Here is a 60948-nt window from a genome sequence, read left to right on the forward strand (position 1 = left end):
TGTAAAAATAATGATTATCTTATCTTAAATTGAAATCAATGTCAATTATGATTCCTTAAAAGTTGCAATTTGGCAAGAATAGTAAGTTTTGTAAATATAGATACATATATTCAATAGAACAATCTAAAGAGTTTTGAAACAACTAACCAGTAACAACTCTTAAAAATATTCTATTTTTAAATTTATTTTAAAAATAGAATATTTTTACTCTTGAAATTCCATTGAATCAATGAAATTCATTTGTTTATATAAACTTTTATATAGCCATTTAAAAAAATGGCTTTTTGTTGTTATTTTTAATGAAGTATTTGGAATAAATTATTGTTTATAAAGGTTGTTTTTTGTTTGACTTATAAAAAAGAAATGTGAATATTTTCCTGTAAATAATTTTATAATATAAAATAACCCTATTTTTAATAGGTTTTGTTAAATATAATATCACAAATGACCTATATTTTATTTTCAGACCATACTGGCGATGTTATTATGGCAATACAGATGCTATCATCTATGTGGTTGATTCAGCAGATAGAGACAGAATAGGAATATCCAAAGATGAGCTCGTTCATATGTTACGGGTATGACATGTAATTTATTAAATATAAAAAAAATGAGGGCATGAATTGTTTTAAAATTCTTTGTAACATTTATTTATCAATAAAGTTGCGTGAGGAAACCTGGTCTTATAATTTCAAATTATAAGATTGAAATTGCCAACCCATCTTGAGCAAGCATGGTGATTCATGCTCTAACCTTCTCTATGTGAGAAGAGGCCTTGGCTTAGCAGTGGGCTTCGATAGGCTGATGATGATGATGATGATGACTGTTTTAACTTTCTCATTGACACATCAAACCTTGAGAAAGAATTAAAATGAATACAAAGAATATGAGCAGTTCTCACTTTTATTACTACTGTAATTAATTATCACAATTTAGAAGAGATGAGATCTGTTTCAAGTGATGTATATATGTTTATATTTTCAGGAAGAGGAGTTAGCTAATGCAATCCTCGTGGTTCTAGCCAACAAGCAAGATATGGCGGGATGTCTGACTGTGGCGGAGGTACATCAGGCACTCGGGTTAGATGCACTCCGAGACAGAACTTTTCAGATATTTAAGACCAGTGCAGTGAGAGGTGAAGGTCTCGACCAAGCTATGGATTGGCTGTCTAATGCATTGCAGGCTAGGAAATAATAGTATAGGTTAGTTTTAATATACAGTGAAATTTTGTTATTTTATTTGATTTCTCATCACATTGTTGCTTATGAAAGTTGACATTAAGTATTAAATGAGGGACAGCTCTTGTTAAGTGGTTCTAAGTAATAATTTAAGTTTAAAATTACATTTGCTAATTATGGATATTTCATTTTCAGAACTGCTGTATACAAAAATAAAATTATATCAATAACCGTTTGTCAGAAGATAGTGTAGAAGGCTCTGGCTGGACCTAAGTTATTTACTCTCCATATGTCTGCATTATATAATATGTAAATGTGATTCCCGTTTTGAGTATGAATTGTGATATGATTGTGTCGCTGTTTTAGAATAAAATAATTTTAATGGACAGCCTTTCATTTTATATAATTAATACTCGAACGGGATGTAAAATTAATTTAGCTTTCTTACAAGGGATAAAGTTTTCAAAATAAACCACAGTTATGTATAGTCTCTATCATTGACCATTTTTTTTGTTTGCATTCATACTAATAATTCAATTATAAAATAGTAATAAGCTAAATTTTTTTTTAAATATCATTTAATGCCTAATTATTATTATATATCAATTTTATGTGATTTTCGTTATAGCTCTAAACACTAGCTAGCTACAGATCCATTTCTAATAAAAAAATTAAAAACATCTTAAGACAGAAATACATTGTTCTGTATTTTTATATTGTGTCTTAATAATTACTAGTTTATAGTACAATTGTATGAGAAATATTTTGAAAATGCATGTCGCGTCATAGAGCGGTTTGTAGGCATGGTGTTGATTCAATCTAATATGTCAAAACGGTTATAGAACGCATCATAAAACGTCAGGCAAGTGTATTTCTGCTTTTATACGGCTTAATATTTAGACCAATAGGAATGCATTCAGATTTCAAACTAATTTGTTTCCTATTGGTCGATATGCACATATACTGTCAAGTAACGTAATGAATTGTTATGCTGTTTGAGATGACATCGGCTTTATAAAAAAATAAACAAACAGCGTTGCAAGCGAGTGTGTATGTACCTATAAATAATTTATGATTATATTTAATGTGGAAATATTAATATATTTTGTATCTGACAATCATCAGGCTATCGGTTATTTAGGTTTGGAGAAAATAAAGTGAAAGAGTTGTTCTAAATCCAGTAAGACATCAGTTTTGTTTCTTGTTTCGTCCTTTACATACAAATATATTACGTCGAATAAAAGTAATTATCGGAAACCTTACTTTATGATGATTTTAAAATATTTTTCAGGGTACTTTTATCAAAAGTTCTAGTTCATTGTACAACACAACGGCTTACCGGTTGAAAATAAAGTTGACGCAAATTAATAATTAATTTGATATTATAGACAGGTAGTAATATTCTTAAAAGTCCATAATAGTAGTAAAATATCTTTGGTATGATTAAGTTGTATAGAGTTTGATTGCATTTGTAGAATATACACACTTAAGAACCCATAGGTAGTTCACATTAAAGTAAACAAGTTATTACACGTGATTCCGATGCTAATACCTAATGGACCAGTTTAATAACAAGCGGGCAGTTTATTTGCGGGACAGTATAGAATGTAAGATATGAACTTGTTTGTCAGTATCGGAAGATATTGTAGCTTTTTTATGGTGATTGAAAGGAAACCCAGTTCCTATCCTTTGGACTTTGGTGTGCTCATGAGGAAGAAGGAAGTTTATGGGTTCGTCCGTGTGCGAGGAAGGTCTGCAACAAAATGATGGAGGTGTGTGTTCGTCAGATCGTAAACAGTGGATGCAGGAATTAAATCGTGCAATTCCTGTTCCGACAAAATCTCTCCAAAGTGTATCGTATAGAAACCGATAGGCTGGCTACCTTTTGCCTGTGCTGAAGGCTCACTTTATATTGATTTTAACCAAATTGTGGTTGCAAATAAGTCTTGCAATTCTATCCACGGGACTCCGTGATAGACTTTAGACTTAAAGCAGTGAGATGATATTTGGCAGTGCCTTCCCACATGCGACAGTGGTATTCCACACACGACCTGTGTGTAGATAAAGTTGAACGTTCCTGAAATACAGTAATTACATGGTCCAGCGGCACAATACTTAAACGTTTATTATTTTGTCATTTGAATATAATTTCATAATGTTCAAACGATAACATTGTCACAGGAACATTAAAATCGCAAATGGTTTTTTATTAGGTATTTGTTTGTAGTGAAAAAGCCAGCATTTGATCTTGACGATATCATAAACCGCTCTCTCGTACCTCTCACTCAGAAAAATTATTATGTACACTCAGCAAACTTAGCTTTCCATAAAAATAATTACTATTTAAACATTACATATTGTTTTATAATTAATATGTTGTTATTGGACAGCATTTTTTTCTTTTTTTTATACAGATGCCTCGAATCTTTCGAGTATGGAAAAGCAAGAATTGTTTTACATATAATATTAGAAAGAATAGTCGGCTTCATTCTGACACATTCCATCAAAATAAGCTGAACATCCTTTTTATTCTACATTCTATGCCAGCCTTTCGCTGGCGCTGCAGGCCAAAAGGGATGTCGCAAGAAGGCCAAAGGACGCACAAAAGCAAAACGCGACTCAACCTTTCAAAGAGCTCATTGGAACTGTTTCAACGAGATCCTGATTTTGTTTTGCCTCGATTCGTAACAATAAATAAAACATAGCTTCATCATTATGATCCAAAAACGAATCAGCAATCAATGTCGTGGTAAAGACCATCATCTCCCACATCATGGAAATTCAAGACTCAACCATCTGCCGTCAAAATCAGGGGCTCAATCTTTTGGGACAGCAAGGGGTTGATAATGATTGAATACCTTAAACATGGAGCAGTTATTACAGGCAATGTCTAAACGGAACAAATAAAAAATTACGTAACGAAATACTTGAAAGTCTCAAAAAAAGTTTTCTTCTATCAAGACAACGCGCCGACACACACTGCAGTTGCCATGGCAGCAATCCGAGATGCTAGCTTTGGGATCATCGATCACCATCCTTATTCACCGGACTTAGCCTATCGTGATTTCTATCTAGTTCCGTTGTTGAAAGAACACTTGAGAGGCACAAAATTTTAAGATGAAGATTATTTAAAAAGGGAATTTTGGCTCTAGAAAAAAGATTTGCTAAATGTACTGACCTAAGAGAGATTACGTCGAAAAATAAAATATTATTAAATACATTCATTTTCTACATCTAAGCTAATCTCATTATTTTTTAAACGCCCCTCGTATAGTAGATAAAGTCATATACACTTTGTATTTGTATACACTGTATAGTCTTGTATCGCACTCTTTTCGATCCTGATCGTTGATTGAACTACTTCTTCCAAATGTCATGACATTTTTTCTTACCAATATATAATATATCAGATTCAAATGTTGAACAAACAAATAATCTTCTCAGAGCAAGCTTTGTAATATTTTCTGATAAACAAAAAGCAGTTGTTTTTCATGACGACAATTTCTTCCAGACAATCGGTGCTTAAAAAAAAATGATTGCTTTTATGGTAAGAATATTATATATAATAATATTTACACTAGGTTTTTTAAAGATATTTTAATAAAAACCCAATTAAGATTACATATCATTAATGTGGCAGTTAACACAACTGCTTTATAGATTTTTTTGTCATTAATCAGTTTTAGCGGCCTGGGAAATTACACATTAACAATATATTTATATTAATAAAAGACATGAAAATACAGTACGGACGTGAAACAAACGTATGTCTTGAGTTTTTGTCCAAAATGATTTTGTGATCCAACTTAAGTGAGCCATATAAAACCCTTTCATAAATTATGAGATGTATAATGGAAAAAAAACATGTCTTTGTGGGAGCGAGATAGTAGTGTAGAGTTCCGTCTAGAATGCTCGAGATTCGTTCGCATTTTGGTTTGGCCATAGGAATAACACCGCGACAACTGCCCCGCATAATGAGAGGGAGAACATAAACTATGTAAAAACGTTATTGCTGCTGCGTGTTTAGTCATGTCGGACACGCCTTTAGCGTACTCACAAGTCACAAGATACAAAACTCTTAATACACAGAAGAATCTTTTCTATCAGATGTTGATGTAAAAAATAATATTTGAAGAAAAAAGGTAGGTATTAGAAATGTTAGCTGAGCGGACTGTAAAAAAGCAATATATACTCTTGTGGTAGGAACCACAACATGTTCGTAATGAAAAGTAGATCACTATATGATTATACATGTTAAACAATATGTACCTAATCCGAAATTAATTGGGGTGAAAAAAAAACTAGCAAATAGCACCTATCTACTACAATACCGTTAAGACTTTACTGATATTTATATCTATTAATACAAAATATTTACTTAAATTTATTTGAAATAAAAACAGTTTTGCTCCTAAAGTCTATCTTTTCTATTTTTTATTAATAATTGGTATGCATTTGAATCTTTTTCAATTTTAATTAAACTAAGATTTTTCCGGAATAAAAGGTCAATTATCTCACATGTTATTTTAATAATAACTATGATATCTATTTAGAGTTAAGGTTGGGTTCGCTTAATTTTTGATTACGAAATCTTGAAATATTTCTGTAATCAATGACGCTTCTATTTTGGCTCTACGAAGGCAATTAATTTGTGTCAGTACATTTCGACACATAAAATAGTACTTTATAAGGCTCGTTTACCGCTTGGTGTGTCGTAAATAATAATATTATATAGGCAGAGAAGACAATTATTATACAATCTTGAATAAACGCCTTATTTTTATTTATATTTATCTGCAGAAAACGGAGCATTAAAACTTTTTTTGGACAGATTTTCTTCATATATGTCCTTGCTGAATTATCTTTCCTAGCTTTGGAGAAAATATCTATAATTAACGAAAGCATTCAGTTTATTAGTTTTCGTTAGCGTAAACAAAATTATATCAAGCCTTACTAATCAAACTGACTAACATGTTACGGTAAGTATATGATTTGTTAACACAAATAATTTTGTAATTTAACAATGTTTCGCTGTCGTTTTTATTCACTAGTAAGTGGCAATACACTTAGCAGGCACCTACTGTCACTTGAAGTTTAAACAGCTTCGGTATTTTATTTGTAAAGTTCTTTATTATTCATACATTTGCGCTTCCAACGTCGAGATTCGAGGTGCTAATATAGAAAATAAATAAGAGGGGTATTAACCAAAAGCATTAAGAAAGTTTCACATATTTGTTATCTATGTGGTTTATAACGAAATTTTAGTTGAATAACTGTGTTTACATAATCAAAGTAATATTTACGTTACGTGACAAATTAGTAATCTTTATTTATGTAGTGCCTAATAGACTTGAAATTAAATCAAAATACTTAGATTTTATGTGTACTTAACGGATGTGCAGCCAAAAGCTTTAAAATTGTATATGGATTAATTCCTTAATGATTTCAAAATGCATACATATATCAACTTTAATTTATATGAGGCAACTGATTCCCATCTTTATTATAATAAAAGTGCTATTTAAATTGACTGAATATTTCAAGTAAATTGATTTTCTTTTATATTTAACACTTTATATTATCTGCAAACGAACAATAAAAGGCTTCTTCTACTGAACCACTATTACATTTTATTGTAATTGCATCAATCTTTTCACTATGCCTAGATTTGTTATTGTAAATGAAACATGATTTATGTACAGATTTCAAGCTATAATTCATTTGTATCTGTCAATAAGAATTCAAAAGCAAGATAACAGCGGAAATAAATCATAGTCGGATATTTAAAATATTAGAAGTATAACTGTTTTATAAATTTTATTCAAACTTAAATGAGAGGAAAATATATTTGCATCATTCACTGGTAACGGCTGTGGACGGATGCAAATAAAAGTTGGAATACATTCAGGTAGCGCACGTTCTCATCACGCAATTGACGTTGGCTCTTAGAAGGCCGTAAATCTTATCCTAAAATGAATATATATACATATATGAAGATGTGTACTCGCTAACGGACCTAATGATGTTTTACTATTCTCAGTCAAAATTTACTATTTAGGTATATCAGCTTAAACATTTTTTATAGTACGAAGTAGAGAAAGTAGGTTTCTAGAACAATTTTTTTTTTATCAATGTCTATGGGTACTAATACAAATTTAATTAGTATTTTTTTAGAAATCCATTGCAATGAGCGTCATAATTGTTTTGTTATGTAATCACATCTATCTGTGAAAGTTGTGAACACTTAAAAACCAACATTCGTATTATCCATAAAATTAACGATGCAATGTATGAATACTTCTCTATCTCTTGTTGGCATTCGGACTATTCCGCCGACTGATCAAATTATATATTTTTGCACCGTCACTATTAATAAGTGATAATCAGATTAATGGCGAAAACCTGTTCGTAGTTAGGTACCTACGTGCCAATAAAAAGATTTGCAATTGGATATGGTACGCGTGAAATCATTTACATATTGTTATTATTTTCGCCTAAGTACTTTTCAATTTAAAACAACTTCTGTATTGCCATAATATTACGACATCTTTTATTTAGATGGTAGTGGAATTTTGATATGATCTAAGATCTGCATTGTATTTGTATTTTTAATCAATAATAAAGGTGAAATTAGATTTAAAATTATGTTGATTTTATGACTGTATACACTAAATAATACCACGTGTACTAATGTTCACATTTTACGAAATTGGGTAAATATTATTGTTGTAGTTCGCTGATGATTGCGAGGCCCGGTAGCTCAGGTGCATTCCTCGTTAACATCACAACGAAAATGTACCTTACTACTCGCTTATATGGTTCACAACCTACCATGTTTGGGCAAGTATGTTAAGAACCCTGAATGTTCGCCGCGCAGGGGTACTGAAGTTTGGAAATGATTTCAAAATGCCGTATCCATATATGAAATTGAACTTTGTAAGCCATTTGTAGGGTTGATTTTCGGGTGTTGGATGTCAAGTTTGGGGGCGGCGTGCGGGCGAGGGGAAGCACATGCGGTCCGACTGGTTGCGAGCGACGACCGGAGGCTGCGCGCGCGCTGCCACTCGTACAATCACACACTTAATACTATAAAAAAACACGTGGTCATTATTACAATATTAATTAAAGTTTAGCGGTTACGACTATATGGTTTGTTATGAATGTCATTTGCACAATTCATTTCAATAAAACATTAATTTATGTAATTATTTAAAACATTAACAGTGAATGGATTAAATCATAAGTCTCCTTAGTATTATTCTCAAATACAAAAATTTAAAAAAATTTATGTGTAACAACTGCAGTCATTAACTTAGTAGTATTCAGTCGTCATAAAGCTTTAAGGGTTTTAGTTTGTGCGCGATAGTACAGGGCCTGACACAAGTTTAGTAAAGAATTTATAGGAGAGTCCGGCGCAGGCGCGGGCAGTGCTGCGAGCGCGGCGGAAGCGGGTCCCCGTACGTGCGGAAAGTAAAAGTTTAAGTGCAGTGTTTGTGATTATCTCTGGAATGGATGGCTAGGTAATGCTATGACATATAATTTGGAACTTATTCTATAACGCGTCTGTTATGACGGAAGCGCCGTGTCAGTGCTTGTCCAGAATGTATATGGTTTTATTTTGTAGTTTTAAATAATTTTGGTCGTTACGATTGACACATTATTGTTTTTTAGTCTTTCGGTGTATACGTATTGGTTTTTAGATTTCGGATTTAGAGGTTGGAAACAGAATATAAACTCATTTAACAGATTATATAATACGTTTAACTTAAAATGCATATGAATATTTTCGCAGCTCGTGCCATCAAATGATATTGAAAGCGCGGCAAACGATGGTAACCTCAGACCAACATATGACTTATGACATATAAATTTTAAGTTCAAACATTTAATAAGTTTTTTGTCCTACTCAACTAACATCTAGAGGCCAAAAGTTCACACTGCTTATGAGATTCCATCTATTAAATATTCATACTAACTTGACAGAATATTTTTAGGCTAAATATAATTTAATCAATTTTGGTAGAATGTTTTTTATAATGAGCTTATCAGTCGCTATAATTAAATAAACAAATTCTGAAAGATTTTATTGATGTGTGTTCTTAATATTACAAGAAAAAAAAATCAATCACGTATTTTTTAGTTGCCTAGATAATTAAAATACTATTTCTGACCGCTTTCGATAAATCACTTGTTCTCTTAATTACTTACGCAATAATTGCCGGAATGGAGAGCAAATAGATAGGTATAAACTCTCTATAAAGGCCTTGCAGTAACAAAATACAACTGTTCATGATTTAACAGTTCCAAGGAAATCCATAAAGGCGATTGCTTAAGACAATCACGATGAAATAATAAAATAAATTTCTAAATAAATTTAATGAAATTATTAGATATTATTTCCCTATAAAATTTACACGTACCTCATCAAAATTACCCATTGACTTACATCATTTAACATAGGTATAGTTAAAAAAATTTTATATTGCTTACAGAAATAACAACAAGATAAACGTTGTACCAAAACTTGAGTTTATTTCTGCCTTGTCTTAAAACGTCTTATTGTTCTCTGATGTATTGTGTTATGGTGAATCGAGAAATTAATGTTATTTGTCCCATTAAACCGCATTCCCAGTGTGTGATTCATTTTAATGATGAACAGTCCAAGCTATTCATAATACTGGTTAGTGAGCTGACTTTGAAACAACTCTGATTTATAATTAATTATCTAAAATATCTCGATAATCATGGAAATCATTATCAGTGATTCGATCTCGGGCGTTATTTGAAATTCTAAAATTATTCTAAAATTATTTCAGTTTAAAAAACTTTACTCGATTAAGTTCTTTGATATATTCAATAAAAGAAGCGAAATAACAACGAATAATAACTCTAATCAATAATAATTTTAGTTAAAAAAACTTTACTGTACTAAGTTCTTTGATATACCATATTTTTTCTTTGAAATAAAATTCATATCAATATGAGAATCATTGTGATGTACGTTATTAAAACTATTTGTAAAAAACAAACAAACATTATGTGTAATTAATAAAGAAAATAAATTACATTTATTTCGAACAAGATGTAAGTTATTTTAGGAATAACAAAAAAGGTCTAGAACAAAAAATAATTTATTTTTATATAAAATCTTACAGTAGTCAATAACGTTATAACAAACCAGAAAAAAGTTTTATACATATATATATATAAATTATAAATCAATGATATATTTAATCTAACAAAACTATAATTTATTTAATTCATTTAAACAAAACAGAAATTTACTCAAAACAATTCAAGTGGGAAATAAATGTAACCTAATATCGTAGGTTATCCCGGGTTATGGTGTTCCCGCTTCAACATATACGCTGTATCTGTCGCCTGGCGATATATTGACTTGTCTCCTTTGAAATAAATGCTTGCCAGAGACAGTTGTGAATGAAGATTTATTAGAATTCATAATATCAAATAATAGCAAATAGTCCGACGATTACCATAATGAAATTCTATGAGTTAATGCTATAGTATATAAATTTATTATACATTGTAACTGTTATATTGAATTAGTAAGTGCTTATAACATTATAAATTATTTTTTTTATTTTATTGAGTACATATTGACATTGGTTTTTTCGCTTGTTATCTCTTATTACCAACAAGTAATCATTAACAACTTAGATGTAATTGAACTCCTATTACGTAACTGGATTTTTAATGATAACTTCCGGATAACTGCTAACTGATAACGGGTTGAGTTCAACATACAACCAATCTAGTTAGCGAACCCATTAATTGGTGCATGAGTAATGATTTGATGGCATTCCAGCAAAGCAAATATAACTCTTGAAAAGTCAGCCTTAAGCATTTCTACACCTTTTATGTTATTTATAATAACATAAATTATTCGAGGGAAATTAGGAATTTTTTCTGTAATATATTTTTGCGGAACAAACTTTGTTCCTGGAATAAGTTATTTTAAACATATTTTATAACATTATGTATTTGTTAATGAGTAGAAATGAGTAATTCGGACCATAGAATTTATATTATGACACAATGCATAATACTAATTAAAGTTATTCTGCTCAATAAATAAAACACTGGCAGAAATTACCGACTATAAAAAAAAAAAAACTGAAATGTCAAGCTGAACACAGGATAATAAAATAATTTAAAATGATAATAACATTAAAACAGACCGCACTTAATAATGAACATAAAGATTCACTTAGGCATTCCGTGCGACCTATGCTGTAAAATTAGAGTTAAGGCTTTCAATGACAACATTAAATTATGTTATACAATTCCAGTCTGTTTTCTTCGTGAAGTACGGTTAAGTACAATCGGAGATTGCTTAATTCAAAAAGTTTAATTTCTCATCTGTAAACTATGGGAAATGTTTTAAAACTCGCGTAATACTATATCAATGTCCGTTAATTAATGTTTGGGAGTCGTTTATACTTCCCAAAATTAAATAATATAAAGCAAAATCAAGCTCGGAATTTCTATGATTTGTATAGAATTTATTTTTTTGCACGTGCAATATTATTATAACTGGGCTAACCTATAAAAACAATAAACTATTCCAATTTTTTTATACATTTATAAATTTTTATACATTGAATTAAAAAAAAATCTATTTGTTAGACACAAGCCGACGAAATACATTAATTATTTTTTCTATACATTCTGTTGAAGCTGTTTCAAATATTTGACATTATCAAGAAGTTTGATTAAATCGTTCAAGTAACATTTCGTTCTTATTTAATAATTCTGTTAAATATTCTACGATAATGATGAAATTAAATGAAATACACAGAAAACATAAGAGGTATGTAATTAGAATGTAACTTAGTCTAAATAATTATTAGGGCGCAAGTTTTAAATTTAGAATGTAGAAAAAGTAATCTAAACTCTTTGTCTATTTAAATTTATAAATATGTGTTTATCTCCAAGTTTATTTAATATCGCCTTCGAAATACAAAGAGTGCGAAGCCGTGGGCAGATCTAGTAAATATAAATTATAGGTCTTAATGCATGATGTCTTCGTAATATCTCTTCTGATTCGTGTTCAACCCGGTGGCAGAGGGGCGAATGCATCTGGAATTCGTCACGATGCTTGAGCACGCGCCTGTTTTCATCACGGAAGTTTTATTACATGCATCATATCATATCTCTTTTAAAGGTGAAGAGCATCGTCCTAAATTACACGACTTGCGCCTTCTGTAAATGTATTAGCTTTTAGTATGCATTTTAAACATCCGATAATACATGTAAATTTTACTTATGAGCTTTTCTCATTCATTACGTTGATGGTATAATATTGGTAAGATAATACATGTAAATTTTAGTTATGAGCTTTTCTCATTCATTATGTTGATGGTATAATATTGGTAAGGAAGTATTAAGTGAATTTAATTGCATAAAAGTATAAACTTTACAAGTTTTTATAATGCAAATTACTTCCGAATTCCTAGATGTCATCTCATTATTGTATTTAGAATTCTCTACTTGTCATTTGTACATAAAGTTACTTTATCGCTTTCTGTAGTATTTATATTATATTATCAACAATTTATTTCCTATGAAAACAGTTAATTTCAGTGCGAACAAGACTCGTCTGACAGCTCGTTATTGTTTTTGGTTTTATGTAAAGATGTCGCCAAGACTACATTAATGTATGGACATGGGAATTGTAAATCACACAGGAAATTATTTTACAGCAAATAACTACTTTGAATAGCGTAACATTGAAATAATACCAAATATGAGAATGCATAGTAATTTCAAAATGATTTAGGATACACGAGTTACTAATATGACGTAAAAATGTTTTAAGTTACGTTTGAATACGTCTATGTAAAAATTTATTACGATTGACGTACTATACAATCTAACAAGGGGTGAAGAATGACTGAGAAACCTAGGATAGCATCATATGTTTTAATGATGACGAAAATATCATTTCTGAATAGATGAAGATTAAGTTACAAAACACGGAACCGAGAACATGCAAATAGCAAGCTAAATGCAATGAATCGTTACGTTATAGTCGTTATAACATGCTTTATAGTCTCGCTGTTTCTAGATAAGATGATGTGTTGAAAAACCGATACAATAGTGAAAGTGAACGCCCTGTGAAATAAACGCATGTTCTTACTATCGTTAAGATAAAATTAATATTATTTCTGTTATTCTAATATTTGTGCAAGCCTTATTAGCCATACTTTTACATTAGATTTGCAAATTAATTTTGTATTCAGAATCTACCTACATTGGCTGAACGATTTATTTTAGTGGTGACATTCTATCTTAAATTGATTGCGGTTTGAAATGAGCTCCTTCCTGGCCTGTGGTTTTCCAAATATATACTGAAGATAATAATAGTAAGTGTATATTTTAATTATACTGCAAAATAATGTAATTAACAATCAACAGAGCAATCTGAATGAAAGAATTATAAGTGATCAAAAGAAAAATACTTGAATTTTTATTTATTATTTTGCAGGCTGATTTATTTAATTAATACATGTTAAGTATGTCTTTCTGCACTCCATAACACAAACTCGAGGAATGCCTGGCACGTGAAAGAAGAGCCATAAATCGTCGATCGATGTATTTTTTTAATCGTTTTCGGATACCATTGTGTCAGGTAGAGCGGGGTGGGCAAGTGATACGAGCTTTGGCGTTCTTTTTGTATGGAAACACCTGCTCTTGTGACTTTAGTTCGACATTGCTTTTCGACTTCGATAAAAACTAGTAGCTTCCTCCTGACTGGTTTAATAGCTTCGAATGTAGTGATTAATGGAAGCCCGTTTATTGTTTATGGTTATGATGTTTGTGTTATAGATTTTGGACTTTTACAACAGTTTTAATGTGTTCCATTTTTGTCGGTAGAACTATAATATAGATCGGTATTTCCTCCTATATATTTGTAACAGTATCTCTGTGTTATAAAGTATTATTAATCAAAACACATGTTACTGGAATGTCATTATTTATAATGTTCCTAAATTAGAGGTACTTCAATTATAGTGTTCATACGAATGCGAGGGCCGGGTCCGTTCAAAAATTAGACACACCCAAATTAGTGCATCAACCTTTGTAAAAACATGGAGCGGGTTGTTTTAAACCCGTTTCGTTATAGTTATAGGCAGCGCATTGTGAACAGGGCATGGGGCAAGAGAAAAGTCGTTCGGATGTGAGGCCTCAGGCCGAAAAAGGTATATAAGTAGAAAGTTGAGCCTTCAGAAGTCATGGCCTTAGGGCTAACGGGTGCACCGCTTGTATATTTATTGGAAAAGAAAGAAGTGCAGAGAATTAGCGTTCAATAAAAGTAAAGTAAATAATTATAAAAAGCAAAGATTAGCGTTTTTTATCATATAATGGACAGACAATTCATTCACATAATAGAAAATGTGATTGATTTTTTTTTCAATCACGTATATAATTTTCACTAACTAGATACATATATCTAAATGTACCTTACATTTAAATTAATTTTGCTGCTGTTAAAACTCGAGATTTGTTCTTTTAAAATGATAATATTTTAAAGTATTTTTAACATGATATTTAGAGAAGAATTGCAAATTTCGGTTTGCATTAAAACATACTTTTTTATAAATATATATTTAAATCAATAATTTAGATGGACTACGTCTATTTATAGAAAGCAGCACTGTTCGCGAAATCCTAACTATTCTTCATGACAAAAACTTCCTGTTACGAGAAAGGAATCTTCATTCGAATGTCCTTAAATACTATGAGATATAGTTGAGAGACGCTAAATACATGAAAAATATGAGCTGGATTTCAATGCAACCATAAAATGAATAGTTGAATATACCTTCACGTACCACTTATTGCAAAATCTACGGAAAATCCGATAAATTTGATTCTACTGTTGCGGTACAACGCCATGATATGAATAATTTCATCAAGTTACAAAAAATATTCCAACATTTCCGAGACAATAAATTGTTTTGAGAATTGTACAAGATTTTTGAGAAGATTAAAAAGGGACTTCAACAATATTGCGCGTATAAAAAGTTCGGTTGAGACAAATTATCCCGGTAATAACAGGGTGCGCGACCAGCACCGAATAATCTTTGTTTTGTTCCCGTGATTAATGACCGGCTACCGGTACCACGCTTCGACATTACAATACTGTTTGTGCTTTGTTTAAAGTTAGTAGTTATCTTTACCGTTTTGTTTATAATCAATTCACTTACATCTAAATACGTATTATAATTTGTATCTCAAGACCGAATCTTTTTCATATCATTATTAGCAATGGCATAAAACTTAAGAGAAGTGTGGTGAACTAATCATTAGACCCCATTTTTAATGCAGTTCGAGTTTACAAAATGCGACGTTAGTCACGTAAATACCTTGTTTAAAGGAGTTACATGTCAGAACCTAGTTTGTAACTCTTTATACAACCTACCACTTGGCTATTTTCATTCGGAACAATTTACTACTATTATTGTAATCAGTGTAATAACCCTGTATGCGTGTTGTAAGGAATAATTTAAAGAAATAAAAAAAAAATAGAGAGATTGTTATTTCTTATCAGTGTTTTTCTCGTATGCAATATCCTCTTTTTATTCAACACCATCATTATGAAAACTAATCACGTTTTTGTTATAAAAACTTTTTGCTAATTAAGAATCCAATTAAGGTTATATGAGGTAATAACTGTTTAACGTAAAAATACTCCTCAGCTGTCTATTAAGATCTAATGAAAAAGCAAGAGACATTTAAAAAGGAAAAGTGTTATTTTTTGCTAGTCTTGTAGTCTCGGGCGCGGAATGCTGTTACTGACGACCTATTACGAGGTGTCATCAAATAGCGACATGTTGTAATTTAATTCAAGGATGCCGAGCACCTATCACTATTAACCCTTGACCTAAAAACTATACAAAATGTTCAGGTCTATTGTGGACATGCCTTGCTAAGAAGCTGTTATTGAAATATGTAAAAAATAAACAAAAATAAACATAAGTTAAATGTAATAAATGATTCCTTAAGATTTTCTTAAGTAATTCTATGTATGGTTTTAAATATACATATGTATTTATTTTGGTTTCTTTATAACAATATGTCAAAGAATTTATTTTTATGCATATTTATGTGTCTACATTAAGATATCCTAAATAGTTGAATATGCATTTTTGTGTAAGCGATAAGCTGGGTGTGTGAGGAAGCCAAGCCCAGTGTAATGTACCGTATGAACGATTTCTTCTTAATAATAAAACCAAAATGAAAAAGCGTAGGCTTAGCCATTCTCGGTGGTTAAGTGTAAGTAATGACACAGTAAGTACAATAAAATACGGATGCATATAAAGCAGATAAAGCTATTAAGACTTGTGAGATTCTCAGACATTTATTTCACAGAATAACTGTCTATTATAATTAATATAAAGAACACTAAAATGATATTAATATTAGGTGTATATGTAAAATACTTAATTATTTGAAATAGCTTCTAGATTTTGTATTAATTCATACTGGTTTATAGACAGACCTACTAAATTGTACATGTACATAAAAGGCATAGTATGTCTAATGTGTCTTACTTTTGTTGCAGCGGAAGTTGTTTAATTTTACAAGTAGGGTACGCTGTCGTGCGCGTTCTTGTCGTATATTTATGTACTTTTCATTAAATTAATATATTTTATTAGTATAGGATTTATAAATCTAAATGAATATTATACTCACTCGGTTAATTTATAAATAAATCACACATAATTCATTTATAGCTAGGCATCAATAAATTATTTTCATGTTGTAGTAAACTGCATGGTAATGTGTTTTAATAGCATCTCTTTTGATCATAATTTTAGAATAAAAAAAATACAATTTCGTACAATCTTATTTAAAACAAATATAGAATGCAAAACAATAGTATTGTATCCTTTTAAATACTGTTTATTGTCTCATTTAAACTATCTATTTATTTTCGAAATTGTCATTATTTAAGATAATTGTTGCACACGTTATTTGCTTTATTTACAAGCATAAGTTTACCTAATGTATTTGTTGTGTTTAGATGAGGTCAATAATTTATCTAAATTTTTATATTTATTTATTTTTTTCTTCTATTTCTTAAATTACAAAATTTTAGAAACCGTTTCTATGATAAGTTTATTTACAAAAACAAAACTTCTGTTATAAAAATAAATAAAACCCAAACTCTGAAAGTTATACCTTTTCTCGATCGATTTTCCTCAAATAACTCGAAGCTATAAATTGGATTAATAGTGTCATAAACGTCTTAAATAAACTGTTAACAACAAAAAAATCTCTATGGTCAATAATGTCATGGAGTATGGTGATAATAAATAAATCGTATCGATTCTTCAATTACAAAGCAAAAACTAGATATAAAAATTCCTCTACCATCTTGGCAGTTCTAAGTGTGATCCACTTAAAGCATCCCATTCACTAGCAACGATTCTAACAGGAATGTATACATTGATTCTTGTCGAGAGCGCAAGCAATTTGATAGTAATGCCGCTCCACGGGTTCCGTCCAGTCTTACCGTATTTGTACCGATTAGGTTATCGAGTGCTCGACGACAAACGGTTTGTAAATTGTGAGGTATAATATATTACCCATTTTAATGGTGGCTCGTGTTTAATGTTTATATAGAGGTAGATTGCTTTAATGTAACTACTAATTAAATAGGTTAGCTCGATTCAACAAGATATTGGTTTAGTATTAGATTTTGACGCTTTTAAATTTTAGAAGTTTATTTTTGATATTTTGATTTACATGTCTATTATGAAAAATTTATTTTTATTTGGTGACAGACCTGAGTTTTTTAGGTCATAGAATACTATAAACCGCAGGTCATTTTTCGGTTGTTTGGACAAAATATGCTGTTAGTCCAACGACTTCTAACTGTATGAAGTGGGTGAATACGAAGACACGCAAGTAAAAATACCTCCTTGAAGGGCTCAACGCTTGTCTGTTTGTGTTAGTTTTGCCAGGGTTGTAACGCCACCTTATGTCATAACTCAAGATTTTTTTTTACCAACAGATTCATTCTATGTTAAAGTAAGTTTTATTAGACTTTTCTATTTCTATTAATATAATATAAATGAAATTCTATTACGATTTCATCATTTTCAACTTCATCATGATCACAGTAGCTAAAGATTAATCGGAACGTCAGTATATTCTTGTCCTTTATATACCCTCAGATATTTTGTGGCTATGTAACTAAAAGTGGATGTTCAATATTTATTAACTACTTTTTCAAACATTGTAGTAGTAGATTTTTACAGTCTACATTTTTATAATATAGCATTAATTTGTCGATTGTTTTCGACTTCTCAGTGTTTAGTTTTACCATTGTTCATTAATAATGAATGAATATATATTGTGTGTTTCTAGTGAGGATGCACGCAGGCTCAGTGAGGCGGCGCCGGCGGTAGCGGTGGCGGTGAGCGCGGGGTCGGGGGCGGGGGCCGAGCGCGCCTGCGCCTGCGCCGCTTGGCCTCCGCGCAGGCAGCCCGCGCCGCATGAAATACTGAGACCTAAACCACGCAGGTAATGCCTCTATTATTTTGACTATTACATTAGAATAACTGCTGACACTTATTGCACTTTGAATGTTATGTTGGGCATCACACTAACACAACATAAGGTTTTTTAGTCGAAGCAAGAAAAGTGTTTGGGGAGTACTATACAAAAGCGTGACACTTAAGTAGTAATAATAAAAATAAAGTAACTTTGTTTAAACTATTAATTGTTTGGACAACAAACTACGATAACATGCTTAGAGCAATACCAAAAACTTAAAATTTTTGGTTACGTACACACACACACACACACACACACATATATATAATTTCTTAGCATACTCTCTTAAACACTAGGAATAAGGTATTTAATCATTTTTTCTATCTCTATCTACCTAAAATATAACGCATTCTTTTAAAATTATTATCTATATATATGTATATTGGATTTATACGAAAGACTGCAGTTTAGTCACCAATGGGTTAACTAGTTTATATAAAAAGGCTGGCTATATGGGTCAGTTGGAAGGAATCCGTTCCGTTAGACTGTCAGGACATTTATCACACCGCGACCCGGCGCATGCTACTGACGAACTCGTGACTCTGGAGAAGGGAACGGGAAAGTGGGTTATATATATTATAATATAATTAATTACACATTATTTAATGCGACAGCCAAACATCGCATATAAATTACTTCTCTTGTACCAAGTCTTTAATATGAGGATTTATGGTTGTACAAAAGTGTGTTATGATTTTACGGAAAAACAATGCGTGTGAAACTGTTTATCGAAGCGTAGTATTTAATAATTTTCACTTACATTAATTTTGTAATTTAAAAATAAGGATGATATTAAAAATCGAACATATAAATTTCAATTTATATCTGTATATTAGGATACGGAGTATTAAAAACAAAAATCAAGATCACATTTGCTGGTTAATACCGCAAAATAATATGAATTAAATTAATTAAACCTAACAGATGAAGTATTTGCTTTGATATGACAGTTAAATAGTCTTGTCATAAATTGTTAAAAGAAAAACATTTTTTTGTTGTTGTATCGTATCATTATTATAATATATTAAGCTATAGTGGGTTATACCATGATATAAACCTTTAAAAATATTTCTTGAAGTAGTCTACACTGACAGTAATAGTTGAAACGTTCAGGCCACTTAACAAGAACAGCACGCAATATTTCTAAGGTTTTAGGGACGTTTATCATGGCGCTTAGAGCAAGCGTAACTCTCTAAAACTAACTATAAATTATAATCTAGGGGATAAAATTCCGGACTAGATGACGGTCAGACTTCGGCTCCGATGAATTCCTTAAACTTATTATGTCACAAAATAGAGGTTTCGTTGTACCTATCAGTATCCTAACATTTGATTTACGGAGGATTTTGATTCTCTTCAGGTTTTAGATTTCCACTCAGTTTTAATGTCGAAAAAATGTTTTACAATATATTGGTTAAAATAAGAAAAGGTGATGAACACATGAAAAGTCAGAGTCAAAATGAAAAAAATAATATTTTGTTTATTTTTAAATGTTACTGTATCTAACTCTGATAGGGTCAACAAATATTCAAGCGAGTCATTGGCTTATTAGTGTCGGCTGCTCTACCGATCTCTTTGCTTTTCACCCCTTCTCCTAGGCCAGATATAAAGCTACATGCTATGCATGGATGAAAGTATTAGACGTGATAAAATAATAAGTACTCAAGTAAAATAAATTTGTTTGTGAGTAATGTTAAGCTCATAAACCTCATACAAAATATTAAATAATACTCAAAACTTAAATCTCATTATTTTATTTATCTTTTATTTCAACTAACTTAATTGTCGGCCGAGCTGATTAATTCTCTTGCGAAATATTTTCTTTAATTGACATGTTTAAAACCCCATCACTGTCGAAATAAAAATAAAGTGCAAACGATGAAAATTGAGCCACTGAGAATAACCGGGTAGCGGCCCGTCTGACTCGCCAATTAGTGGACATTTGTCTCTCCGACACGATAACATTGAGATACATTCCCGTGGGCTATTAGGAGATTAACAGCTTTGCATGATGTTTCTCCAATTTCGGAGGCATTTTGACGGCGGTATAAAAATACGACGAATTGAATCAACTGTAATTAAATTTTATTCGTCTAATACTCGTTTTCTAAGAAAGTTGAAAACAATAATTCGTTTAATAGAATATTATGTTAAGACAGTTTTCTGGTCATAATCAAATAAAACTGTTATTAAAGATCTCATAAGGGATATTCATATACATATGAAATATTAAAAAAAAAATTTCAGGCAAAATAAATTTAAATTTAGAAATTCAAAACAGATGCCAGAATCAAGTGTTGCTAAAGTAAAAATAAAAGCTCGGAGAAAAAAAAATCTTTATGTAGCTCAAATAATAAAATATGCATTAAACTTCATAATTATTTAAATATTAAGCAGGTAAATTAAACTAATATATTTTCGGATATACTACGCGGATTTTATTATTTTGAAACTACATAACCCGACGTAAATGAATAATACTCGCGAAATTCTTAGATCTTATTATTTAGCAGGTAAATTGAGTATCCATAACTTTCTTAATGTACAAATTTTCCAACATTTTTTGCATTCCCCTAAATCTGTTCAAGAATTTATTTGCATTATATACGTTAACTGGAACCGGACGCTTCTGAAATTCTTTGGAACCGATAAATCCTGTTTGAAGACGGTTTTTTGGAGTCATCCGGCAGTCAAGATCACAAATGACTATATAATGTGTTTGGGACCCGTTCCGAATTTTATGTCCCATTTATAGAAGTTGAGTTAACTTTTGCAATAAAGTTTTTATGAACTTTAAAGGTAATGATAAGTACAAATTAAACTTGATAATGTGAGCCTACAGAATGTTATTGTAAGGAGAACAAATATTTGAAGCTAGAATCCAGCAGTAAGCTGATGACGGGGAAATTTAAAAATAAGATAATTGAAATTTTTAAGAAAATACAATAAAAATAAATATTTGAAAAGTTAAATGTTATTCACAGATTGAGAAAATTGTATTTTATCCAAGTATTTAAAATTACACTATCAAAGTCCTGATGAAAAAATTATATAATAAATTTTTTTCGTCATCAATAAATAATGGTTTAGAAAAGATCGATATGATTGGAGCTCTCTGGTTTACTCTCTATAAAGGTTGTAGAATTTAAATCTAGTGACAAACAAACAGTTTCATATAATTAAAGATAAGTGGGAAAATTAACTTTCTCTGTTCATCGTTGGGATGGGAATTAATTGTAATAATCGCGAACAATACTGGGAGTTGGTGTTTTATGCAACGAAAGTAAGTGTTACTTAAGACAAATAACTTTAAGAAAGTAACAGTTTCAGCTCTTTTTAATTACAGCATTATTTATTAACCTCCTTTGAAATTCTTGAATTACTTATTTGGGACCTTACGAAGCCTTGTTATGGAAGATTTTTTTTTATCTTTCATTATAAAATTAAGAGCTTTGGTATAATTCAATTATCTCCAGTATCAGAGAAATGATGTTAAAAATAAGGAAATTTAAACAGGCATACAAATATATACATAAATATGAGATAAAGTTAGACAGAACTGTTTTTTTATACAGATCTATTTGAGACCTTATCAACGATTTGTTTCTTCTCAAAATATTTTTTTTTTATCTTCAAGGATTCCTTGACAAAACTTTTTCTTGAAATAGACAGAGATATGTTACTTATCAAATATTGATACCAAAGACTTTTCTTTAAATAAATACGTTTTGCAAGTACATTATATACTTGGCCATTAAAACTAAACTGCGTTCAGATGTTTGTGTATAAAGAGAGTACAGTTATTTGTTTTTCAAAGCTCTAAAACTGTTTCATTAGACGCTTTAATATCGATTAAAGCGAGTTGAAATTATTTACAAATACTAATACTTACTCTTGCAGACGGGATTAGTAAAAAGAAATCTAAAATAATAATAGAAGAGGATAGAAATAAATTGAAAGAGATATTTCATACATATAATATAATCATAAAATCTTTACGCTTTGACAAAAACAATCCAGTAAAGCTTCTTCTAATATGCAAGTAACACTTGAATTTGCTGTAAAGAGGCTTCGATAGTTTTTGTTTGGTATTTTAATAGATTAATAAACTTTTTAATTACACATTTATGCTAATTAACTCTATGATCAATGTTATAATTATTAATTCATAATAATAAGTTTGAAGTACTGACCAAAAAAATTTAACTAAATTGTCAATTAATTCAAATTCTACTAACTTTAACGTATATATCGTTATTAGTACAATAGTTGTTAGTAACAAAATGTAATACGTATATATTTTTGTGAATTGGCTCAACCTCTACTTATATATCTTTCAAAATGAGTTAGCATGATCTTAAAATATTTAAAGCACGTAAGTTTTTACTCAGTATTACCTGAATTTATTGGCATGAGATCAAAAGACATATATTTTTCGAGATTAAATCTCACTTATAAAAGATACCGACAAGCTTCATAAAGTAATCGAAACATCGGATGCAGTACTTTTGCGGCAGAGTTAAAGTGATCTCTATATTTAGCAAAGTACTTGCACACTATGGTTTCATTCAACCCGTTGATGATCCCACGTGTAATGAATTACACATTAATGGATACATTACCCCGTATCTGATAATATGCAGACCCGCTTCAGAAGCTTATAAAATTACACTATCATTAATGATACTAATGTACTAATATTCGTCTGAATATTATATAAAGCTTATGCCTAAATTTAATAGAATTCAGGAGAAAGCGATACAATAATACAAATTTTAGATGAAAAGCTTTTCTCAACTTTTATTAATTGAAAATTACAAGGGTTAACATTATGCCAAACATTTCCGTAACAATATGATTAAACACAAATGGTTCAAGTTTGAACGGTATCTATCGGCTTATCCGTAAGTCATGTGTTGGTAGGTAAGAGGCGTTAGTAGCGGGGCGTTGACAATGGTTGTTGGTGAATCGGTTTACGGCAGTGCGGCCGGTGCGCTCGCGCAGTCATGCTGTGCTCTGCGCGTTGTTCTTGCTTTCTTTGCCGTGAATTACAATCGTGTCAAGCCGCAGACGGTCGGAAACCACCCGCGAAACACAACATGTGTGACAATTTTATACTTAAAAAAGCTGAAGCCTGGGAGCCTATGAAATTCATTCGTGGAGCTGCTAGATTTTCTGTGAGACATTGGCAGAACCGGGAACCGATCGCAGCTCCGAAAACTCGTGTTTCACCCCACAAGTCGACAAGCTGTGAACAGTTATATCTCAAACCATCTGAGGATTCTGGTCCTTACGTATTGCGAAAAGCTCCAAGTTCAGATCGTGTTAAACAAATGGAGCGCAAACCAGTCTTTAAGCTTCTGGGCAATTCTCGTTCAAAAAAAATAACTAGTATTGAGGCGCCGGACTCAAATCTGAGAAGATCCGTTTTGAATTTTAGAAAAAATGAAATGACTAATTCCAAAAATATTCATGAAAAATATATTCCGTTAAGACGAGCCCCTTCTCCTTTGGAACACATTTATAGCGAACCAAAGCAATGGCCAACGCAACTTGACGACTGTTGTAGACCTCCAATATATCAAAGTGTTGAAAAGAAAATGTCCTCGAATAAAGAAGCTTCATGTGAAAAAAAAATGTACAACCATCGACCTCCCTGTTATGACGAATTAGCAGAAAGGCTATCCCATGAGAGATTGAAAAAAAATAGCAACCCTGTTCCTGATGGAGGGTTAAGTAATAAAATTACACAAAACAATAACAAAGTAGTTATATATTTTGGAGATTCCATTATTAGGAAACACAATGAACTGAAGAAAGAAGTTAATGAGCTTAAAGAAGATTCCGCAATTCGAAAAGAGGATATCAAGCATAAAGAAGAAGCAATTTATGCAAATAAACAGTCCATTGAAAATGAAAACTTCCATTTAAGTCAGGAAATTGACAGAGGAGGGACAAAATTAGTTTCAGAAATTGAAGTTCCGGAAGGTATTTATTCTGAAATCAAAAATGACGATATTAATGAAGACACTAATGTAGTGACTATTAATGATGCCACTTACAAAAAAGACGTCTATGAGACTGTTAGTTCCGATGGATTTCTGGTTGTTGAGTTTGAAGGTAACTTCGAAAGAGCACGTCAATTAGTTGAACTTGTGCATGGAAACAATGTTGACCAAAATGAGGCGACCGTGCTCGATGAAGATGACCAATGTGACTGGAGTTTCATACAAGACTGGAGAAAACGGTTAGTCGTTCTTAATTAATTTCTCGTATATACCAGTTATAAATTCGTACATTTCGACCCCGATACCGGCGTTGCTTCATTTTAATATATTCAAATTACAAGTGCTCAGTCGTGAATTCTAATCTCTCACGAAAGCATTGTATTTTTATTGTAAAAATAAATCCATTGCACAAATTATATTATCTCACTAGAGAAATAGCAATTTTTTTAATTATTTTATGCAAGTAATTATGAAAAGATGATTGAGACTGTATGTTACATAAATATATTTTGTTACACTTAGATGCAAAGACGCAACTGCGGGAAATATTCGTGTTAATTACACCACGATTCCCTAGATTACAATTGATTGTTGTATGGTCGACGACCCCGTGCGAGCTTCTGTCTTTGTAACATCTATTAATGCAGTTCCGTATATCTTAAAAACTAGAAACTAATTTCTTACATAAACGAGAAATAATAATAATTGTTTTATTCTTTGCTTTATTCAATCGTAAAAATTTATATTGAAATCATTTCATTTCTAAAGGAGGAAATAATCTGACTGCTTATGAAAAACTGAAACTTAAATTAAATTGTACTTTTTTGATAACTTTCAATTATCTCACAGTAACGGAAAAATACTTTAACTTACTTTGATTTGTTTTTAGAAGTATTTTTTTTATAATACCGTAACTTCCGTGAGAACAGCTGTGTATATTAATATTTTTATAAAACATTCCTTACGTAAGTTAACCATGGTTTGTCGTTACTTTCTTCTCTCACTCAGTTCTATCAAAATAATTAGCAATGCAATTAGAATGATTGTTCATTTCGCAATTGTATCATGTAGCTCTTTTATAATTTCAAAATAACATGTAATTTATTTTTAATCTGATTTGACAAACAAAAAACAAATAAACTCGAGCTTGTAGATGTGAATTCGTCAATAATACAAAATATATAGACCAAAACATTCCTAAAGTAACCAAATATGCACAAAACGAGGTTATTACCCGCAATTTTTTATAATATAAGCTTCGTTCAAGCCAAAAGTACTGTTAAGATAACTAAAGATCAATTCACCAATATCAATTATAAAATTGTAATTAAATTAAATACGTATTTATATTAAATTAAATTAGATATTTATAGTGAACTGCGTTCATAGTAACGTCGTGGACTTAAGTTTGAAAATTGTATGTCATTTTGTTTTGCTCTGGTCTGTATCACATTGCTTTCATGCTTGGCTGACATTGCGTATACAGAGCTCTTGAAGGCCATTTGGATACGCTGTATCAACTAGCGTTACATGAATATTCATTTCTCCTATTGAGTTGTTCTTATTCCTGTCCATCGGCCACTAAACATCGAATGATAAACAATTAATATGAGTCAGTCAGTTATGTCACCGATGTTTTCTTAACATCATTATTGGGTTGTTTAAAAGTCAAGGCCAAGAAATCCTCCTGCAGTAAGAATTGTAACTCGTCCCAAACTCTAAATTATAAAAACATATGTATATTATAAATGTACTTCGTAGTCACCTTTTTATACGTAAAGATTATATCATCTCGTACAGTTATGTGATATTTAATAAAATATATTGCATTTTCAATTAAGACTGTCAAAATTGTAATCCGATCTCAACTCTTGATTTTTGATGGGATTGGACGTTTCAATTTAACAAGTGTCGGTTGCAGTCAAATACGACAGTATATAAAAATTATAAACGAGGATACTCCGCTTTCACGAATTGTCCAAAATGTAATTATATTTTTACACATCGTTAAAAGTATCCTTAATTTATAAACATAATAAAAAAGACAAGATATTTTGTATTTTTTATATTTTTAACATAATTTACTAAGTATTACACATTTCTAGATTTCATAATTTTTGTACTTAATATAGACGAATTTAAATATTAATAAAACTGGTTTTTCAATTACCTAATATTTTTGAATTGCATGGAACAAGCGAAAGTATGTTTCCACACGGCCGGGGCAATTTGTTTTAGAATGAACTGTTTTGTCTTGAAACATCATAAAATGATTTTGAAGTGAGAGTGAAGTAACCGGTTGTTATGTTTTGTTGATAAAATTATCTTAGATTTTTAGGAGCTTATGTCGAATAGTAAATGTTTATCAATTTCAAGCTAATGATCTCCTTCCCGGCGTTGCGTCACAACGTTCTCATGCGTATAAATTATACTTTTGCTAACTACCGCTTGATAACTCAGATACCAGGTACCTAATGCAGCTTTCGATTTCAATTTGTTATTATAAAAATAGAATTAGAATATAGAATTTGAGTTGGAATCTAAGAAAAGCATTTGCACGATTTTACCATAGTTTTATAGTTATAATCAACACGAAAACCAATAATGATAGTCCAAAATGGTTTAATATGCTAATTACGTAACCTGATTCAAAGATAAGTCTGTGTCTAATAATAATTAAAAAGTGTGTTATATTTTATAAATTTAGGATAACGACACACAAGAAGCAAATAACTTAAGACGTAAAATATCAATCTTCAAATAGTTATATATACAGTGGATAGTTATGTTAGTTAATTTTAAATGCAAGTACATGAAAGTAGCGTTATCTGGATAAACGAAACAGTGTGTAGTAAAGTGTAGTCCATCAAACCATCCTCTTCTAAGCAATGTTTAGAATATTAAAACTTTCCAACTTAACGTTGCCAGCTATAAAACTGTGCTGTAGAATGTTTTGATCTGCTAATAGAAACTAACATTACATATATATTATATTAAAAGAAATCGCTTACATTGTAAAAAAAAACCTTCCCATTATATATTCATAATAGGCACCACCGCAACAAGGCATAAGCTAATTAAAAAACCCAAAATATTGTTGGGATCCTATAGATATTGTTACGTTATTTTAATTAAAAAAAACCTACAATAAATACCAGGAATAATTACCAAAAAAAAAAGGAGTTACTGTGCCAAATCATATTTTAATAAGTATAAACTATTGACTATCTACTTTAAAGTTATGTACAACGTAAATAGAATAATGCAGAAATGTATAAAATGTATACCTCGTGTATTTGTTCAGTAATATTTATGTTACTAACGTTCAAACGTCAAAATATCTATCCGAACGTACTTTGCTACTGGCAGTTACACAGCATTTATTGGTTTAGAAATCCGCTACTGCTAGTACACGTTTCATCGAACTGATCAATCGATAAACATTAATATCTCAGATATAATAAAACCTTAATAGTCTGCACAAACAATAAAGCTATACAAAAGTATGACAGAGTACAGTTGTAATGCAGTCGTGAAACGATAGGACATTACAGAGATTAGGCGTGTTGGTTGCGCCCGACCACCTTCGACACGCCAATATCTATCGACCGTTATAGCATCTGCTCTTATAGTTGAATACTGAATAATGGATGTGCTTTGACATCTCGTGTTTCTTATGTGATATAATTTTTGTACTATTAAACCGCATATGTATGTATTGTAACAAAGTGCACTGCGATATCAAGCGTACAAAGCCATATCGTTTGCGCTTTTCCTTTTACTACCTTTATGCTATATTTTAAACTGTTTCTTTAATTAAATAGGCAGTTCTCGAGTTCGGTAACTGCCCGTTCGATCTTCGATAACTATTTTTTTATACGTATAGATGAATAAGTTGAACCTTTTTTCAGCCTCAATGCATGTATTGATGTGAACATAACCATGTATTCGAGTGCATTCTTGTTTGCATTAAATGCAATTCGTAATCATGAATATGTGCTTTATATTACGGTCATTTCAGATTCAATTTTATTGAGGCAGGTGCATCATTGGCTGTTGAAGCTTATGGGCATATCTTGATTAAAAGACATTTAACCTCCTTATGTATTTAACTTTCAGCACAATAATGGTTTTGTTACCTCGATTGAGCATGCTAAGTGTATATTATAAAATTATATATTAGTATTTTATGAGATTACTATTTTAACAGAAAAAATGTCGCGCAATAAACACCACGGTCTGTATAAATATGGTCTAGAGTAGAATTACAACGAGTAACTGTATAATTCCCGTTATTAATATATATATGTATATTTGTCTGAATATAACAACTAATTTCCAAATATTCAGATAGCTTTGCTGAAGACACTCCTGGGGATATTTCTAATTTTTCAGATCGATATTATAACTTCGTGTATGTTTGGGCTTCAGACGTCCTTTACTTATATGGAAAAGATCAGGCTTGATGGTATTGGTGTACAAAATTATTTTTTTTTATTAAAATTGTTACTAAACTTAAAAAACGATATTAAACATATGAAATGAAAAATTTGAAGGATCCAAAACATTCATTTTTAGAGTATTTTCAAATCCTTTTATCCTTGTCTAAAATTTACTAATTTTTCGAACTTGGAGACAAAAAAATCTAACGAAATTGGATCGCTCGATCCTAAAGAATTTAAGGATTTTTTTTATTTTTTTTTTCTCTTGGTTTATCGACTTAAAAACTGATCTAATTGACTAGGCTATGGATCATGAGTTTTTTATTTATCTTAAATTATATTTCTTTCTTGTTTCGATACGACTATTTCTCGCTGAGCTATCGAACTTGGAATGAAAATAAATAGTTTTCTCTTTGCACAACGGCGCCAGAAACTCGGCTATTGGTAGGTAGGTAGAAACGCTAATGAAATTTCTAGTGATTTTATTATTTTAAACGCTTTCTCTGTTGAAAAGGTAAGATAATTATTTATGTTGAATTTTTTTTTTAAGTCCTTAGATCAAAAATAAAACGTTGAAAATATTCATATAAGTTTTATCATGATAGTCATTAATAGTATTTGTAACTTGGAAAATTATATTTTTTTTGGTTTGGCAAGATCCAAAATTAAAAATCTTCAAGCTAAAAATTTCTTTCTATTTTACTCCGAAACGACCATTTTCATCAAATATCCTCATGAAAAATTGTTTACAATTTAAATTTATTGATCATTTAATTTTTTCCAATAGAGTCTTTAAGAAAATATCTCTGGCTAAAACAAATAAGTTGGTTATTTTAAAAAAATAATATATATTTTTTTAATTTATAGGTTTTTTCAAGTTTATAGCAATACGGGTAAGCGGGTAACAAAGTACAGACCTTGTAATTGACCCTCAAGTTATGCAACAACTAGCCCCATATACTTATAACCTTAAAGTAAATTGTGTGTTAATATATTTTAAATGAACAGGCCTTCGAGCGGATGTCGTCCTACTGAGGAGTGGTGCGGCGCGGGTGTGTCGGGAGCGCGTGCGTTGCGCGTGCGCGTGTCGAGCGCGGCGGCGGGCACGGCAGCACATGCGAGATGTCTCTCCCCTCCGCCACATGCACACCGGGCGACAACTCCACCACCTCCGCCGCCAGTGGATCAAACTCCAAAGAGTATGTTATATTTTCAAATGTGAAAATAATAATTCATATAACGTATCTTATTAAGGCTCACTTTTAAGAAAAAAAAAAAACTAAATCTTTCTATACTCACATCGTTTAGTTGTGTATGATAAAATTCGAATGTTCATGCTTAGACCGACGATTCACACATAAACTACAGAAAATTGTAATAGAGATTATACGAGAACTAGTAAGGGATTTTTATTCAAAATATCAATTATATCCGAAAGATATATTATCAGTCCCATTCCATGGAAGTTAAATAAATTTTTATTTCCATTTGTTATATGCTTGTCTATTATAGTTAAACTTATTACGTTACGATTCAAGATCTCGCAACTTCATATATCTTTCAACAATGCACTTAAAACAACAAGACAATGGCATAGCTGGCTGACAAATGCTCAAAACTGGTTTGACTGTAACAAGTTTGTGTCAAACTGATTGAAAAGCTCCAATTTACAGTGCAATTCGAAACAACAGATGACGTATAAATCGTATTTGCAAAGGTTATTTAATTTTGCGACATTCTTGAGCTATGTAACGTAATTTGAATTATACTTCGTGCATGCAGTAAAGCCTCCAACATACAAGTTTAACTTAAAACTGTACATGTACAATGTAGGTATACGTTGCTTGTAGTCGATCACTGCCCACTCGGATTGCAACTAGACCGTGACGTCTTATTGCTGAATATATCTAACAACAGATTTTGATATAGGAGATAGTAATTAGATTTTTTACTGCAACGGATACAAATTTATTTTCATTAAAATTTGTTATAAATAAAATTTAAACGGAAATGCATACCTACTGACGCTGGCGTTTTATAGTAATTTTACAATATTTTTATTTATAAAATGTACTTATTAAAGTTTTAAGATTATCACAACGAACTTTCGAAAATCATATAAGTAGATACAGTTTTTTTTTCATTATACAGTAAGCTGTGAGGTTCTTTATTATGAGAGTTATAACATGCAAAAGATCAAAGATAATTATGATCAACTTACAATGAACCGCGTCACTCATTGTTAGACATTCTCAAGTTTCATTAAGCAGTGCTTTCCATCTCGTGGAAAACATCACTTTTATTAGATAAACTCTCTTGTTTATCAATAGAGAAAAAGTTATGTTCAAAGTTTTACAATAGCAGAGGATGTATTTTTTATTTTTTGTCTAATTAATATAGTCGATAGTCTAACTCTAACTTTTTCAACTATAAGATCTTATTAATAACTCACGAGTAAGATAAAATAATGAGAAAGATTAATACGTCATCTACTATATTATTAGAGATAGCTTTCTTATTTATAATTAAAGCCAAATCAAGAATGGAACACATAATTCAGTGTTCCGTGTAGTTTTACTCGCGATAGTGCATCGATTCCATATACGGGTTCCTGCAATAAATTGTATCTGACTGCCGGACTAATCAAGATGGCTACTCGTTTTAAAATATATTTCTCGTACAAGAGATAAGGTAGCGGTAGGTTTGATCCTTATTTATTAATGTTAGACTGCCCGTCAAATTTAATTTTAAATTGATATTTTTTTAGCAGTTAGCTGCAGCGTAGAGATCTGTATGAAATAAAACCTTTTACCTTTCAGAGCGTAAATCTTCAAGAATAATAATACACAACGTAAATGGAATGTAGACGATATTGTGTTTTATCGTTTTATTTTATAGACTTCCATATTTTATCATTCATTGATGTTTGAATTTATTCTGAACTTTATTGTTATTATTGTAGTTCATTTTATGTAAATGTTTTCTTACATATTATTTGACTGTCATCCTAAATTATAGCTAATACTGAGGAGGTAGTATCCCCGGACGCAAGCGTGGCCCAGTTGAAACCCGTGACCGCTGTGTCGGGGAGTACAGCTGCCAGCACGCCTGTACGCAGCGCGCCCGCGCAGAATAGTCTAGCGTTAGAGAGACGCAAACACGAACATCGATCTGTGGACTCTTCACATATACAGGTGAAACTGAAAATAAAACGTAATAAAAGATACACATTATATGAACTACTAAGAACCTATACGTTTATCGAAACATACATAAATTATGTATATCTTCATTCATTCAATAAAGTATATTTTTCTAAAAATATACTTTATTGAATGATTTCTGAAGTTTTGATACTTTATTTCCTTAAAGTCGAATAGTTTTTATATTTCATGTTATAGCAGATATAACAAATCACTAGATAACAATAGAAGGCAAAGCTTTTCTGTCGCTCCAAGCCAAATGCAACTTGAATTTGGAAGTCAACTCTTAAAACATTAGAGACTTCAGCTGTCCAAAGTTTAAACTCCAGAAAATAGACACTCAGACAGTCTTAAAGTGATGAATTGAACATGCTTTAGGACAATGCAATTTTTCATATATTTTCAGTTTTAATGTACATATATTATGACAAAAAAATATCAATAAAACTGGTATAAACCTGATTGCTAAACTTTGACCCTCAAGCCGTGGCTATTCACTTACTAGTAGCACAGATAACTGCTTTACATACTGTGTCGTGTCTGGTAAATTTATTCTATACATTTCAACTTATAAATTCTTAACGTGGAAATAGAAATATATGAATACACACACAATCATTGTTGCTTACTATACTTGGATTATGTGATTATATTATTGTAAAATTATATCTTATTTATCTAAAGATATAACGCATAGACGATAAGTTCTCTTTAAATATGAATATTGTAGGTTCTTGCTATAATATTTATTTATAACTGTAGTGATTATGTAACTTTAGTTAAATATAGTTGATATAAAACGCGAATGATATATGAAATTTATACGCATATGAAATATAACAACATGTAAACCTTTTATTAAAAGTCTCAGCATCTATTTAAAACCCATAACTTCTACCTAAATTACATATAAACCCGAAAGCTACTAAACAATAATTTTACAGAATCTATTACAATAAATACTCTTTATATTTCATAATCGCGACGTTTTATAGCTATCAAAATGCTTACGGTTATTTTTATAGCACCTTTAAACAATTTATGACTTAAAATGGATATAGTAAGCAATAAATTCATAAATATTAATTATTAAGACATCATTAAGCGAGAAAATGAAAATTTACCATTAATTTAACTTTATTATAAATAAAGTGTGGTCTCTTTTCTTTTTAGCCTGACTGCATAATGGTCAACTTATAATTTCTGTCTTAAACATTGGCGTTATATTAAAACATTTCATAAACAAATTTTTTTCTTACAAAATGAAGTGAAAATTTTAGTTTTTTTTTCTTTATAGAAAACATTCAATTAATAAAATTATCGGTTGGTATTAATTAAAACCAAAGAATCTGTAGAAATGTTCTGAAATTCATTAACTTATGTTTGAGTTCCATAAAAATACAACATCTCAATGTCGCAGATGAGAAAATGGTTTTAAAGCTTTGTATTTGTACTTCCTTAACACAGTGATTTGGTATATTATCTTAAAAGTCAGTTTGTAAAGACCCAATCTGATTAATTAGCTACGGACCTCAAACGATAGTTACGCATCTTATTCTACAAGAAATTACACGACCGGGACGAATTGCTAAAAGCCCTGTAATGTAGATAGTGTTACGAGTGTAAGAACATAGAGTGACTAGCCTTATTAATAGTGACTTTCTCTGTGGTCATTTTGGGGTAGAGCCTAGATGGCTTTTCCTACTGTTCAGGACTCTAAGAGCTCTTTCTTAAAAATATAAAAGCAGTCGTGCTTGTAAAAGAATGGATTAAGATCCAAGAAAATTTTTAATTTTATAACTGTAGTATTGCATTGTAATAAAAATAATTAATTAATTTAATTTAATTGAAAATCACAAGATTAATTTCTAGTTTTTATATTTTTCTAACATAACGGTGTAGTTGCTCTAAATAGTTGAATAAAATTTTAAGAGATGTTATTTAATAAATAATTCATAAACACTAGCAGGAATTCATTCAAGATATTTTTTATCGGATATAACAATTTTCAAAATCAGCTGATTCGTAATGCTCGCAGAGTTTTTAATTCAAATGCGCCAGCGCACGCTACACTCGTTATAACGCTACGGGATTTTGGATAACGGGTTATTGCTTTATTTATTACATAAAGTTATCCCTGACCATAGAGAATATTATGAACGATTCGAATAATAGAATAAAATATACTTTAACGCATATTGTAATGTATCGTAGGTATAAAAAAAATACTTAGTTAACGTTACATACAATCGAAAAAAGTTTAGTTCACATAATAAGATTTAAGACTTCCGCGAGTATTCATTTAAATGAAACTAATATATTTCGAATTACTACGCGTATTTTATTAGTTTGACACATCTCGTCTGCCCGTGGTCATGGTTGCTGCAAAGTAACCGTAACGTCGGGAGTATGTAGTTTTTAAAATAATAAAATACGTGTAGTAATCCGAAAATATTAGTTTCATTTAAAGCTTAGTTCGGTAAAAGTAAACAGTGACGTGAAGAATTTGACTAACTTTGAATAATTACGTTAAAATCCATTCAATAATATACTGAATCCATCGACATAGCCAAACCACTGCTGAAACTCCCTTCCTAGGCCTTTTTTTTTACGGATGGGAAATTCTTACGGATACCACACTCGCGGGGGGGAGGCGTGTGATTATGCCGGACTTCTACCGGCTAAAACCCACCCGGCTACCCTCAGCCGCCATAAGTGGAGCTACAAGGGGTCGCTTTCGCATTCTACCTCGTAGCCCCGACGAAACAGAGTATGAACCCCCCTTCCTAGGCCTGCCACATTGCTATATAGTTAAGTTTTATGTAATTGTATGATAATCGTACGAAAACGTGGTTAGCAAAGGTTTGATTTTAAATTACTTAACTAGAAATAATCGTCTCATTTAAAGTCATGCATAAAAAGCAATTAATCGATTTTACATAGGCAAATATAGTCAGTACTTTTTTGTCAATGTTTAAAGTCTTATAAAATACGTTTCATGTCTACATAAATCTTTGTTAATAATTTCGTAGTCCAGCTGTAAATACAGCAGACCGTTATAGAATTTTGTTTTAAAAATGAACAGCACTAATTTAAGCGTCTTGAATCACAAAAATTTACCGCAAGCAAAAAGTATAACAAGTCACTGAATACATTATAACCTGTCATTCATAAAATTAATTCGTCTCATTAATTAGACGCAAGCCATCTCGAACGATTACAAAAGTTACCGGAGCACAGCGTAACAGCGAAAGTGTTATCTCAAAAAAATAAATAAGCATTGTCTTTAACGGAATCCCACGATCTCTTGATAGGGAAAAGCGTAATGGGTGGGAAATTGAAGGCGAAAGTGCTGTTGACAATGGCCACTAGTGAACATCTGCCGATCCGATATCAAAGTGACTAAAGTTTTATAAGGTTTCTCAGTCTGATAACAAATTTTTGTCCCATTAACAAGTTAGATACACATCTACTTTGCTTCTTTTAATAGAAAAAAAGTACAGAATAATTTTATTACACTTTTACCGTTAAAATATTCATACGTGACGGACGTTTATAGTGTAAAATGTCATATCCCAGACATTAATTGCTAAATAACATACCGTTATGGTTAAATAGTATGTCATTCTAATTTTAAATTATCCGCTTCAGCTGCAAAATGGTGTACGTGAGTGCAACAGCAGTTCAGATGAGAACAGGTCATCGGGACATGCTTCTATGTCGGATAGCGGTGGAGGTGACGCGGGGAGGGACGAACCAAGACGGGCCAAGCAGCCGCCTCACGGACGAAATAAACATCGCCCGCATAATAAGGTGAATGTTATGAATATGGACACATGTCTTTAACTACAGTTAAAGACAAATATGTCTAAAATGTTGTTTCAATAATTATTATGCCATGAAAATATAAAAAGGTGTCGTGTATGGTGTATACGATTAAGCCCTATTTTTCCGTTAAAATACCCTCAAAATCCTTTACCCAAATTTTTGTCCACCCTCCACATTCTATGACAATCCCTATTTTTAACAAAAAAACAATACATGCTCTATCAATAATAGATTATTTTAATATATTAAATGAGTATATCACCTGTCCCAATAGCTTTACTAGAAGTCTTTAAAATATGAGTGATAAATCTATATCTCGTCAGTAATTTGGATGAAGGAATGCCATTGTTTTGTTCCACGCTGAATTAATCTGGAATATATGTAGCTACGAACTTTGTAGCTACGAACGTTCGCAAATTTAGAGATTTTAGTTACGATACATTTAATTGAGTATTAAAGAATGTACCTTTTTAGCTTTGTTTATAGGGATAATCTAGTGACTTCTTTTAAACCACAGTTACAATCCCCTTGGCCGGGTGGTGGTGGGTTAGAAGAAATCAGGTCAGCCATCAAGCAGTTGACTCTACGTTCTCGGGACAGCAGCAGTACAGCTACCAGCGGTGCATCAAGTGCGGGCGGTAGCAATAATGGTGCACCGGGTATAAAGTCTAATGCTATTTTAATAAATAGACACACCTAAGTGTTATTTGAATTTGAAACAATATTGAACCCGTATAAGACAATTTTCCTTCATATATTTTCGATTTAATCTCATTAAAAAATATTGACCTGATTGTGACTGTAGCAAATTAATAAATAGGGGATGTAATAACAAAAAACATTTAAGCAAAACACTGAGGATGAGGAAAACTAAGATATGAAAACTAGGAAGAGTTAATTGCCTGTTCAACCAAAACGCGAAATTGTATTTTAAAGATGGCGTCAGTGCAGCCGAGGCACGTCGTCGTCGGGCGCCACTCGTTCGTCAGCCTTCACTAGACACCGTCTGTACAAACGTCACAAGCGCCGACGAGTTCGTATGGGTGGACTCACATAATAGGTATTGAAATAAATTCTTTTGTCAAAAAAAACTTAAATAGAAATAGATCTTTTGAGGGGTTGGATTGTGATATAAATTATATTGTGTAGGGATAAATCTTGTCAACTAGGATATCAGTAAATATTATAAGAAGGTATCAATAAACGGAAAATGCTCATCCGACGAAAAGGTTTATAATGCAAATAAACTATTTAAAAATCTATTTATCACAGGATATTTTAATGACATATCTAAAGATACACACTGTAAAGTTTTATTAGATTTAGATATTTATAAAATTTATCATGATCTGATTATTATTGAAGAAAATTATCTATATAGTATAAGTAGTATTTATGTATAAATAGTATTTAGTATACATGTTAATTTAAGTACATAATGTTATTCACAAGTTTTAGAGAATAATAACTGATTTATTTATCTTACAAATTCGCATAAATTACACTGTAATACTTATACTCATTCTCTTAAACTAATGAAATGGCTTAAAACATAGTTTCATCTGAAGCCTAATATGAACGAAGTTTTCGGGATCAGCTCTTAAATTTTAAAATGACCATATTTATTCTGTGTTAGTTTTTATCTTAGAGCCGTTTCTAACATTTGAAACCTTTAAAGACTAGTTGAACTTCGTTGCGTGCCGTGGACGGCTGGCGAGGTGTCCCGAGCGATACAAGCAGGTCGTTGTCGGGATATAGCACCCCGTATGGCACCAGACTCACCTCCTAGACTGGCCTACTTATTACAGAGGTGAGATTTTAATACACTAGGATATGTTTCAAATTGGAACTGGAAATTTCGAAAAGTTTGTAATTGTGAAATTTAATGTGGTTATCACTTATTAACAAAAAATGTGTCGTGTTTTAAAATTATATTTGAATGATTATTTTTCGCTCATTATATAAATCTGTAGAATTAGACAACAAGATCGAATGAATTCTAGGAAATTGATGATTACCTTTTTGTTTGTTATATGGGTATCCTTACATATTCATTTATATTTCTTTTCTTCTTTTTTAGAGCTTTGGTTCGGATAGGGCGGGAAGCTCAGCGTCTGTCACAGAACTTCTGCTTCTGTTCCAAGCACGAGGTGGCTGGCGCTTTCCGAATCGTACTGAGTACACCGTTAGCTGATTCTTGTATAAAGGTAACATTTCATTGTTGCTCATAACATCTGTTATTCATAAAACTAATGGATTATATCAAAATCCAATTTCCTTAAAGTTGAATGTTCTATTAACTCTGAACATATTTTTAACATAATGGACCGCTGCTCTTTGTAGGGTTGTCAACGTGCAGCGACTATGTATGCAACGTCAGTAAGCGCTGCAAGAAGACTAGGCTCGGCGGCTCGAGCGCGCACAGGTCTAGCACCTGGACGTTTTCAGCGCTGGATGTTGGACGTGCGCGTCGCGGCATTCGTACACGAGTTGGTATTTTATTATGGCTATAGTTTTCAGAATAGTTAAAAAATAAAACACACGAGGGTTATGATATATAATGGTTTCATGTGATTGTTACATTTCTAACAATAACATGAAGACCGAAAGATGTCATTCGTACGAAAGAACATGTAATATAATAAGAGTGAATCAAGATTTAAATTAATGAGGTATTCGTAAAAAACCTAAATATTAAATTTAAACCAACAGATACGCAGCCATTTATCTTTGTGCGGGAATGGAGACTTTATTGGAAGAGATTGCTTTAATAGCGGCTGGCACTGGCACATCACCGATTACACCAGCCACCATCGATCACGCGGTTGCAAACTGCGCTGACCTATGGGGATTGTTACAACCATACAGCCATTTAAATGCGGGGAGAATTGCTTCAGGTGAGATTTCGTTAAAATACTAACTATGATTTCTGTTCTTTGGCCTTTATTTAGACGGGAGAGAATTAAAATGTTGCGAGTTTTTATAACCAAGTGCTGTTTCCACAGGAGCATTATCGCTTTCTCGATGGGAGTCAATGAGTTCCTTGGGCTCTGGGTCGTCGTCTCACCGACAGCTGGGCATGAGCCATGATTCCGGAATAACTACTAATGGCTCTGGTGGGTATTAATGAATGATGGATGTTTTCTAAAGAAGTACTATAATTAAAGCTATTATATTAAAAGAGAGCAATTAACAAATCAATCTGTCTGGATGTACCAAAATCAAAACCAAGATATTTCTAATAACTTCTTACATTTAAACATTAGACCTTCATAATTTGAGATAATTTTTTTTGCATATTGCTCATACTTCTGGTTTTTGTTTTAATGCTAAATCTTAAAAGCGAACGTAACATATTTTCTTCTTATAAATATCCTTTTATTATAATCGCAGGCGGATCTGGCACGTCGGCGGGCTCCAGTAGCGGATCGGTGTTGTTAACGACGTGTGCAGGCTCCTCTGGCGAACTGCGAGCTGTGCTGCGACAAGTCAGCCCCAGACAACCACCACTTAGTCCAGCCGCTGAACGTGCGCTCTATTACTTCATGAGATGCTCCCAGGTATGATGTCAATATTAATATAACCACTAGTCAAAATATCTTAATAATAAATTTCGGGAGCTATTTCAAGTTTTATTGTTAACAATAACCACAATGTAAGAGTTACGACCTTTGATTTAGCTCAACATGTCTTTTAACATATATTTAATTTATCAAACCTATACGTATACTTAGTGTTATTTTTTAGGTACTTTAATTAATTACCGCTTAAAAACCAATATTATTACTATAACCACTCTATCATGTTATTTGAAACCACCTATCTGTTGCTCGATCAGTTGGAGCATACATCTAGCGGTGCGTCGGGTGCTGGATGTGGCGCAGGTCTGTGGGAGGAGCGTGGTGCCGGCGCGCTGCCTCCTCTTGGTGAATGGGTGAGAGCAGCACGAGCTCATGCAGCAATGCGTCCTCCCCCCGCCATACCTGATGCCGACGATATATTACAAGCTGCCAGGCTACTATTACCGCATGCAGACTGCCCACCGAGACCTATTACGTTAGTAGATTTTTACATAAATATTTCTCCATATTTTTTAATAAATTTTTGTAAAAAATTACGTTTTCGATTTATTATTAATTTTAGTTATACGACTGCATACTATGTATTTTTCTATAATTCCCAGAAACCTTTTCTCTCTTTATAATTAAAACTTAATAAAACCTGTCCATTTTAACGTATATATTTAGTTTGGAGGAAGCGATTGAGCCTGCATGGTCACGTTGCTCACGTTCGCCGGATGAATTGGGTCGGGCAGCATTGGGGCTAGCTCAGCGGGCTCTGTTATCTGGTCGCCCCGAGCTATTAAACGGAGTCCGCGCTCTGCTACCGGCAGCTGGCATTGATGCTACTGACGCCTCTGGCCTCACCGCACTTATGAAGGCCTCCTTGGTTGGAGATGAACAAGTAGTTGCGGTCAGTTAGATTAGATCTTTTACCCAAATACTTTTAAATTCTCTACCAACTCCTTCGAAAGTCTTCATACAGACGAATTATAAGAAAATAGATAAATTAACGATGGATCAGTAAAACGGGCATTCGTAAGAAAACTTTTTTACGATATCTAAGTAAGGGACTAGTTTATTAAAACTAATCATTATATTTCCAGATGCTATTAGAAGCTGGGGCTGACCCTAACATTGAGACAGCGGGAGCGGCGGCACAGCACTCAGCGCTACTCTCACCGCGTTCTCCTACTCACCCACCCTCCTCAGCAGCTGCAACACCTGCACCGGGATATACACCGCCCACAGCTGGTGAGTTTTCCTTTCTTAAATTGTAGATACTTTGCGAACCTCCTTATGGAAATTCTGTGACGATAATTTGTAACTGAAAATAAAAATTTCATTAATTTCACCTGTCTTATAAGGACGAATGTTTAAGAGAAGTAGTGCCTTAGGGTAAAATAGATTATGACGAGAACTTATTTTTGTAGGCTGGACAGCATTAGTATACGCGTGCGCTGGAGCGGGTGCGGGAGGTGGAACAGGATCGGGGGGAGCAGGGGGTGCGGGCGCCCTAGAAGTAGCAAGAAGACTGCTGGCAGCCGGCGCCAGAGTTGACGGCGCACCTGCCAGAGGAGATGACGTTTGCACACTTACTCCTTTACAGGTAATAGGAAGAGATAAGAAAAGAATTCTTTAAATTTTATTAGTCTTTAATAAAAAAAAGTTCTTTAATCAAATTTTAGGGTTCTGTGCTGGTGTCCTTACTTTAAAAAAAGTACTACGAATTCAATTTAACAATTTCGAAACAGAAAAGATCATAGTTGAGGAAACCATTTAGGACGATATTAATTTAAAAATACCTATTATTCTTAAGTGCCTTATGAAAATCTTGGACAAAATAATATAACTTTTAATCAATAAGTTTGTATTAGAGATAGGATTTAATTGTCTTTGAAGTTTATATTTATTTTCTGTAATCGTACCCAGTATAGATTCAATAACGATATAATTCCAGATGGCATGTGGAGTTGGGAACTTGGAACTAGTGCAGTTGCTATTGTCACACGGAGCGGATCCGTTCTTGTCTACGCAACTTAATGATGCACTCTGCTATTCTGCTGCTGCGCAGTACGGCTGCTACAGGTATGTTGCGCATAAAATTTAAATTATTGTAATTCCACTTGGAAATTGGAATGTAATTGACAGGTGTGTGGTTGAGGATAGCTTTTATTTATCAAATTAGACACAAAATGTATGAATAACCGTATTTTATAATTAACTAAATTATTATAAACTATAAAAATTACTACGTGTTTAGCGCTAAGGGATCAAATTTACACATAACAATCAAGCAAACGACCTTTAAACTTATACCATATCGTTTTATTTTTAGTGCTGTAGCCGTTTGTTGCACGCATGGTCGTCGTAGCTGTCTACGTGCGGCTGTTCGAGGCGGAGCTCGAGGTGCAGGTGGGGGTGCAGTGCTGTCTCTGGAGGAAGTTCTTGCGGAGGGTGCACCACCCGCTGCTGGCCGGCCACCACCCTTCACCAAGCAACAACAACGCGCGTTACAGGATGCCATGTACTATGCCGCGGAAACTGATCATTTGGGTATGATTTCTTTAAATTTCATGACTTTTCCGACAATACAATCCAATAAATCCAATGTCATTATTTGACAGATATAACCCTAGAGCTGCGAGCACTGGGAGTCCCTTGGTCATTGCACGCTTGGACTCTTTCCTTGGCCGCCGCTGCTGAAGCCTCGCTAGACCATGTGATCGACCAATTATTACAGGACTTTTTACAAGTAAAATTTACTGTCTTCATTAATTTACCAAGCATCGAGATCCCGATAACGTGACGAGTATTCTTCTAATATTACTGTGTTTTTAGGTCTGTCCATCCGACGACAGTCACTACAGCAAGCAATTCATTTACGAGTGCCTCCCTCTGCTTTTCAATATTTTACGCTATAGCAAGGTTAGTCCTACATTTTTTAGATATTAATGATATCTTGCTGGCAATAAAGTAGAAAGTTTTGCTGCTAGTAATGCAGAAACAAAATCGCAAAATCAAATTAATGTTTGGAACTGTATTTAATATGAAATTTAATTTAATTACCTTTCAATCGCCATATTCAATTTAAAGATTAGTGCTATTTGTAAGGAAGCTACTAATGGTTTGTTACTAAATATACAAACTAAACACACATTTTGAATGTGTCACATGAGATATTTCAAACTTTCGTTTGAAATATATTTTCATATGAAACACAACAAGTAAACTTATTATACAATATAATTCAGGGCCTATGTATGTAACCTTGTAAGCTTCCTACATCCACAGAAAGAAGGCACAGTGTTGCTGCTAGCGGATATTTTATGCGCGTGTTACGGTTGGGAGCCAGTACCTCGGGTCGCACCGCCCGCGCCCGCTCCGCCGCTACCAGCGCGAGTTGACCCTTCATACGTTAATAACCCATCGCTCGCTGATGTCACTTTCAGGTACCGTATGACGGTTAGACCGATCTTAACATAACAATATTTGATTCTAAAGAATTTCTTAGGGTTTTTGTTGTTTTTGTCATAATTTAATTGTCACAAAAAGGAATTGTTAAACTTTATCAATCTTATATCACGAACATCTAAGTATGTTTGGGTGTTTGAATTATTCCTAACCCACAACGTACTTGCATACTTTACTACCTACCTTATTTTACCATACTAAACGTCATCATATTGTTACCGCAGAGTTGAAGGTCGTCTTTTCTACGGCCACAAGATTGTGTTAGTGTCGGAGTCAGCCCGCCTACGAGCTATGTTGGCGCCGCCCCGTTCTGGCGAACCCTTGGCAGGAGCTGCTCCACCACTCGTGCAGATAAACGACATCCGATATCACATATTTGAGGTTATCCATCTCTTATTGCGCCCCATAGCAAAAATTACTTTGGAGTAATTAAAAAATAAGGCAAACGTTTTGACTAGCTAAATAACTTTTATGCTTTAGATAAAGGTATTTATTTTATTTTTTTCATTTCATCCTTTAATTAAACAGAGAAGTTCAGTGATTCAACTCAACTAATCCTATACTAAATTCGGAGCTATGGAGAGGAACTTAAAAAAAAATCACAAAAAGTTGAATTACATGTGGTTTTGTTAATATTTAACTTTGAAATATAAAATTTTATATAAAATTCTTTAATCTCAAAAGATTTCATAATAAAAATTAAATCTCATACTATTTTGATTACTAAGATCAAATTAGTTTTGATTTAGTTTGACTTTCAATATTACACAATATAATAAGATACTAGGAGCGTCAACGGGCCAAGGATAGGTAACCTTGTTATATAAGATTAATCTGTGTCCCGATCAGTAAAACGGAATAATTGAATTTTAATTTACATACGTTCAACTCTGTCGTATTGTGTTCACAAAGAAAAAATACAATAATAGGATTTCAATCCCTACAGCAAGTAATGAAGTATTTATACTCGGGTGGCTGCTCGGGCCTTGAAATTCCGGACGGTGATGTTCTGGAAGTGCTGGCAGCCGCGTCTTTCTTTCAGCTGCTTCCCTTACAGCGCTACTGTGAAGCACGAGCGGCACAATCCGTAGACCTGCACAATCTTGTATCGGTTTACATACACGCTAAAGTGAGTTTAGATTTAATTTGACATTTGCTTTACCTTAATTGTATAAACAAAATAATGTAAAAATAAAAGCAGATTCACTTTTTACTTATTATTTTCAATTAATACCTATCAATTTTTAGCTGTCAATTTATCAGAGCTTTATTAAGTATTTTCATATTGACTTTGTATTATTATTTTTTTTTTTGGTGAAAGCATCAATTTCATGCAAATACTATATTGTTTTTTTTTTGGGCCACGAGAATGATATTTTTTTGGTCCCACTATCAAAATTTTACCCTACATAAAAATATATCTTGCTTGAGAAATATTTTAAGACAGTAGTTTGTTACTTGGAACGCCAAGATTTTGTTGTCTAATTTTAATACAATTTATGAACATCCTAGGTGTACGGTGCGACACAACTCCTGGAGTACTGTCAAGGATTTCTCCTGCAAAACATGGTCGCCTTACTTACTTACGATGATTCAGTTAAACGGCTGCTGTTTGGCAAGAGGCTCCCCGGACATAATGTGTTGGGGGCACTACTAACTACTTTGCAGAAAAGAATCGAATCAAGGAAAAACCAAGTCAAGAGCAGATAGCAGACGTTAAGCAAATATTCTTCTCGAAAAAAAAACCCCTTTTGTATAACTCTATGAGATAAAATAGATTTTTTCAGTCCAGATTTAATTATGGGATTCGCTTGATAAACTATTTTCTTTTTAAAATACCTTTTTCTCTCGATTATTTCTTTCACATTTTGGCAAAAAAATGAAACAGAAGTAGTGTAGAAACTTTATCTAAAACATTTAATCGCAAGTGTCAAAAATTAAATAAATTTTCTTTTCAAAAGGAAATAAATGTAAATATTGTGCCTTAAAAAAATATTTTTACGATTTTTCACGAACCTTTTTAAATTATATTTTTATTTATTTATTAAGTTAGTACCTACTTATAGGCATGGAAATTTTAATGCCAAGTTTTGTTTTCATGAATAATGTAATCAAAAAAAAAACCTGTCAATAAAATTTACCGAAAACAACAACATGCGTCTAAAAAACTTACTGACTTCTTCATGATTTATAAGCTATAAATAAAATTGGTATTATAGCATAAAAGCTTGTTCAGTATATTTCCTAATAAATTTACATATAATTGCATGAGCTTAAGCCTTAAACGCACAACCCGATAAGTGACAAAGTTCTAACCTTACTCTTCATGTACATACATACACCTTTTTTTCGATGGTATATTCTATGTTCTTCCAATAAAATTGTACAAAAACTCTTTCATCTGTGTTATATATAATTTTTTTTTTGTCTGTTAGATGTATAGTGTTTAATTAATATCATGTGCTATAAAATCTAGATTTTATGTAACGAAATAGCTGTTCATTATATTTTCTGACGAATGAAATAGACTTATAAATGTATTAAAATAATATTGTGTAATTATTGTTGAAATAAAATTTGTATTTTATTAAAACCAAAATGTTATATAATTTAAACCTTTAAATTAATTTTTATCTTATAAATTTAATTTAATTTAAATCTTATAAATTTGTGATCCAATCTTTATGATCATAATTTATATTTTTAATAAGTCAATAATATTACGAAGCAGTTATAACTGGATAAATAATATATTATTTATGGAAAAGGAAAATTAAGAACCTTCATATATCTATTGGAAGTTTATAAATAGAGTGACCAGATTGCTTACAAAATTTTGTAATAATGTTAAACTCCTAGTTTGATATTATTTATAAAAATGTTGTCCATCCATAAATATAAAATAAAGACATCGTGCTAAATTATTAATTGTAATTTTATCGATCTTTTGAAACTTTGATCTCATTAACTCTGCCTTTTTCTAAAAAAAAATACTATCCCTCACCAATGCTTTAAAAAAAAACAAAATAAGATCAAAAATTAACACATAACCATAAACAATATCCATTTTATCGGAAATGCAACAAAGCATTCATTTTCGTAGTTTAGAAAGTGCGAGCTAACTTTGTGTGTGTGTAGTTTAGAAAGTGCGATCTTTAAGGGAAAATTTGACAATTCCGAATTAAGCCCTCTAAATTAGAGACCGTCGTGATTTAACATAATGATTTCTAAAAACAAAAAAGAATTTAGAAAAAATAAAATATATAAAAAATAAAGATTCTAAATAAGTTATGGATTCCAGGTTTAAGCCAAGGTTTTCAAATAAACAGCTTTTTGCAATTACCAGGATGTTTCAATAACAATCTCTTATATTAATATCTACAAGAACAATCACAGACATAGATTAAAAAATAAATATTTCAAGCCCACGCAATTAATCAAAAATTACACATACACAAAACTATCTATATATCCAAAAATGAGTAATTATTTTTTTGTTAAAATAACATATCGTGTTGATTTTTAATTATAACAAACAATGAGAATAATTATTCTTTAGGTTATTTATTGACCAATGAAGATGATCCTTAATTGACTCTTATTCTATATATATAAGAACGTGAAAACAGCAGAAGACAAATATGAGAAATAATTTTTGATAATTAGAGTTTGGACAACATAAAAACAATTATTCTAGCAATAAATGCACTTTGCAAACTGAACGGCATAGTTATCTCAATCAATAGCTAAATCACATTTTTAAGGTAATGAAATCTAATTTATTAAGGGAGTGCTTCGACTGTAAACTATCGTCATCCTGTAGTCAGACTATATAATAAAAATAAGTTATAAAAAATTATTTTTCAACACAGACAAATTTAATTAATATCATCTGGATGGTGTACATTAGCAGTATATCTTGTGATCTTTTTATGCAGAAAGCAAATGTTATAAGCCATTTTCAATTCAATATAATGCTTGCATTCATTACGTTTAACAAAATTACATGTATAAATAATACTAAATGTTAACTTGACTGGTTAAAGTTACCAAATGTTTTACTTACCCATTAAAATGTATAATGTTTCGTGAACTGGTATATTTCAGTTTAATACCTGACGTTATAAGTCAAAGTCAAATATGACTGTCACCTAAAATTTGACAACTGGAATCCGCAGCTACAATTTCTGCAAGAAAAATGACACATTGCTTGTGGCCCACATGGTAGAGTGATGAACGGTTTGATTGATAGTGCCGTTTTTATTCATTAATTTTCGCATAGAGCGAATATTTTTATATAAAGTGAAGTGTTAATTTTAACTTGTTAAATGACGTGACAGTGATTAAAAATGCAGTTTTACAAGGAAAGGATTCTTAACGCTGCTCAGTTAAAAAGACTCAGTGAACACAAATATTCGTGTACGAGTGCTAGTATTCTGGATGCTTGGCTTCAACCTTGGTGGTGCTGGCTAGTTTCAAAGACGCCGCTATGGCTTGCTCCGAATCTCATTACTATTCTAGGATTAATAGTGAATATAGTTACTACTCTCATATTGGTCTGGTAAGTGTTTATTTAACTGTCAAGATTCGTCGTCTCGCTAAATTGCGAAAATCGTGTCATGATGTAAACTAGCGGAACGACTTTCATTTTTGCTTCTAAAGCTGCTGATAACTTTCTTCTAACCTACATAACACTTGTAACTATTTAAATAATTTGCTATCTTATAGCCTTCTGACATTCAGATTAATATTGGGCTAAGTATCTTTTCCGTTATATTATGCGGTGATCGCCTGATTGGCGGATTCTGTCACGCCACTAAGTGATAAGATATTAAAAAATGAATTCATTATTACATTTTTATATAATATATTGGTATAATTATTACGTATATTTTATATAAAACACGATATTTTGTTTTTAGTTTTATTTATAATATCAACTACTTCAATCAGAATATTGCATATTCCCAGATATAACCTCATAACTGTCATTTATTTGGGTTAATAGAATAAATTAATATAAGAGCCACAAAGCCCCTAATAACAGATGATTGAACATGATTATTTTATTCTTAACGAGTTCTTAAATTCTCAAATATTCTACAGATAGAAACCGTATTTTATTGCTTAATAAAACTAACCTACATAGCACTTATTAACATTACTAGTTCTCAACTCATAGAGATTCTATATTCATATTAGATTTAAATCCTTTTCTAAAATAATGGCATATAAATATTTCAATAATCAGAACATTGAAGTGAAGTGAAGCAAATAAGATAAGATTTTACTAGGATAGTTTATTTATTTATTAGTACTTAATCATTTCCAGTTTTCATTAAATTATGTATATTGTAATTTAAAAAAAAATTACTCATTAATTAAAGCAGTTACTATAATATATATGTTAAGATAGACAATTTTGTATTCTATGAATAAATAATAACATTTTTTAAAGTTATCAACTTTGGAACCATACCAGAGCTAGCCTTTATTTAAATGGTTTAGTAACTTATTGAGTATATTATGTTTTGTGTCACAACAGATAAAGAGGTATTTACATGTGTGAAGAAAATACAGCCAACGACAATGATTTATTTTATATATATTGGATTTTTGCAATCGATTTAAAATGGAAATTAATAAGGATATTTTGTACAATTGCTTTAGAAATTAAATATCGCCAGAAACATTTAAACAAGTACATAGGTACACTACATAATACATAAAGTATTTATATACAGAACTAGTATTGATTTCATATTATATAACTGTATTATATAACATTTTAGGTATGCTGTCTGTCAGGATAAACTTAGTAGCGATAAAAAAGAATGTTTAGAGAAGACATCCATGCATCAAACCTGTTTATAGGGAAACTATGTATTTTATTAAATAAACCCTAAATATTTCAGTAGTAAATGGGTGCCTAGATTTTTCTGGAAACTTTGTAGCCATCTAGAAATTTGATTTTAAATTGCCCCCAAAGAATAGAAAGAAGGACAGAAGTTCTAAAAAAATTTAATAATTCTTTCTCTATATATAAGAATTTGGAAATTAGAAATTAAAAATAGAAATTAGATTTTGTTTATATAATAAAGGTACTTTGTTTTTTCTAAGTGTTTACATTTAATATGAAAAAATTAATACCCCAAAAATTATATATTTAATAATGAATCCCCTTTTTCCTTGTCAAGGTAACACTTGAGAAGATATTTACCAATTTGATTAACCTTTTCATGTTTTGTAATACTTCATAAAAGCAAAAATCAAAAAAATATACTAGAATCTAAAGACTGCCTTGATTATAACCTTTGTTTAACATACGCACCCCTTGCTGAGTAATAACTGTCAGGTGTTTGACAGTTGTCTGTCAGTTGTACAATCAGATGAAACTATTTCAGAATCACTATAAGACAACACTGGCAAAATATACTGTGCAGGTCTTTGCACGGATGAAGGCCATATTATATTTAAAACGGCACGGAAAAAAAAAATTGAATAATTGTAAAGTTCTATTATATTTGAGTTAATCATGGATAGTCAGTCAGATGTAATTAAGAACCAAATTTCCAGGTAGAAATGACATCAATCTGTTAATCATATTTTTTATTTTTTTCCTTTAAATATCTTTCTTAATTAATAATCATTTATTTGATCTAATAATTGAATGTGAAGTAACATAATGCTTGATTGTTATATATTTTTGTTATTCTCCCCTTGAGTAGTTAGAATTCGATTTAATAGCAACACTACAGTTATGGTCGTTTGTATATATATAACCTATCCAGTGATGTTGCAAATAAAATTTGGTTTTTGTTTGAAAAATAGTCATAAAGTATCAAGTTTAAAAGTTTTTCATAAATTCTTTTTCTTTGACAACATAGTTTAAAACCTATTGAAAGTAGTTTTAATTAGAATACTATGTATAATATGTATATTATTTTGAACTAGCGGCCTTGTTAAAGTTAGCATCTTGTTATCGCTAGTGAGACTAGGTAAATATTGTCTATGATTATTTGTTTTTACTGTATACATCAAATTTGTAAATAATTTATTTTGAAAATTACTTCCGCTATTTATGTGTGTATATAATAGAATGAAGAACTTTATAATCAACCACTATTAAAATAAAAAATATCAACTGTTTTATTACTAACTCACTCGTGTACTTAAAAAAAGTCATTTCACAACTAAACAAGTACTGTGAACAAGTGGAACTGTTGTTCAAACTGAATAAACTACTAATTAATTTGTTTCCCAAAAAGCAAGATAACAATTTTAACTCAACAGACATTTATACATGTTTTTCAATTAAAAAAAGATAACATGCTAATTCAGACTGTAGTTATTAAAAGTTCAAGTTACAAACAGTTTTGGAATCATTAAAATCACTGATTAAGGATATATGATCCCAGGTATAGTCCAGATGCAAGACAGGAACCGCCACAGTGGGCCTTCGCCCTCTGCGCGTTGGGAGTGTTCGTGTACCAGAGCTTGGACGCTATTGACGGCAAGCAGGCTCGTAGAACCGGCAGCCAGTCCCCATTAGGAGAACTCTTCGATCACGGCTGTGACAGTATATCGACAGTTTTCATCGCACTGGGGGCCTGTATAGCTGTGAAGCTCGGGGAATATCCTACGTGGATGTTCTTTCAGGTTGGTTTGTTTGAATCTTTTTTTCTTGGTAATAGATTATAAATAAATTATGAGAGTTACAGTAAATTAGAATTTTCATATTGTGACAATTATGTAGTATATTTTATGTCCGTGCTATGTAATGAAATTTTTCAAACTCTAAAATTCAAAACATAGAATGTGTGGCTCATAGAATGCCTCATTGTTGGTTGAGACTGTACTTTCGGAATTAATATTATGAGTATAAAGAATTAATTCAATCGTTGGATGTCGGTTTACAGCCGACATAAACATCCTACGTTATTATTGTGAAACGTCTAATGAGAATTTCGTGTATTCTAAAGAAACCTTCGCTGTAGTTGGACAGAAAACAAATTTATGCGTATCGATTATACTTAAGTTGGCCTTGATAATGTTCATTGAGAAACGGGCAAGGTCTGAACGATGAGCTCACTGTAAATTCGCCCGGGAATCTTGGCATCGTGTCATAACAGCTGGAGTTTGGCCAATATAAGTCGTTTATTTTACCTAAATTGGTATAATGGATTTACGAATCTGTCAACACCCGCTTATTACTGGCAGTTTTTACTTTTTATATTGTAGTTAGAATTTTTGATTCATAAATCTTCATCGATGTTTTACAGGCATAATCTGTTCATTTAATACTTATGATAACAGCTTTTACTACGATTCTAATTTCAGTGTAGACACGTTACGCTAGACGTTTTAGAATTTGTCAATACTATTATGTAACCTATGCGATATGGCGTATTACAGTGACAGGGAAGTTGTAAATTTAAACGTATATAATTTTTATGCTAACAATCAACAAGGCGATAGTATTTTTTGTTTTATCTTATCATTATCATACGCTTCCGAAAATTTATCACACTCTTATTAAGAAAACAAAATTAACAGACCTGATGGTTTTTACGTAAAAAGCGTTAAGCCTCTTGTGTAATAAATAAAAAAATTAATACTGTTTTAATTTTTATGATGTCATAAATTTTATCAATCTTTTAATCTTCATTTCAATGTTGTGTTGTTACGTTAGCAACTTTAAAGTATTGTTTTATGTCAAAGAACAATTTTTTTATAGTAATAAAGTACGAAAAGGTTGAAATCATTGCGAATTTTTAATGTCTAAGGAAACGTTCCGATCTAAAACATACCGGTTACGTATGGTTAGACGCGTTGAAAATGTGGAAGGAGATTGCAACACTAATTTAATTCTGCACAATCTACTTACATTTTAATTGCCAACTCACTGTTATTATATTTACTACTAATTAATTAATATATTCTATTTGATTCGATATTTAAAAACTTATTTATATTTTATAACTAATATAAAATATGTACGTTATTTTTATTACATATTATCATTCAGATATAACAGTTCCTTTTAGTGATATACTTGTTTTATAAATAATTTAATTATGATTTTTAATATATATTCCAGTGTTTCTGCGCTATGACGTTATTTTATTGCGCTCATTGGCAAGCATACGTCACTGGTACCCTCAAAATGGGCCGGATTGACGTCACCGAGGCCCAGTACACAATCATAGGGATCCATCTCATATCAGCGACCCTCGGGCCAGACGCCTGGGCCACTAAGGTAATGTAACATATTACGTAACTTAGAATCTTGTAAAATTTCTTTGAATAGTATTAAATTTTGACTGAAATATCTTTTAAAAATACCCACATGAATATATTTATATTAAATTAACATGCTATAATAATATATATCGTGCATGCATATGCACTTGTGTGCTGAATTAGGTCTTAATTATATCTCTGGATGGCTGCTATTGGATATTCTATGTGTAATCTTAAGGATATAATATCAATTAATATTACCTGAATATGCTTAATATCCAATATATGTATTTCTCTGTACTCTTTATAAATGAAATAGTCTGATATAAACCTTTTTATTCAGATCTAATGCATTTTTTTTTTATTATTGGTTCACGGTATAGCTATGTTTTATATAGAATACCTCTATGTTATGTTTGTTTGTTAGGAACACTAACAAAATTTTAAATCCTTTATGAGGATAATAAAAACTATACCACATTAAATTAGTAAAACATTTTCTAAGGTCTTTCCGCCTACTTCGTTAAATTGAAATCTGTTGAGATTACCAAAAAAAAAAAAACATCTTTGGGGAAAAAAATTAAAATTTCTACTATTATTTTTACATACCTAACTCAGTATCAGCGTGTTTTGTAGGACGAAATCTTGTATAGATTTTGTTAAAATCGAATGAAAGAATAAACTATGAAAAGATAGTGACGAAGTCGACTACGTTTGATAATTTTTTTTTCTAATCTTTACCGATTTAAGTTTTACTGACCGTAAAAGAAATTATGAGTAAAAAAACGCCCAAACGTGTACGTATACATACACATATAAGTGTTATTGTTCCTGTATGCCGTAAGAATATGTCAGCTATAAATTACCAAACGCTGTAAACACATCAAACAATACAATATAGGGCACTTTCACTAGTTTCTAACAGGTTTCATACTTTAAAGTTTATTTAAAAGAGAATAAAAAAAACAACTTATATTTACATTTCTCCGTCAGTTGTCTGATAATAAAGTATATACGTATAATAAGTAAATAAAAAAAAAACAAAAAAAAAAGCAACCACACAATTTTCCCGTCATCAACAAGTGAAAGACAAAATTGTATTCTATGTAGTGAGTACAGTAGACTTATCCGTAACAGGTGATTTATTGTTCAGACTTTACTGTAATTATAAATTAATTGGGACACAACGGCATCCTGACGTTAGATCGGCTCGCTGGAGGCTCGCTACTCGCTAGGTGGCGCTGCTGTGTTGGGGGCTACCCTGACGCTTGGCGCTCTCGGAGCAGCCATCGCCAAAGGGGGGGTCGGCAAGAATGGATCCACTGTCGCTGTGAGCATCCTAGCGGGTCGGGGGCTCGGAAACTTTTTTGACGAAAAAATGTATAAAATGTCATTTGATATTAACAATATTATTGTTGGTAGCTCTTGATTTGACCAGTTTTGATGACGAATGTCATAATAACACGTACCGAGCCCCCGGACCACAAGCGCCTCCAAGTATTTTTATAACTGTTGGGCTTAACGCTTAGTATTATTGTAATATGTAACTAAGACATAGTTTTGGTTAGTTGTTTAGATGACTCTTCTCATAGCTTTTAATCTGTCGTTTTCTCTTCGGTTAACTGTACTTCATATTTAATTACCAGGGTCTGTGAATAGAGCCGACGCACTCGAGATAATTTAATATTTTATATCCATTTATATTAAATATCAATAGATGTAGTTAGTGTACTGTATTGTGATCTTAAAGAGTGTGCGACGGCTCTTATAGATTTAATTCTATACTGTACCATTGCTTATTATCATGTGGGTTTTTTTAATAGCATGTTTTTTCTCGTATTTATTTAGGTTGTGCTCTCTGTTAAATTATTGTTATTATTATTATTTATAACATTGAGCATGGTCTACTTTGAACTCCTACTGTACCGTATTATATAGATACTGTCATGTGTCTAGTGTAAGCATTTATGTTATTCTATGTGGTCGGTTTTAAGTCATGTGGGTCTTCACTCATTTGTATGACACTAACATTATATTAAGATGGTATTATGTTAACTTGGTAGTTGATTTATCTTGCATAGTCCACAATGATGACTGAACTCCTTGAAGTAGAGTAAATTTAAAAAAAATAAATCGTCAATTTATCACTATATTAATATAATAATCGCGCTGCAGATTCACGGTTTAGATATACCGGTACGGCTGTTCACGTGTACGTTAACGTTTTCAACGGCGTTGTACTTTGTCGTCAACTTCGCCGCCTCCTTCAGGCACAGGGGCTGTGGCAAGAACGGATCCACTGTGGCCGTAAGACATGCACATGCATGCACATGTGGCCATGCACATGTCGCATGTCATGCACATTATGCGCTGGTTACGGGTTAAATCGATATGGAAATTGGTGCTGTTATATAGCTGATAATTAATTTGTATACTTATTATATACAATTCTTTACGTATTTTTTAAGTGGATCTGCATACAATACATTAATTTCCATACCGTATCATAATAAACTTCTGTGAACTTTACAACCATTTCTCATATGATTGGCATTTTGGTACATCGTCATAATCTCATAACGAAATACGTTCCGACTGTACATAATATGTAAGTCAACTCGTCCTACATCCACTTGGCATGTTCAATGCATAACCTTCATACATTTAATGCATGTAAAAATAATATCCGATCGGTAAATTGTTATAATATATTTTTCGTCACCCGTTATTATTAAACATTTCAATGACATTCGACGACTCTAACACACAATGCCTTGAATCGGATTGATTATGTTTTTAAATGTACTACGAATAAACGAGCATGCGGCGTAATGAAAATTTTTTAGGCGGGATGAAAAAGAATGAGTGAAGAACACATCGCTGTCGGTGTAATATTTAATTTTAATTTTTTTTTTTTTTTTTGTTAAATTAATGGCATGTGTTTTATTATTTTGCCCCCATGGCCGCGGTCGCTGCGGACCTAATCGCATGGTGTCATGAACATTCGCGAATACATTAACAGTTGCCATCTACCGGCGTCGGTTTGAACCTGTTGTCGAATTACGCTGTGGTGTTGGTGACTGGCACCATCGTCCTCGGATACGTTAAGGTCATTATGAAAGGCGGAGTCGGCAGGAACGGGTCCACGGTCGCAGTAAGAGTTTTATTATCACCAATCGGTGACACGATACGGCTAAGAGCATGTTTGTTTCCCGTGGGTTTGTTTTGTTTTGGTCGTTTGTCCGCTGTGTTTTTTTTTTATTGGGATATAATGACGGTATATAGTTCATTTGTCAATGTATTCCATATTCGATGTAATTTTCTCGTTCATACTAACGCATGTTATATAGTATAGTCGCATGGTTGGCTTGTAATGCTGTTTAGCCCTGCACGTCCGGCTTTTTGGCTTTCGCCTGCTCGACGACTTCTCTGTTCTTAACTCTCACGGGATCGAGAACTCCAGAAGCCGCTCGGGTTTATCTTCCTTCCAAGATCAAGCTACAGCCGATATTTTTCCAGGGTACCAGTATCCTGTCCCCGGTGATACCATTCTCATTGGTGGTAGTGCCAGCGTTTATCATCTTCCAGAAGAGCGAGTCCCAGGTCTATGAGAACCATCCCGCCTTGTATATTATAGCGTTCGGTATGGTTACTGCTAAAGTAACAAATCGCCTTGTGGTAAGTGAATTAGTTGCACACATTACTTTTAAAACATGAAACAACGTCATCATCATTCATCTGCCTATTCAGGTGGCGCATATGACGAAGAGCGAGATGGAATACTACGACTGGTCGCTCCTAGGCCCGGCCATGCTCTTCCTCAATCAGTACTTCAACCACGCCCTGCCCGAGTATTACGTGCTTTGGCTTTGCACGGTAAGGATTGCTTTTGATGAAAAGATATTAAATAGTAAGAAATGTGTATTTTTATCATTAATTTTGACTTATTTAAGAGACAATGTTTCGATAAATAAAATGTTACCGGCATGTATATTTTATACTCCAGACGTGATTCTCTTTTAGGAAGTTAACCTTTTGATAAAATTGGTTGCACATTACCACAATGTGGTCTTCAATTTTTGTCTATTACATTTCCCCAGGTGATAGGGAACATTTGCTTGTTTGTAACAATAGTTTCTATAATCTTATAATATTACCATTTCTTCACAGATATGGGTCGTGGTTGAACTGATCCGTTACTGTGGTCAGATATGTCTGGAGATATGTGACCACCTGCACATCAGCCTGTTCAGGATAACGAGACAGTCGCCGGCAACAGCGTCGCCTCACGATAAGAACGGTACGAACAGGGGCAGGAGGGCCAAGAGGGTGCCCGCTTAGAGGGGGAGGGAGAGGGGGGTTGTCAAACAAACAACCTGTATTGTATGTAAATTAAACTGTCCAAACTTGGTATTTGCATTGATATCGATACAAGCACAGCAAGTTCAAACTTAAAAATGGTTATGTTAAAAAACAATGTTCTATTAAATCTGTGGGGGGAATCGCCATCTTGGACGTATCTTATATATCTGTCTCTTTCTCTCTTCCCGCAGTTTACATTGTCATTAAGCTGTAGGACTTTATTATCATTGGAATTAGTTAGTAATTGTAGGTCCTCCTTATGACTCATCAGTATGACACGTTGACAATTCCCAATCGATTGACTTAAACAATTTTGTTCTTCACGTGCCCCACCGAGATATCTAAACGCTTGAATTAGTGTGAATATTGTCATTTCAGTAACATGTAAACAGCTATGTCGCTATACCCAGTAAGATAAATATATTTTGCCGTTTGGCTGACAATAAATTGTTTTTATTAGAGACATTTAGTTATGTATATTTTAAGTCTATCGAATCATAATAATGTAAAAAAAAACTTGGTTTCTTTATCCGCTCTTCATAGAACTCATTTTTTATTACTAGAAAATAAAAAAAAATATCTCAAACTTCCTTAATGTACTCTTAAATAATAAATAACAGACAAGGTTATGAAAATGACGCTGAACTCTTAACGATTAACGACTAGACATTTTAATAGGACGATTAGGGATTCACTAATTAATTATTTGTTTGAACAAAGTTTAAAAACCGACTTATTTCTAGATGGCATTTGGAAATACGATAGTTACGAAATATATGTGGGGAAGTGTTGAATGTAAGTTGACGTTCTCTCTACATACATCACCCTGTAGAAGTCTTGTGACGTCATAGATTCTTTTTTGACAATCATGTTATACACTTCTCTAGACAGTTTATATACATCCTGTACAGTGTTTAGTGGACGGTTACTAAATGAAGAGGTCGCCATATTGGTAATAAGTCTCGAAAATTGTATGAACTATGCTCACCGTGTTTTGGATGTTAGTTATAATTTATTGACAATCTTCTACAGTATCTTTGGAATTTTTCTTTCAAACTAATACTTAATCACCCTCAACCTTATTCTTAATCATATTGGATTGAAAATGGAATGCTTTAGTAAATGGTGTCGGCTCAACTAACGTAGCACTGCATATTGCTAGTATGTATCGTTAACGCAAATATGGTCTTAGTGGAGCTGTTGACATTCTATATAGATGGCAATGGATCCTTATTGTATCTTAAGGTCCAATTTTGCGTTAACAATCTCGACTATATAGTATGTATATCAAGTATATGTAATGCTGAAACGCTTGCTAATATTATATATATTTTTTCCAGGCGGAAGGTAATCTTAAAATGTACTTGTTTATGATTGTGAATGTAATATTCTAAGGCAATTTAAATATGATGTGTAGATTTTTAAACGTGCAGCCAGTGAGAGTCCTTGACACAAAGCGGCCAAGATTAATTTAAAAAATTCACGTAGTCTGTTACGTCGCTCAAATATTGCCACATATAAAATCTATATAATCAGCTTACACATTTTTTTTTTCAATTGTAAATTGTTAACACGAAATTTATTTTATATTTTTGTTGATCATGTTCTGTTGGATTCAATGGCGTGGTGTTGCCAGTAATAAAATTTTAAATTTTGTGTTCAATTAGTTTAGCACCAGCGGTGTTGTAAATAATGTGTTAATATAGTTTATAAATGTTACAAACTAGATGTATGATACTGTGGAATGTATTTTTTATGTGAAATATAAGCGAATGTACATTTTGAACGCTTGTTTTATTCATTGTCATGATTTTAAATTGTTCTATAGTTTCTTTATGTAAGAAGTTTTGTAAAATGTTTACAGATAATTAAATGAAATAAAACCCACAGGCTCAGGTTAGTGTAGCTTTATAGTCGCTTATGTATGAGTTATATATATTATGTTAAACGTTATGTACAGTCGACAACACAAGCTATCTATGTTAATGTAGTATAAAACAATTATGTATGTAACTAACGTAGCACTTAACTTTCTAAGTAACGCTTCATCGTAGCACCAGCTTTGTCCATATTAACTTTCATACTAATATAATTAAATGGATATACATAGGAATTTTAGTTTGTGTTTTTATTACAGTGTCGAGTGAGAGCGAAAAGTCGGAGTCTGAGGACGTCGCCCCTCTTATTAACAATAACAGTATTAGTTAATGTATAATAGACAGTTAAAATTTTGTAATTGAACATGTTTAGAGGTCATAGACAACATGAGTTTTGACAGATCTAATGACAGCAAACTTAATGTTGCCAGTTTATTCATGTTGTCTATTGCCTTCGAAATATGCTTTTCTAACGAAACCGTAAAGAGTTGCAACAGTAAAAAATTCTAAAATAATAATTATATTAATTAAATTGTGATTCTTAATGTTTTACTGATGTAATTAATGCAATAAATTATTTAATATAACTGATACATCACAATAATATAAACCAAGGGAGACATTTCAAAATAAATTTTTGATGTTGCTGTTTTTTTTTTTCTTTGATTTAATTTACTTTAAACATCATATCGTCACCTTAACCCAAAGCTGAGTCATAATAAATGTATGGAAAAGAGATCTGAAAAATAATGTTATTACCAAACTTGACGGCTTGTATGTGGAATATACATATTACATAAATCATTTCTGGGTTTATTTGTTTAATTATAGGAAAATAATTGTTATTAGATATATATATGTGTATATATTATAATAAGTTTTGTTTTTTTTTAAATTATAGTATTAAACCTTTTTATAATTCTGTGATACTTAGAAACATGATTATTATAGGTTAAAATATTCTTTAAGATTGGCTCTATATTTAATAATAACGATTCCACACAGCAATCTTGGCTTAGTAAAAAAAATATCGATACTTTAATAGAAATGCATTCATTCTTGTTTCGTAACTTGGGAAAAACATTGGCATTATCCTAAAATAAAAAAATGTTTCGATACAACAGACAGTATTAAGAGCTCTTGATTGTGGTGGGAAAAGCCAATGTCGGTTTAACCACGTAGCAAGAGAAGCAATTGCTACAGGCCCCGCGCAAAACTGGCCCCGCATATTTAAATCCACTCGTCTCTGCCTGAACGTAATTTTTTTGACTGAAACTTAGTAAGATGTGGTATGTTGAAATGAAAGTAAAATATACTCCAACGATATTGGTGATTAGCTCAGCAACTTTGACAAAGATTATTGGATTGCGAAAGGAAACAGCGAACTGCAACATATAAACAGTGACTTTTTAAGTTCAAAGTCAATTAATGAAAAGGAAATTAGCCCACGATTCTTGCAACAGTCATTTTTCACATATAACCATAAACCTACTAATAAAACTCATATCAGAAATTGGTTGTGCTATTCAGAAACTAAAGGGTGACTTTTTTATTTTGTGTGTTAAGTTATAGATTCAGATATTAATCAGTCAGCGAGATTTACTAAAGATGGGTTCGATGACTGGAAGAACGCGAACAAATTATTAAATAGGCATGAAGAAAGCATTCCGCATAGGAAACATATAACTTCGCTGTCAAATGGAAAAAAAGAATGCGTGTGTGAGCCAAATTGAGACTGAACAAAGTTATTGGCAGATGCTCTTAAAACGAATTATTGCAGTCACAAAGTTTTTAACAGAACGAGGTCTTGCGTTTCGGGGTAGTAATGAAATTGTTGCTTCAACTAACAATGGAAATTACTAAGGTTAATTAGAATTACTTTCTGAATTTGAAGATTTTATGGCCCAACATATTCAAACTTATGATCATAAAGGAAAAGGGCACACCTCATATTTATCTAAAACAACATGCGAAGAATTTATTACATTGATAGCATCAAGCATGCTAGATCAAGTTATTTGTCAAATTAAGAGATCCAAGTACTATTCAGTGTCATTAGATTCTACTCCAGATATATCGCATGTAGACCAACTGACTCTGATAGTACCCTATGTTTTACCATCTGGGCCAGTTGAGGGATTCGTTAAATTATTGGATATGGAAGGCCATACTGCTGAACAACTC

The 60948-nt window shown here is 31.9% G+C and overlaps 3 protein-coding genes across 8 annotated transcripts in view; all 3 read left to right on the forward strand.

Annotated features, from left to right (window-relative positions):
* Positions 1-2364, forward strand: part of LOC116766456 (ADP-ribosylation factor-like protein 1) — a 3238-nt gene extending 874 nt beyond the window's left edge. Inside the window, exons 3-5 of the mRNA XM_032656297.2 lie at positions 467-578; positions 985-1202; positions 1374-2364. Coding sequence (XP_032512188.1) covers positions 467-578; positions 985-1194 — 322 coding nt within the window. The 3' untranslated portion in view covers positions 1195-1202; positions 1374-2364. The remainder of the gene's footprint in view (positions 1-466; positions 579-984; positions 1203-1373) is intronic.
* Positions 2365-8606: 6242 nt separating this feature from the next.
* LOC116766334 (ankyrin repeat and BTB/POZ domain-containing protein 3) lies at positions 8607-45881 on the forward strand. Of its 2 annotated transcripts, XM_032656163.2 has the most exons (25): positions 8607-8698; positions 18579-18734; positions 30226-30416; positions 32236-32411; positions 36072-36233; positions 36766-36907; positions 37185-37308; positions 37927-38058; positions 38329-38455; positions 38592-38737; positions 38961-39145; positions 39254-39364; positions 39642-39808; positions 40087-40304; positions 40496-40721; positions 40915-41062; positions 41242-41417; positions 41769-41896; positions 42147-42364; positions 42436-42563; positions 42650-42736; positions 43103-43260; positions 43507-43663; positions 44229-44411; positions 44795-45881. In XM_032656163.2, exons 1-25 carry the CDS (start codon positions 8691-8693, stop codon positions 44990-44992), a joined length of 3852 nt encoding a protein of 1283 aa, XP_032512054.2. In that variant the 5' UTR covers positions 8607-8690; the 3' UTR covers positions 44993-45881. The 2 variants fall into 2 exon arrangements, with proteins under 2 accessions (XP_032512054.2, XP_032512053.2); XM_032656162.2 differs by lacking the exons at positions 8607-8698; positions 18579-18734 and adding an exon at positions 23752-25014.
* A 1597-nt stretch (positions 45882-47478) lies between these two features.
* Positions 47479-59417, forward strand: LOC116766149 (cholinephosphotransferase 1). Of its 5 annotated transcripts, none has more exons than XM_032655856.2 (8): positions 47479-47843; positions 50701-50941; positions 52383-52541; positions 53730-53855; positions 56045-56203; positions 56276-56401; positions 56696-56825; positions 59007-59417. In XM_032655856.2, exons 1-8 carry the CDS (start codon positions 47632-47634, stop codon positions 59093-59095), a joined length of 1242 nt encoding a protein of 413 aa, XP_032511747.1. In that variant the 5' UTR covers positions 47479-47631; the 3' UTR covers positions 59096-59417. The 5 variants fall into 5 exon arrangements, with proteins under 5 accessions (XP_032511747.1, XP_032511745.1, XP_032511748.1 ...); XM_032655854.2 differs by lacking the exon at positions 53730-53855 and adding an exon at positions 54701-54832; XM_032655857.2 differs by lacking the exon at positions 53730-53855 and adding an exon at positions 54701-54832 and having other exon boundaries at positions 59025-59417.
* Positions 59418-60948: the final 1531 nt, after the last annotated feature.

Source organism: Danaus plexippus, chromosome 15 (genome assembly GCF_018135715.1).
Source record: "Danaus plexippus chromosome 15, MEX_DaPlex, whole genome shotgun sequence".
Taxonomy (NCBI): domain Eukaryota; kingdom Metazoa; phylum Arthropoda; class Insecta; order Lepidoptera; family Nymphalidae; genus Danaus; species Danaus plexippus.

What these genes read in the sequence shown, in the direction of transcription:
- LOC116766334 (XM_032656162.2), top strand. Translation starts at nt 23,774, where the DNA reads ATGCTGTGCTCTGCGCGTTGTTCTTGCTTTCTTTGCCGTGAATTACAA. An exon ending in TGGGTGGACTCACATAATAG is followed by an intron (nt 37,309 to 37,926) that starts GTATTGAAATAA and finishes AAACCTTTAAAG; the next exon opens with ACTAGTTGAACTTCGTTGCG. An exon ending in TCCGATATCACATATTTGAG is followed by an intron (nt 43,664 to 44,228) that starts GTTATCCATCTC and finishes CAATCCCTACAG; the next exon opens with CAAGTAATGAAGTATTTATA.
- LOC116766149 (XM_032655854.2), top strand. Translation starts at nt 47,632, where the DNA reads ATGCAGTTTTACAAGGAAAGGATTCTTAACGCTGCTCAGTTAAAAAGA. An exon ending in AGAACGGATCCACTGTGGCC is followed by an intron (nt 54,833 to 56,044) that starts GTAAGACATGCA and finishes ATATTTTTCCAG; the next exon opens with GGTACCAGTATCCTGTCCCC. An exon ending in AAGTAACAAATCGCCTTGTG is followed by an intron (nt 56,204 to 56,275) that starts GTAAGTGAATTA and finishes CTGCCTATTCAG; the next exon opens with GTGGCGCATATGACGAAGAG.